Source organism: Notolepis coatsorum (assembly GCF_963971535.1).
Source record: "Notolepis coatsorum genome assembly, chromosome: 15".
In the NCBI taxonomy this organism is placed as follows: domain Eukaryota; kingdom Metazoa; phylum Chordata; class Actinopteri; order Aulopiformes; family Paralepididae; genus Notolepis; species Notolepis coatsorum.
The window spans coordinates 103,858,740-103,930,828 of NC_140179.1; the positions used below are offsets into that span (position 1 = coordinate 103,858,740).

General features: G+C 42.8%; 1 long non-coding RNA gene across 1 annotated transcript; it reads right to left on the reverse strand.

The window, feature by feature from the left end:
* Nucleotides 1-32,890: 32,890 nt before the first annotated feature.
* On the reverse strand, nt 32,891-47,168 carry LOC311241570. The gene is made up of 3 exons (XR_014620556.1): nt 47,008-47,168; nt 38,263-38,347; nt 32,891-33,469 (listed from the first exon to the last, which is right to left on the reverse strand). It is a non-coding gene; the product is annotated as an uncharacterized lncRNA (long non-coding RNA).
* Nucleotides 47,169-72,089: the final 24,921 nt, after the last annotated feature.

Consider the following 72,089-nt stretch of genomic DNA (forward strand, 5'->3'; position numbering starts at 1 on the left):
TTATTATACTTTTTTGAGGACATAGAAATTATAAGTATATGTCTGCATATATACATTATTGTATTGTCATTGTCCACATAGAACAGATAACAACATTAAACAGAAGAAAAGAAAAGAAAAAACAAGAAAAAATAAAACAGAGTTCCAAAAGTAAATAATAATACAAACAAACACTGACTTGGTCGCACGACAGTCGTCTCAAACGTATATACATAGTATATCAAATATATAGCACATGTTTAGGTACCCAAATATGCTTCTCCAATGTATATCCGGTATATAAAATAACTCACGTTGAATTAACGTTCACTCAGATGAATACCAACAAGCAGCATACAAATTGCTATTCTGGAATAGTATGGAACTGTACATCATCCACAAGTACAAGGAATGAACCCCACATTTTCTTGAACATAGATGAAGAACCTCTCAGAGTGCATCTTATCTTTTCAAGTTTGATAAAGTATAGTATGTCTCTAATCCAGTTAAGGTGAGTGGGGGAGCAGCGGACTTCCATTTAAACAGAATCAGCCGCCTGGCCAGTAGAGTGGTAAATGCCACAACGTGTGCTTTGTGCTTTGAAAGTGATAACATAGGTGGGGAGTATCCAAAAAGCGCTGTCAATACATTTGGTTCAAGATTTGTCTCAATACTTCCCGAGATGGTTTCAAAAATATTTGTCCAATACCTGTGCAAGGAGGGGCATGTCCAAAACATGTGAGTATATGTGGCTGGGGCCGAATGACATCTATCACATATAGGATCGATATCTTCATACATTTTGGCTAATCTGACTTTCGTCAGGTGTACTCGATGAACAATTTTGCATTGTATCAGCCCGTGTCTTGCACAAATAGAAGAAAAATGAACAAGACGTAGAATGTCAACCCAAATGTCATCCGAGATCTCCTCCTCTAAATCCTCCTCCCATTTACTTTTAATATTGTGTATTGTGGTGGGACATAAGGAGAGAATGAGATTGTACATAGTCGATATCATGCCCTTGATGGAAGACATCGGGGTTAAAAAGGAGTCGATGGGTGTTACCTCTGGAAGGTTGGGAAATATAGGGTTAATGCTACAGACATAGCTACGAATCTGTAGATACCGAAAGAAATGTCGGCTATGGATTGAATATTTCTCTGATAATTGCTGAAAGGAGGCAAAAACATTATCTATATACAGGTAACCTAGTGTGTTAACACCGAGTGAGGCCCATAAGGAGAATGCTCCATCCATCAGTGAGGGGTGAAATAAAGGGTTAGCTGCTATCGGGGCCAAGTGGGATAGAGTTTTAAACCCAAAGTGGCGTCTGAATTGATTCCAAATTCTGAATGTAGTTTTAACGATTATATTTTTGAAGTAGGGGGCCAATGGAGAACTAATGGGGGCATGTATAAGTCCGGTTAGTGAAGCAGGTTTGACAGATGAGGCTTCGATGTTAACCCACATAGGGCACACCAGAGGTTTGTCTGACTGTAGCCATTGCTGTATGATTCTGAGATTGGCTGCCCAATAGTAGGCTCTGAAGTTAGGTAGAGCCAAGCCACCCAGAGATCTACGCCTTTGTAATAGAGCTTTACTAATTCTGGGAACTTTGTTATTCCAAATAAATTTGGACACTAGGCTGTACATTTTTTGAAAGAATGAGTGGGGAAGAAAGATAGGCAGGCACTGGACAAGATAAGAAAACCTTGGGAGAGAGTTCATCTTAACGCAATTGATACGTGCAGCAAGAGAGAGAGGTAATAATGACCAACGTTCAAAATCTTCCTGAAATCGAGTCAGTAGAGAGCCAAAATTTAATTTGAATAGGTCCCCAAATGTATCCCTAATTTGGATACCGAGATATTTGAAGCCATGGGGAGAAATTTTCAATGGGAAGTTATACAGTGGATAACTTCGAGCTTCTGCATTCAATGGAAGAAGTTCACTTTTGTCTAAATTTAGTTTATACCCTGAAATACGGCCAAACCGGGTGAATATGTCAAGTGCAGCTGGAATAGATGTGGAGATGTCGGACACGTATAGAAGCAGGTCATCTGCATATAGGGAGGTCCTCTGTTCAACACCCCCTCTGATTATACCTTTTATACGAAGGTCTGATCGAAGTGTGATGGCCAACGGTTCAATGGCAACATCGAACAGGAGTGGGCTCAAATTGCAACCCTGTCTCGTGGAGCGGTGTAGATGGAACTGTGCTGAACGTGTGTTGTTAGTCCTTACTGAGGCAGTGGGAGAGGTGTAAAGTAATTTCACCCAAGCTACAAAGTTATCCCCCAGTCCAAACTTTTTCAATGTGTTGAAAAGATATCCCCACTCCACACGGTCAAAAGCTTTGGCCGCATCTAGTGAGATGACAGCCTCCGGGCTAGTTGTGGAGGAAGGGCTATATATAACATTAAAGAGACGTCTAATGTTGGAAAATGAATATCTGTTCTGGATAAAACCTGTTTGGTCTGGAGATATGATAGTGGGAAGGACAGGTTCTAAGCGCATAGCTAAGAGCTTTGATAGAAGCTTTAAATCTACCGTCAACTGACTGACAGGACGATAACTTCCACAGGATAGGGGGTCTTTATCTTTTTTTAGCAACAGAGAAATCGAGGCTTGAGTAAGGGATGGGGGTAACTTAAGTGACCTAAATGAATCTGCATACATGTCAATTAAAATGGGTGCCAGTTTATCAAAGAATTTCCTGTAGAACTCTATAGGGTAACCATCTAGCCCCGGACACTTCCCTGTTTGCATAGAGTAGGCGGCCTCTCTGAGCTCATCTATCGTGACGGGTCCCTCCAGCCCCGTGGCAGCCTCCGGGTTTATCTGTGGTATATCCAATGAATTAAAAAAATTATCATAGGCAGAAGGGTCAGAGGTTTATTCAGATGTATATAAGGAGGAATAAAAGTTTTAAAATTCTTCATTAATTAGCTTGGGATCCGTAGTTAAACCATTGGTTGTCTGGATTTGAGGGATCTGATGTGAGGCAGAGGCCTGTCGTAACTTATGGGCCAATAATTTATTAGACTTGTCTCCATGCTCATAGTAAGTCTGTCTGGATTTAATCATTAGATCCTCCACGTAAGCAGAGGAGAGGACATCAAATTTAGCTTGGAGGGAGAGACGTTCTTTATAGACATCCGGGGATGGTTGAGTAGCATGTATGCTATCTAATTGACTAATCTGCTTAGTCAAGTCACTCATCTGTCTTTTTCTAACCTTCCTTTCATAGGCGCTATATGAGATTATCTCACCCCTCAGATATGCCTTCAATGTCTCTCACAGTAAAGATGCTGAAATCTCAGGGGTCTTATTGGTTGATATAAAAAATCGATTTGGTTGTGTATGAAATTAACAAAATTCTCATTTGACAATAAACGGCAATTTAGGCGCCAGTGAGGTGGCGAGTTGTTATATTCCTTGAAGCACAACGCCAGAAGCACTGGAGCATGATCCGACAATACGATCGCTTCATAAGAGCAGGAGTGTAGTGATGGGATGAGTCGATATCAATCAGAAAAAAGTCAATACGAGAATAAGTTTGATGAACATGTGAAAAGAAAGAATATTGTCTTCCTTGTGGGTTTAAAAATCGCCAGGGGTCAGAGACCTTGAATTCATTCATAAAAGCATGAATGATTTTGGCAGATCTTGAAGGTACACTATTCCTGGGTGATGAGCGATCTAATCTAGGATTAATCCAGACATTGTGGTCTCCACCCTGAATCAGATAATGTGTTGACATATCAGGTATCCTGGCAAACAGTGTTTGAAAAAAGTTCTCATTGTCCCAATTGGGGCCGTATACATTAGCCAGAATTACTGGTACATCATACAGCCGTCCTATAACTATCACAAATCTCCCGCCAGGATCTGAGATAATATCGGAGTAAACAAAGTTGACAGATTTATGGATTAGAATGGCTACCCCTCTGGATTTCCCTTGAAATGACGAATGATAAACCTGACCCACCCATCTCCTCTTTAATTTGATATGATCCGTTCCCTTTAAGTGGGTCTCTTGAAGGAAAGCAATGTTAGCGCCAAGATGTTGAAGATGATGTATCACCTTACTACATTTGATCGGTTGATTTAGGCCTCTGCAATTCCAGCTGCAAAACCTAAGTACACCTCCCGACCGCTGTGCTGATCTAGGTTGGGTCATAATACCGGCAAGATAATGAATAGATGTGATGGGTACACCACAAATGAGAAACACTGAAAACAATAAAATAAAACTGCAATAGGGCGACCAAGCCAAGTACACAAAAATAAAAAATAACTGATACAGACAACATTACTCCCCCTTCCCTCCTCCCCCCTCCCCCTTCCCTCCTCCCCCCTCTCCCTTCCCTCCTCCCCCCTCCCCCCTCACGCCGATGCATCTCCCGCTGAGATACGCGTGTGGTGTGGTGCCCGGAGCTCCTGCCCTCATTTATTTTAACCTCCCCCATGTCCATCCTGAAAAATAGTTTGTGTAGAGTTGAAAGAAACAGTCATTGCGAGCAACAGTATTATAGTCTACTAGGGGTTGGGTAAACCCCTTTCACTTGGTATGGTCCGTGTGACGTCACTCGTTGTTGCAGGAAGTATGATCGCAAACTTGACTGAAGGATAGTGTATACAAAACAAATTCAAACCGATCAGAACTAAACAATCAACACATACCAGCTTTTCTTAAATGGATATTTCTACTACGGGATTTTCACAAGGAGGGGATTTAACAACGTCTTACCTCCACTCTTGGTGGCAGAATACAGAGTCAATGTGTAACTTACAACGCCAGTTCAAGTGTCTCGAGAAATTCTCTCACCGCCGTTGGATCGTTGAAGAGGATGATGTTGTTCTCTTGAAGGACTCGCAGTCGATTTGGATATGCAAACCCTCGGAAGATACTCTTCTGAATGAGCACTTTGATCACATCGTCGAACTCTCTGCGCTTAATCCGCACCTCCCTTGGCAGATCCTGACGAATGGTGAGTTTGATTCCCTCTTCTTGTATTGGTGTCCTCTTTGCTGTTTGTAGTATCATTTTCGCGTCTCTGACCCGTAGGAGACGAATCAATGTTGGTCTTGGTGGTTTTCCTGGCTCAGGTGGGGTTCGGCCGGAGCGCATGGCTAGTTCTAGGTCGATTTGTTTGTCGGGGATCTTCAGCCAATGTGGTAACTTCTGTTCAATATAGTTAATGAGTTCTTGTCCATGTTCGGATTTTTCTGGGAGACCCAGTAGAACCAAGCTCTTCATCCTTTCTTTATTTTCTAGTATGTCCAATTTTATTTCTAACGCTTGTATCTTCTTATTTGCACTGTCTGCTGACTTCTTGTTGGTTGTCAGAGTGTCTTCAGCTGTTGAGACCCGGGTTTCTACTTCATCCAGGCGTAGCTTCTGTGTCTCCAGTGCTTTGTTGTTTTTTTTTAGCGTGACTTTGATTGCCGATACTTCGGTGGTCATATCTCCCAAGCGTGTGTCGATGCCATCCAGTCGTTCTACTACCACAGTATGTTGGTATTTAAATTCTGACATAATTGCCTGTAATGTAAGTTCAGGTTCATCCTTTTCAGTTTCTTGTGTTTGGTCCTCGCCGAATTGTTTGCCCTTGCGTGTCGTTCGACCAGTGCCACCACGACCACCACGATCTAATGACATCTTGTTGTCTGTACTTTTTACTCCAAGTTGGAGTAAAAGAATAGTTAAATTATTCACTGAGTGAAGGTAAGAAATGATATTAAAGTCGAGGAAATGCAGAGCTCTCAGCTCAGGCAGCCATCTTGTTCAGCACACCTGATCTACAGAAAAACAGGAGGGAACCAGCCCTTGGGTTTTTTGACCTTTCCTGCACATTTGAACTGTTCTTCTTTTACTTATTTTATTCCAGAATGTATGTTTGTAAGTACAAATAACAATAAACATAAAGATAGTGTGGTAGTGAAAGGGTTAACCTTCTGTAGTGTGGTTGTGAAAGGGTTAACCCTTTGTCGTGTGGCAGTGAAAGGTTAACCTTCTGTAGTGTGGTAGTGAAATGATTAACCTTCCGTAGTGTGGTAGTGAAAGGGTTAACCTTCTGTAGTGTGGTAGTGAAAGGTTAACCTTCTGTAGTGTGGTAGTGAAAGGTTAAGCGTCTGTAGTGTGGTAGTGAAAGGTTAACCTTCTGTAGTGTGGTAGTGAAAGGGTTAACCTTCTGTAGTGTGGTAGTGAAAGGTTAACCTTCTGTCGTGTGGTAGTGTAAGGTTAAGCGTATGTAGTGTGGTAGTGAAAGGGTTAACCTAATGTAGTGTGGTAGTGAAAGGTTAACCTTCTGTAGTGTGGTAGTGAAAGGTTAAGCGTCTGTAGTGTGGTAGTGAAAGGTTTAACCTTCTGTAGTGTGGTAGTGAAAGGGTTAACCTCCTGTAGTGTGGTAGTGAAAGGTTTAACCTCCTGTAGTGTGGTAGTGAAAGGTTAACCTTCTGTAGTGTGGAAGTGAAAGGTTAACCTTCTGTAGTGTGGTAGTGAAAGGTTTAACCTTCTGTAGTGTGGTAGTGAAAGGGTTAACCTCCTGTAGTGTGGTAGTGAAAGGTTTAACCTCCTGTAGTGTGGTAGTGAAAGGTTAACCTTCTGTAGTGTGGTAGTGAAAGGGTTAACCTTCTGTAGTGAGGTAGTGAAAGGTTAACCTTCTGTAGTGTGGTAGTGAAAGGTTTAACCTTCTGTAGTGTGGTAGTGAAAGGTTAACCTTCTGTTGTGTGGTAGTGAAAGGGTTAACCTTCTGTAGTGTGGTAGTGAACGGTTAACCTTCTGTAGTGTGGTAGTGAAAGGTTTAACCTTCTGTAGTGTGGTAGTGAAAGGTTTAACCTTCTGTAGTGTGGTAGTGAAAGGTTAACCTTCTGTAGTGTGGTAGTGAAAGGTTAACCTTCTGTAGTGTGGTAGTGAACGGTTAACCTTCTGTAGTGTGGTAGTGAAAGGGTTAACCTTCTGTAGTGTGGTAGTGAAAGGTTTAACCTTCTGTAGTGTGGTAGTGAAAGGTTTAACCTTCTGTAGTGTGGTAGTGAAAGGTTAACCTTCTGTAGTGTGGTAGTGAAAGGTTAACCTTCTGTAGTGTGGTAGTGAAAGGTTAACCTTCTGTAGTGTGGTAGTGAAAGGTTAACCTTCTGTAGTGTGGTAGTGAAAGGTTTAACCTTCTGTAGTGTGGTAGTGAAATGGTTAATCCCCTCACCATTCTCTCTACATGTCTCTCTGTCAGCCCAGTGCTTATTCAGTCCCCCTGGTGTTGCTGTTCTGTGTTCGGTACAGTGTCCAGTTATATATCGTATGGCTATCGCATCCCGCTCTAGCCTAATGAGATACCCCTTATCTCCTAGTACCTACTGTACACCACCACGAACACAATTAAATACACCCACACCTGACCGGGTCCCGCCCCTATGGAGGCGTAGCCTATAAGACCATGGTCCTGGTCACCAAACACCCTTCCTCTATTTTCGTTCCATCATAGTGGATGCAATGCACCTTATGTAACTTCACAAGGAGGGGATTTAACAACGTCTTACCTCCACTCTTGGTGGCAGAATACAGAGTCAATGTGTAACTTACAACGCCAGTTCAAGTGTCTCGAGAAATTCTCTCACCGCCGTTGGATCGTTGAAGAGGATGATGTTGTTCTCTTGAAGGACTCGCAGTCGATTTGGATATGCAAACCCTCGGAAGATACTCTTCTGAATGAGCACTTTGATCACATCGTCGAACTCTCTGCGCTTAATCCGCACCTCCCTTGGCAGATCCTGACGAATGGTGAGTTTGATTCCCTCTTCTTGTATTGGTGTCCTCTTTGCTGTTTGTAGTATCATTTTCGCGTCTCTGACCCGTAGGAGACGAATCAATGTTGGTCTTGGTGGTTTTCCTGGCTCAGGTGGGGTTCGGCCGGAGCGCATGGCTAGTTCTAGGTCGATTTGTTTGTCGGGGATCTTCAGCCAATGTGGTAACTTCTGTTCAATATAGTTAATGAGTTCTTGTCCATGTTCGGATTTTTCTGGGAGACCCAGTAGAACCAAGCTCTTCATCCTTTCTTTATTTTCTAGTATGTCCAATTTTATTTCTAACGCTTGTATCTTCTTATTTGCACTGTCTGCTGACTTCTTGTTGGTTGTCAGAGTGTCTTCAGCTGTTGAGACCCGGGTTTCTACTTCATCCAGGCGTAGCTTCTGTGTATCCAGTGCTTTGTTGTTTTTTTTTAGCGTGACTTTGATTGCCGATACTTCGGTGGTCATATCTCCCAAGCGTGTGTCGATGCCATCCAGTCGTTCTACCACCACAGTATGTTGGTATTTAAATTCTGACATAATTGCCTGTAATGTAAGTTCAGGTTCATCCTTTTCAGTTTCTTGTGTTTGGTCCTCGCCGAATTGTTTGCCCTTGCGTGTCGTTCGACCAGTGCCACCACGACCACCACGATCTAATGACATCTTGTTGTCTGTACTTTTTACTCCAAGTTGGAGTAAAAGAATAGTTAAATTATTCACTGAGTGAACGTAAGAAATGATATTAAAGTCGAGGAAATGCAGAGCTCTCAGCTCAGGCAGCCATCTTGTTCAGCACACCTGATCTACAGAAAAACAGGAGGGAACCAGCCCTTGGGTTTTTTGACCTTTCCTGCACATTTGAACTGTTCTTCTTTTACTTATTTTATTCCAGAATGTATGTTTGTAAGTACAAATAACAATAAACATAAAGATAGTGTGGTAGTGAAAGGGTTAACCTTCTGTAGTGTGGTTGTGAAAGGGTTAACCCTTTGTCGTGTGGCAGTGAAAGGTTAACCTTCTGTAGTGTGGTAGTGAAACGGTTAACCTTCCGTAGTGTGGTAGTGAAAGGGTTAACCTTCTGTAGTGTGGTAGTGAAAGGTTAACCTTCTGTAGTGTGGTAGTGAAAGGTTAAGCGTCTGTAGTGTGGTAGTGAAAGGTTAACCTTCTGTAGTGTGGTAGTGAAAGGGTTAACCTTCTGTAGTGTGGTAGTGAAAGGTTAACCTTCTGTCGTGTGGTAGTGTAAGGTTAAGCGTCTGTAGTGTGGTAGTGAAAGGGTTAACCTAATGTAGTGTGGTAGTGAAAGGTTAACCTTCTGTAGTGTGGTAGTGAAAGGTTAAGCGTCTGTAGTGTGGTAGTGAAAGGTTTAACCTTCTGTAGTGTGGTAGTGAAAGGGTTAACCTCCTGTAGTGTGGTAGTGAAAGGTTTAACCTCCTGTAGTGTGGTAGTGAAAGGTTAACCTTCTGTAGTGTGGAAGTGAAAGGTTAACCTTCTGTAGTGTGGTAGTGAAAGGGTTAACCTTCTGTAGTGTGGTAGTGAAAGGTTTAACCTTCTGTAGTGTGGTAGTGAAAGGTTTAACCTTATGTAGTGTGGTAGTGAAAGGTTAACCTTCTGTAGTGTGGTAGTGAAAGGGTTAACCTTCTGTAGTGAGGTAGTGAAAGGTTAACCTTCTGTAGTGTGGTAGTGAAAGGTTTAACCTTCTGTAGTGTGGTAGTGAAAGGTTAACCTTCTGTTGTGTGGTAGTGAAAGGGTTAACCTTCTGTAGTGTGGTAGTGAACGGTTAACCTTCTGTAGTGTGGTAGTGAAAGGTTTAACCTTCTGTAGTGTGGTAGTGAAAGGTTTAACCTTCTGTAGTGTGGTAGTGAAAGGTTAACCTTCTGTAGTGTGGTAGTGAAAGGTTAACCTTCTGTAGTGTGGTAGTGAACGGTTAACCTTCTGTAGTGTGGTAGTGAAAGGGTTAACCTTCTGTAGTGTGGTAGTGAAAGGTTTAACCTTCTGTAGTGTGGTAGTGAAAGGTTTAACCTTCTGTAGTGTGGTAGTGAAAGGTTAACCTTCTGTAGTGTGGTAGTGAAAGGTTAACCTTCTGTAGTGTGGTAGTGAAAGGTTAACCTTCTGTAGTGTGGTAGTGAAAGGTTAACCTTCTGTAGTGTGGTAGTGAAAGGTTTAACCTTCTGTAGTGTGGTAGTGAAAGGGTTAATCCCCTCACCATTCTCTCTACATGTCTCTCTGTCAGCCCAGTGCTTATTCAGTCCCCCTGGTGTTGCTGTTCTGTGTTCGGTACAGTGTCCAGTTATATATCGTATGGCTATCGCGTCCCGCTCTAGCCTAATGAGATACCCCTTATCTCCTAGTACCTACTGTACACCACCACGAACACAATTAAATACACCCACACCTGACCGGGTCCTGCCCCTATGGAGGCGTAGCCTATAAGACATGGTAACGTAAGACCCTGACACTGGTAACGTCAAACCGTCCGACTACTTGCCAGCTGGACCAGCTACCCTCCCCACTCCTCCAGACCATAGCACCAGACATCCTCCCATTCCTAACTGCAACCATCAACTCCTCACTCAACTCGGGGGTGGTCCCCACCTCCCTAAAACAAGCCAGAGTCACGCCGCTCATAAAAAAACCAACCCTGAACCCTACCGTCATAGGCAACTACCGTCCTGTCTCTCTTCTCTCCTTCCTTTCTAAAACACTTGAACGTGCTGTATCCAACCAACTTACTACTTATCTCTTACAGAATGACCTCCTAGACCCTAATCAGTCAGGTTTCAGGACTGGTCACTCCACAGAGACAGCCCTCATTGCGGTCACAGAGGCACTTCACTTAGCAAAAGCGAAAGGCCTCTCCTCTGTCCTGATTCTCCTAGATCTATCTGCAGCCTTCGACACAGTCAACCACCAGATCCTCCTTGCGGCCCTCGCAGGAATGGGAGTGGCTGGCTCTGCGCTGACATGGCTGTCATCATACCTCAATGACCGCTCCTACCAAGTGTCATGGAGAGGGACCCTGTCGGCCACCCGCCCCCTGCGGACGGGTGTCCCCCAGGGCTCGGTTTTAGGACCCCTTCTCTTCTCCCTCTACACTAAATCACTGGGTAACATTATCACGTCTCATGGCTTCTCCTACCATTGTTATGCCGACGATACTCAACTCTTCCTCTCCTTCCCTCCCTCAGATATCCACGTCTCTGTGCGGATCTCGGCCTGTCTGTCCGACATCTCAGCCTGGATGACGTCCAACCACCTCAAACTGAACCTAAGCAAAACAGAATTGCTCCACCTGCCGGCCAAATCCTCCCCCCTAACCGACCTTTCAATCACAGTCGAGAATGCAGCTGTGACTGCGTCCCCGACCGCCAAGAACCTTGGTGTTGTCCTCGACGACCAGTTGAACTTCTCTGCTCACATCGCAGCGACGACCAGAACCTGCCGATTCCTCCTGAGCAACGTCAGAAGGATACGCCCCTTCCTGACAAAAGAAGCCACCCAACTCCTCGTCCAATCAACAGTCATCTCCCGCCTCGACTACTGCAATGCACTGCTCGCTGGCCTCCCGGCCACTGCCACTAAGCCTCTTCAACTCATTCAGAACGCAGCGGCCCGCCTGATCTCAAACCTACCGAAGTCGGCCCATGTCACCCCACTTCTTAGGGACCTGCACTGGCTCCCCATTGCTGCACGAATCCGCTTCAAGGCCCTCGACCTAGCATACCGTGCGGCAAAGGGAACCGCTCCCGCCTACCTCCGGTCAATGGTCTCTAACTACACACCCTCAAGACCCCTACGCTCTGCATCTTCTGGCCGCCTCAGACCTACTCCTATCCAAGCTCCGGGAGGGTCATCAAAGAGAAGTCGCCTATTCTCAGTCCTTGCCCCACAATGGTGGAATGAACTACCCACCCCAGTTAGGACAGCCGAATCACGTCCAATCTTTCGCCGTCGACTAAAGACGCACTTCTTCAACCATTATCTGAATTAAAAAAAAAAAAAAAAAAAAAAAAAAAAATCTAACCCTAACTAACCGTACTGTCATGCACTTGTCCTAATAAACTAACCTACACTGTAGCACTCAACACTTTGATGAACATTGTTGCTCAGCTGATAGAGTTGTGCCCTTCCTGATGGCTTGTCGTACAGAACTTGTAAGTCGCTTTGGATAAAAGCGTCAGCTAAATGACTAAATGTAAATGTAAATGTAAATGGTCCTGGTCACCAAACACCCTTCCTCTATTTTCGTTCCATCATAGTGGATGCAATGCACCTTATGTAACTAGCAGTATGAAAAAGATTGGAGGAATTGTGTAATGTTGAAAGCTTACCGGAGGTTGCTGGCCCCTGGCATCTTCGAAGCATGTTTTCAGCGACACGACGGGCCTATGTTGATGTTTCCTCGTCTGATGGCAGCAGACCAAGGCTCAGCTGTGCAAGATTGGCTGTCGGGCCAGCTTTTACCCAGGTAGGCCCTGTGTCTTCAGGCATGGGTATTAGTGTTAGTAATGCTGGTTTGTTACACAACCATGTTGTGTGTTGGCGCCGGGGGCAGGATGGTTTGGTGAACGTTTCACTGCAGTGAGCGGTTTCCAAACGGTCTTGGCCGTGCTGTTAAACAACTAATGCTATGCTACATGCTAACGCTAATGCTACATGCTAACACTACTGCTACATGCTAACTGCTACGCTGTTCTAATGTCTCCGCCGTGAGATGTTGTCACTTCTCCCTCCTCTTGCCCGGTTCATCAATGAAGGTCAGTCGGTAGCTGTTGTGGGGGTTTTGCTGAGTCCTATTTACCTTTTTTACGGGTAAATGGGTTGACAACAGGGTAGGCCGTGGCTAGGTAGCCTAGCCAGGTACGTTACCTTTGTGTTCCGGTGGGGTCTGTGGAATGGTGTCCCCATCTGGGGCCGATGCGTGAGCTCGGCGGTGTAGCAGTAGAGCTATACTACTGCAGGATGGGACTTAACGGCGGGTTATGGCTCAGCTGGCTAGTTCCTATCCACATTGGCGTCGGGTAGTGGGTAAGGCTGAGCCCGAACGTTCGAACGTTCGAACGTTCGTTCGTTAAGCTGACATTCGGACTTTAATTAATGGGTTCGAACGTTCGGTGAAAAAAAATAAAGCAGGCGCAACGACGGTGAGGCGATGTGAAGCGGCGCGTCCCCCGAGTGAGATCGCTCGGCTCAACCAGTATGGTCTCTGCCGGGCTGTTGCTGGATACTCAACCAGAGCTCTTGTCTCAACCAATGCAATAGAACAATTTTGATTGAATGACAGGCGATTCTGCCAATTACGTCACACCGCTTGCACCCGCCTCTGCTGTTACCACCAATCGGCAAGCGTTTATTATTTTTTTTACTTCCGGCAATGCCGCCATTGATCTGCTTGAGAGAAGCATTAACGTAGCGTTAGCTCCCCGCCGAGGAAGTAAAAGTCGTAACAACTTTCCATAGGTCAACCTGCGGAAGGATCATTAATGAATAGTATTGAATACCAGCCTTTTTCGGCCACGGAGCGCGAGCTTCATGGCGGGAGGTGGTTGCGTTGGAAACACTCTGGGCGTGTTGGGAGCCCGGCGGGACCCCCGCGCCGGTGTCTCTCTGTCTCTCTGCCGTCCCCCGTTCCGAGGTGACGGTGGAAGGAGCTGAGGCGCGCGCCTCTCTCCTTCCCGTCGACCAAGAGTGAATACCTGTTATTGAACGTGTAACACTAACTATATAGCGTGAATGCCACAAAACGAATGCATTTGTTTATCTAGCCCCTTACGTGACTGCGGTGTGCAAGGGCTATTGTTTATCATAAGTAGGAACTTTATGCAGTACTCAGTAGCTTGTTTATTTTCTTCTGAGTGCTTTGTTTAATTACATGTTTACATGAACAGCCACCACTGTAAACAACATGTTTTTTCACCAATAGATTATGCAATGCCGCCCTCCGTAGGATCTATAATAATAATAAAAAAAAAATATATATAACCCTGGCGAACGTTCGAACCCTAAAAACAGGGTTCGGGCTCAGCCTTAGTAGTGGGGCTATGGGTCCAGCCGACATGGTAAACATGTTGCGTGTCTGTGTGCAGGCGGTTGTTGATCTGGGTCCCACATCGCCTCACGCTAGGCTGTAGTAGTGTAGGGGGCTACTGTTTCGTTCTGTCACTCTGCTATGAGAAGGTCTGTCTTTGCTATAGCTTTCTCTCCTCTCAACCATTTATGCTGATGGTCAATCGGTGTCTACTGGGGGAGTAGTGCGGGGGGGGGCTTTGTTTACCTTTTTTGGTAAATGGGCTAAGCTAGGGCTGGTGTGCTGTTGTGAATATTTTGAATGAAGGCGGGACTAGTTCGCTCTGGTCCGCCTCCCCTTAACGTTGTGTATATGGGTTTGCTCATTCTACAGTATTTTGTGGTTTAGTTCTTTTATTCATTTAACCCTTTCATGGTGCACACCACAGTGGAGGTTGCTGTTTGCAACCACCACTGGTGCTCCGTGTTAACATCAGTCCTTTGTTTTTGACATATTGAAACAGTGCCCCGCCCGGCCGACGCCATGGGTGGGTCGGCCTGGCGAGTGGCTGGTGGGCTGCTAAAGCCTGTACCGCCACGGTATGGAATTGGCAGCGATTAGAACTGTGTTCGAATTGCTGTTTTTTTCTATTTAAAAAATTGTGTCTGGTGGCGGGGCCTTGAGGGCCAGCCGACGTCGACACATCGCGCGAGGTTGTTGACGTTATTAGCTTTGACCCAGCCACAAGCTATTTTGGTGTGGTAGTAATATTACTGCAGGGCTACGGTGTGTAGGAACCCATGGGGTCCTTACACCTTGCATGTCCGGCTGCAGAACAACTCCTCAGCATGTTCTGGAGGGGTGTTCAGTGGGGGGGCTTTTTTCACCTAGGAAGCCCCCCGTATCAAACCGGCCCTTTCTGTCGGGGTCCCCCCTTGGGTGCGATTGCCTCGTGGGTGGTGTCAGGGTCAGATGTCCCGACACGGAACGCTCTGCTCGCACGGTTCCAGGGTTGGCTACGCACAGCGGGGGGACCGGGCCAACTATCTACAGTTCCTGGCGGACCTGCGCCACATGGCGGCGGGTGCGTTGGGAGTGTCATCACATATGACTACGGCAGTACCATATGTCGAGGTGGATGGAGAGAACGCTGAGGCGGGGACTTGTGTTTACACAACCCCACCCGTTTTCAGGTTTGGTACAGACCCTATTGTCAGGGTCTCCAGCATTGACAGCTCTGGTCAATGAGATCCAATCTCTGTGGACGAAGCAAGCCATCGTCGTGGCGTTCTCCTCCCGGTGTTCTCTGCCTGAGAAATCGGGAGGGGGGTGTCAGAACCAGGCTGGACCTGTCCCATGGGAAGGTTCAGCATTTTTTGGATCGTCTCCTACCTGTTGAACACTGTCAGGTGGGGGTCTGGTTCTCCTCCATAGACCTGTAGGATGCGTATGCGCATCTCCGATCTTCCATCCTAGGGCTTACCTACGCTTCCTTTGCAGGGTTAGCGTATGAGTACCAGAGGCTGCCGTTCGGTTTTCTCTGGCTCCCCACATCTTCACCAAGTGCGTGGAGGCCGCACTGGGGCCTCTGCGTCGTCAGGGGTTACGGAGTGTTCTGCCCTGACGACGTTCTGGTCCTTCGCGGTCAAGGTGGATCGTCAGGTCTCGTACCAGGCAGGTCTCTACCAGCCTGGGGTTGCTGCAGACTGGAAGTAGAGTACTCCTCTTCCCAGTCAACGGTTGGAGGGCTATGGGCATCCCTCTCAGAGCGTGTTGTCAACACGCTCGGGAGGTTCCGTCCTAGGACGGTTGCGGCGCTGTCTCACGTCACGTTTTTCACCGACGCCTCCCTCACTGGTGACGCGTCGGGCCAACGCAGTAGGGGGCAGCTGGCAAACCATGCTGCCCGGTTTGCGCTACGTTCAATGTGTTGGTGTTAAAAGCGGTCCTTCTGGTCCACAAATGGTGTTGATCAGGACTGACGATACGATGTCAGTGTCGTGTATCGACAGACGGGGAGGAGTACGCTCCCCCCGTCTGCACCAGGCGGCGGGCGGCTGGCTATGGGTGTCCTCCATCTGCGCGGCCTGAGGGCTCCCCAAATCCCCGGCAGGGTGAATGTGGGTACAGGTGTACTGTCGCGGGCGGTCCTCATCCTGATGGGTGGGGATTACGTCCGGACATAGCCAGGCAGGTCTGGGACCGATGCCGTGCCGCCTGGGATTCTTCCCCATACATCTGTTAGGTCAGTTGTTGGGACGGGTACGTTGAGGGGCGCAGGTTCTTGATCCTGATGGTGTTACCATCCGGAATGCGCATGCTCCCTCCACTGTCGCGCTTACGCGGGCAGATGACGTATGTTCCAAGTGTGGTGTAAGGCGGGGGGCTGGGACTCAGTCTCCTGCCCCCTGGATGCTGTCCTTAGTTACCTCCAGTCTCTCCTTGATAGACTGTCGGCTTCGACGGTGAGGGTATATGCAGCAGCTATATCCTCCTATCATGAGGGGTTTGAGGGGATGTCTTGTTTAGCCACCCTCTTGTGAAGCGTTTCCTGCTTGGCGCTCGACGCGCTAAGCCGGTGCAACGCTCCTGGGCTCCGACTTGGGATCTTCAACTGGTCCTCGGTCGGTTGTCCTTGGCCCCGTTTGAGCCGCTCGAGCAGGCGCCGTTGGAACAGCTGTCGTTCAAGACCGCGTTCTCGCTGGCCGTCACCTCCGCTGACGCGTGGGTGTGCTTTGTGCTCTCTCGGTACGACCAGAGTGCCTGTCTTTCGTTCCGATTGCGGTGCCACTCTGCGGCCTAATCCTGCCTTCGTGCCTGTAAATATCCGGAGTTCTTCCGCTCCAGGGATATTGTGGTTCAGGCGTTTCATCCGCCTCCTCACGGTCATGTCCGGTCCGTGCTTTGGGAATTGCCTCAGCCATACTCAGGACCTCGGGGTCACCGTTCAGCTTTTTGTCTGTCACGGTGGTTCTCATGCCGGTAAGGCACTATCGAACAACGCCTGTCCCATTGGTTGTGCGAGGGCATTGCCCTCTGCTACACGTTGGCTGGGCAGGATCCCCCTGGGGGTGTCAGGGCGTACTCCACTCGTGGGGTGGCTGCCTCTGCCGCTCTCCTGGGTGGGGCTTCGGTGGAGGACATCTGTGCTGCAGCTTCATGGTCCTCCCCGGGCCCCTTTGTAAGGTTTTACCTCATGGACATGACCGGGGGTTCTGTCTCCCAGGCGGTTCTGGGGTCTGTGGCCTTTCCTGCTTCCCGTCCTTTGGTAGGGTAGCAGGAGTGTGTGGGTATGGGCCACAGTGTGTTAAGTCACACGTGGTTCCGCCTGTGTGGTGTGTTCAAGGGGTTCTAGTTCCCTCTTGTTCGCATTCAGGTGGAGTTGACTGCGCCCCCCCTTCGTTAGGGAGGATGGGGTGACAGGGCTCCCCGCACCCCTTGATGTGGGCTTACGGGTCCTCAGGGGGTACATCTGTCGGGTCTCGCGTCCGCTCTAACCCATATCTCATTAGACTAGAGCGGGACGCGATAGCCATACGATATATAACGATAGGTTATGTATATAACCTAGTTATATTAGTATTGGCTGAGCGTCCCGCTCTAAGCGGCCCTGAGTTCCCTTTTGAGGGATCTTTTACTGGAACGGGATTTTGGCGAGGAAGGGTGTTTGGTGACCAGGACCATGGTCTTATAGGCTATGCCTCCATAGGGGCGGGACCCGGTCAGGTGTGGGTGTATTTAATTATGTTCGTGGTGGTGTACAGTAGGTACTATGAGATAAGGGGTATCTCATTAGGCTAGAGCGGGACGCTCAGCCAATACTAATATAACTAGGTTATATACATAACCTATCGTTACTGTATCATCATTCCCTGTCTCTTATGTCTTACTGTACTGTCTGTTGTGTAGTCCTACTGCCATAACATATCATCTAGTCTCTTATGTCTTACTGTACTGTATGTTGTGTAGTCCTACTGCCATAACGTATCGTCTAGTCTCTTATGTCTTACTGTACTGTCTGTTGTGTAGTCCTACTGCCATAACATATCAGCTAGTATCTTATGTCTCACTGTATTGTTGGCTGTATAGTATGTGTCATAACATATTGTATACTATACTATGTCAGTGTCTTGTGGTCCTACTGTATTGACTGTCTTTTGTCATGTTGTATTGTCCTCTGTTACACTGTGTGACTGTGTCTATAGTTTTTAATTCTGTAGTTACTGTACAGCACTTTGGTCGGCTCTTTGAGCTTTTAAATGTGCTATATAAATAAATGACTTAACATTAACACATGTTAAAGAGTGTGGAAATATGATCACATCACACCCATACTCCATTCCCTACACTGGCTCCCTGTCTCCTCCAGGCTTGAATACAAGGTCTCCCTCCTCACCCATCAGTGCATCCACAGCAACGCCCCCTCCTCCTATCTAAAGGAGCTCATCGCTCCCCCGACCTCCACCTGCTCCCTCCTCTCTGGACACTCAAACACACTCCAACCCAAACACAGGACACACCTCTGCACCATGGGTGACCGGGCCTTCTGCTCAGCTGCTCCTCGGCTGTGGAATGCCCTCCCCGACCATCTGAGAGCACCACAGTCCGTTGAGGTTTTTAAAAGGGGCCTAAAAACATTTCTTTTTAACAAGGCATTTGCCTGAATTATTATTTTACTTTTATTTTTACTTCTATTCATTTTATTATTATTGTTATTTTATTTTTATGTTCTTCCATTTCATTGGTTGTTTTATTCATTTTAATTGTTTTTATTCATTTAACTTTTTACCTTTATCTCCTGTAGCACTTTGAGATTTTCACAAATATAAAGTGCGGTACAAATTTAATTTATTATTATTATTAGTATTAGTATTAGTATTATTATTATTATTATCATCTCACTGTGGAGAATACAGAGCGTTTGTTTCTCCAGTGGGTCGAAAGTCTTTCTCTGGTCTGCATCCCCTTAACAATTGTGTGTATTGAGCCGTACTGTATTGTACCCATTCTGCAATCTGTTAATAAAATGTTCAATCAATCAATCAATCAATCAATCAATCAATCAATCAATGTTGTTACTCCAGTGTGTAGTTACTTCAGTGTGTAGTTACTTCAGTGTGTTGTTACTCCAGTGTGTAGTCCCTCCAGTGTGTTGCTCCAACACAGTGATTACATTTGCAGATGACACCACAGTGATCGGCCGAATCACCTACAGGAGAGGAGGAGAGAAGCTGGTCATAGACTCAGGGCTGTACGCTAAGCTTTTTCACTAGGGGCACACTTGCCCCTAAATGAGAAATTTAGGGGCAAAGAATATTTTTTAGGGGCACATTTTTAAATAACTATTTTACCATTATAGTAGGGCTGGGCGATACGGCCTCTAAATGATATCGCGATATGTTTTGGCCATATCATGATACATATCGCAATATTTTGACATTTCCTCTAAAGCACTTAAAAATGCTTGATTTAACCATTTGATTACGTCACGCCAATATGATGATTATAATAAGTCCCTGCAACATATGTTTGCATTATTAAACCATGAAGATGCTTTAAAAAATTATTTAATGTAAATGTACCAAGAGTAGTCTACTGACACTAATAAAAAAAATTATTTACATCTAAGACCATTTATATAAAAATTCTTGGGTGCCTTTTTTTGCACAGTGTTTTCTATCCACTTTAGCCAAACACACACATATATATATATATACACAGGGCCGCCTCAGGGGGTGTGCGAGCAGTGCGGTCGCACAGGGCCTCGCGGGAAGGGGGGCCTCGCACAAAAATTAAAAAAAAATTAACATTATTTTTTTTATTATTATTATTATTTTTTTTTATTATTATTATTTTTTTTTTGCGAGACCCCCCTTCCCGCGAGGCCCTTTTTCATCCCAGACCTAAAATCTAGTTTTGCTTATATGCTTATATATTTCACATTAGACACGTTTGTAGAATGTGTCTGACTTGTTCCTGGGTCTGCAGACATACTCACTATTGGAGCTCAGCCTCTGGGGCTCTGCAGCAGACATACTATTGGTTTCAACGAAGGGAGTGGTTACATCATGTGTAGTACGCCGGCGTGCGTCAGCTGCGTTTGACTATTTCGCGCATGCAGCTTTTGACTATTATGCTTAGTTATGCCAGCCAAGACGAAGAGGTCGGTCATTATCAGTCGGTCGGTCACCAAGGAACGTTGACGAAAGGCCTCTCGCTGGCGGGACAAATGGCCGGAGCCTTGTCATGGTGCAGTCGGGATATAGCCATGATGATGTCGGCTAGTAGCTAGCTTAGCTAAAGGCTAACTAGCGTTAGCTAACCTAGAGACAGCGCATGCAGCCAAGATGAAGAGGATGGTCGTTTGGCAGATGAACTTCGTCAACTCCACGCGGTTGTCTCCATCCTCTTGGACGTTTGGTGCGTTTTTAACCTATTCTATTAACTCTATTCTATTCCCGCCGTGGATATCTCTCTCTCTCTCTCTCTCTCTCTGGAGCCAAACTGGCCGACTAGCTGTTGTAGTACTATTAGTAGCTAACGGTGTGTGGCCTGGTGTCAGCACCTGTATTGCTTTTCTCACATTGTACAGTTTTTCAGTGGTAGCCGCATAGCTTGCTTCTGCGTTAGCTAATGGTTAGCGATAGCCGGGTTGAGCTAACTGTTAGCCAGTTAGCTGTTTAGCTACGACGTTAGCTGCCGGCTGCGCTCGGCTGGGAACGTTCGTTTGATGCTATCAGTTAGCCTAGAGTTAGCTGTTAGCTTGTGCTACGACCATTGACATTAGCCGTGAGAATAGCAGGGGGTTCTGGCACTCTGACTACGACATCATCTTTGACAGAAGATGTAGTCGGGCCTGCACCATGACAAGGCTCTGGCCATAGCTTATTTTTGTCCCGCCAGCGAGAGGCCTTTCGTCAACGTGGAGACCTGTGTTGCGGCCTTTCACCCTGCGTTCCTTGGTGCAGGTAAGATTAATGAAAATGTCATGACATTACCCCACTCTTCCTTCCTTCCCCTCCCGAATATTTTGTTAATAACGATGTTTTTTTCCAGGCAAAACATGTTACTTCACAACATTTGGAGATACGACATGTGCTGTGTGTGAATTCATTGTCTTGGTCGTTTGTGTAGCTTGGGTAGCGTTGGGCCGTTGGCCAAAGCTGTGTGTGGCCTGGTGTCAGTAGCCTACCTGGCTAGCCTTTAGCTGATGTCGGCCATTGGCTCCTTGCTGCTTTGTTTTCTCTGGTATAGACCCTCTTCTCTTTGGATTTAAGTGTTGATCTTTGTCCTTTTGGATCTATGTATATTCATGTTGCCTTTGTGAAGTTATCTTTTCCTTCTGTTTTGTTCTTTCATTAAAAGCGTTTAAATCTCGCACAGGGCCTCGCATTTCTCCCAGGCGGCCCTGTATATACACACACACTACTGTGAGAAAATAATAATCACACACAACGGGATAATGGCTTATAGCAGACTTAATGATTTTAGAATATTTCAGATAATGAAATTAAATGTTTATATCATCAACTATCCAGTTAATATTTATACTGTCTGTAACGTTTGGCTACTTTAAATCATTGAATGTAGAGAGAGAGCGAGAGAGAGAGAGGGGGCGAGAACGAACGAGAGAGCCAGCCCCCCCCCCCTCGCGTTTTGATCGTCTAAGCTGCCGTAGGTGATGACGTCACACTCGAATGTAAACAGGAAGAGTCTAACACACGGAGATGGAAAGTGGATGATATACAGAAACGAATAACCAATAAATATGAAGTTATGTTTAAACTTCTGTTGCCAAGCGTTGTCAATATAACCCACCCCCTTTCCTCACAAATGGAACTAGTGTTGTGGAGTCCGCTTTGACCGCTTTTCCGCCGTCCCTGCTACACTCGGGACCACTACACTAAAGTTAGCCTAGCCCTCGGTGCATAACAGTCACAAAATGGGCTAACGTTAGCCTATAGCTCCGACGTCCTGCTAGAGTCGGGACCACTACACTAACGTTAGCCTATAGCTCCGACGTCCTGCTACAGTCGGGACCACTACACTAACGTTAGCCTATAGCTCCGACGTCCTGCTACAGTCGGGACCACTACACTAACGTTAGCCTATAGCTCCGACGTCCTGCTACAGTCGGGACCACTACACTAACGTTAGCCTATAGCTCCGACGTCCTGCTACAGTCGGGACCACTACACTAACGTTAGCCTATAGCTCCGACGTCCTGCTACAGTCGGGACCACTACACTAACGTTAGCCTATAGCTCCGCCGTCCCTGCTACAGTCAGGACCACTACACTAACGTTAGCCTATAGCTCCGCCGTCCTGCTACAGTCGGGACCACTACACTAACGTTAGCCTATAGCTCCGACGTCCTGCTACAGTCGGGACCACTACACTAACATTAGCCTATAGCTCCGCCGTCCTGCTACAGTCGGGACCACTACACTAACGTTAGCCTATAGCTCCGCCGTCCTGCTACAGTCAGGACCACTACACTAATGTTAGCCTATAGCTCCGCCGTCCTGCTACACTCGGGACCAGTACACTAACGTTAGCCTATAGCTCCGCCGTCCTGCTACAGTCGGGACCACTACACTAACGTTAGCCTATAGCTCCACCGTCCTGCTACAGTCAGGACCACTACACTAACGTTAGCCTATAGCTCCGCCGTCCTGCTACACTCGGGACCAGTACACTAACGTTAGTCTATAGCTCCGCCGTCCCTGCTACACTCGGGACCAGTACACTAATGTTAGCCTATAGCTCCGCCGTCCTGCTACAGTCGGGACCAGTACACTAACGTTAGCCTATAGCTCCGACGTCCTGCTACAGTCGGGACCACTACACTAACGTTAGCCTATAGCTCCGCCGTCCTGCTACTCGGGACCAGTACACTAACGTTAGCCTATAGCTCCGCCGTCCTGCTACTCGGGACCAGTACACTAACGTTAGCCTATAGTTCCGACGTCCTGCTACAGTCAGGACCACTACACTAACGTTAGCCTATAGCTCCGCCGTCCTGCTACAGTCGGGACCACTACACTAACGTTAGCCTATAGCTCCGCCGTCCTGCTACAGTCGGGACCAGTACACTAACGTTAGCCTATAGCTCCGCCGTCCCTGCTACAGTCGGGACCACTACACTAACGTTAGCCTATAGCTCCGCCGTCCTGCTACAGTCGGGACCACTACACTAACGTTAGCCTATAGCTCCGCCGTCCTGCTACAGTCGGGACCAGTACACTAACGTTAGCCTATAGCTCCGCCGTCCCTGCTACAGTCGGGACCACTACACTAACGTTAGCCTATAGCTCCGCCGTCCTGCTACAGTCGGGACCACTACACTAACGTTAGCCTATAGCTCAAATATGAAGCAATACTACTAACTTTACTTTTCTTCATAGCTAAATCAGACAGTCAGCCAGTCTATCAGAGTGAGTGCTCAGTCGATTTTCCCCGCTGATCATACCTGAGTGCTCAGCTTGCGTGAGTGGCGTCATCACACGCCTTGGATAATTTAGGAGTGAAATGCGAATGCAAGGGTTGCAATCACTACTCGCAAGCCCGCCCCCAAATATTATTTACCAATCGCAACGACCAAATTAAGGGGCAATTTGCGATCATCTCGTCGCAGTGTACAGCCCTGAGACTACAGGAGAGGGGGAGAGAAGCTGGTCATAGACTACAGGAGAGGGGGAGAGAAGCTGGTCATAGACTACAGGAGAGGGGGAGAGAAGCTGGTCATAGACTACAGGAGAGGGGGAGAGAAGCTGGTCATAGACTACAGGAGAGGGGGAGAGAAGCTGGTCATAGACTACAGGAGAGGGGGAGAGAAGCTGGTCATAGACTACAGGAGAGGAGGAGAGAAGCTGGTCATAGACTACAGGAGAGGGGGAGAGAAGCTGGTCATAGACTACAGGAGAGGAGGAGAGAAGCTGGTCATAGACTACAGGAGAGGGGGAGAGAAGCTGGTCATAGACTACAGGAGAGGGGGAGAGAAGCTGGTCATAGACTACAGGAGAGGGGGAGAGAAGCTGGTCATAGACTACAGGAGAGGGGGAGAGAAGCTGGTCATAGACTACAGGAGAAGGGGAGAGAAGCTGGTCATAGACTACAGGAGAGGGGGAGAGAAGCTGGACCCCATCACCATCGACGGGGCTGCAGTGGAGAGTCAGCAGCTTTAAGTTCCTCTGTGTCCACATCACCAACAAACTCACCTGGGACATCCACATAATAATGTGGTAAAGAAGGCCCAACAACGCCTCTACCATCTCAGGAGGCTGAAGAAGTTCGGCATGACACCCAAGATCTTGAAGGCGTTCTACAGAGGGACAACAGAGAGCGTCCTGACGGGGTGCATCACCGCCTGGAGGGGGAACTGCACCGACCTCAACCTCAGAGCGGAGCAGAGTCATGAGGACAGCAGAGTCATGAGGACAGCACAAAAGATCCGTGGATGTGAGCTTCCCCCCCATCCAGGAAATCTGAGAGCCAGTGCATTAAAAAAGCCCAGAAAATAATCAAGGACCTTAATCACCCCAACCATGGACTGTTCCAGCTGATGCGGTCTGCGATCCCATTTTATTTAGGATTCTTTTCGGCGACCCCACACTTAATGTATTACGTAATTTCAACGTGGAATATCAAAATAAAAGCACACGTTGTTGAACTTGATCATGCATATTTATTTGAAAATGAAATTACAGCACTGTTATCAATGAATATCAACAAAAGCAACAGAATTGTTTCTGTATACACATTTATAAAACAAGGCCTATTTAGCCAAAAAAGTTTAAAAAAAAAGAAGAAAAAAATACGTAATGGGAAGGGTGTGCTTGTACAGTTGAACGGTTCCAAGATACACTCCAACAGATTTTCAAAAAATTATCATTGTTGCACATAGATGAAGCCTTTCATACAAAGTAGGTTAAAAGGTAATATTAAATTTTCATACTTCTGAGTTAGTTACTCCTAAGAGATCAATTCACACCATCCCACTTATCTTGACGCTTACAATTCATCCATATTATTAAATGGTCAATGGTAAATGGTTGCATTTATATAGCGCTTTTATCCAAATCGCTTTACAATTTGTTCCTCACATTTTTACCCATTCACTCACATTCACACACCGATGGCAGAGGCAACCATGCAAGGTGCCAACCTGCTCATCGGGAGCAATTAGGGGTTAAGTGTCTTGCTCAAGGACATTTCGACACGCTGCCCGGGAGGAGCGGAATCGAACCTGGAACCTCCGGATTACCAGACGACTGCTCTACCTCCTCATGTCGCCACATATTATTAGCATAGCATACATTCTAATGAGAATGTTTCAGTTTGGATCAATTCACTTTTTAATTCAAGATGTAGATTTTATTTCAAATATTGTACAAGTTCCATCATGAAAAGGTTTAGCTATCCAACCTAATGACAAGTAAATGTGAATGGATGTTCTATCATCATAAACAACTTGTTTTGATTTTTAATTGATTGAATTTAAAGTGAATTGATTCCAACCCTATACCGTTTTGATAGAAAAACCACTAAAGATGATAAATTCATATAAGGAACATCCATTCCTTTAAAAGAATACCAAAAACGACAATACATGGAACATTACTCTAAAATAAACACTTCTTCTTGTGTAGTACTAGGAATGTTGACAATATGTGTGACATTAGATTAAAAAAAATCACTAGTATCCACATTAAAATATAAAAATCCATACGAGAAGCAGTTTCCCCTCCAGTGTGTACAAAGTGTTTGTTAACCATCTTGGCTTTTGGCTGGTCACCCCATACTGAGGTCAGAAAGTTCCTATGATCCCAGTACTTAAAACACCAGAACAATGTGGTGTTATATTTTATATTTATTAACTTGACCTTCTCTCCCCAGCAACCTCCTGCAAAGCCTCACCGTCCCTCCTCTTTCTACCTTTCTACCCTACCCTCCATCCTCCCCCAATCCCATTCAATCTTGTTTGCTGCAGCTCAAATGTATCCCCTTGCTCTACTTTGCCTTTTATGTCTCGGTCTGTGTTTGTGTATTGTATGTTTGTTTTTGTTTTGCTGCCATTTTGGCCAGGTCTTGCTAGAAAAAGAGATCATTGATCTCAAGTGACTACCTGGTAGAATAAAGGTTAAATAAATGTGTGTTCACTCTTATACCATGACATATTGTCCCAGGAACATCCACACTGTCTGTCTCACTCACAGCGACAGAAACACAACTGTTGTCGTCAATGAAAACCGTGTCTATGCTAGTACTGCTTCTCTCTCAGAGGCTTCTGTGCAGGTCAAAAGCTCTTGGTAGTAGTTTTTCATTTAAAAAGAACAGCCAAATATTACTACCACTATTATTGTTATGATTGTTGATGGACTGATAGCTGTAATGGCGTACTGAAGCGTTTTCCAGTGGTCACAATAGTAGACCTTCTTCCCTGTGTGTTGTGTATTCTCAGTTTGGATGGTTTTAAATTCCATTAGCAACATTAGTTAAAATTAGGGCTGTCAGTTTATCGCGTTAATTAGATTAATTAATTACACAGCAAATTATCGCGTTATGAAAATGAACTCAAAATTAATAAAATTAATAATTTTATTTTTTTAAATCTCATTCATTCCATAAGAACCTAGAATAAACATTTACAAACTTTTTTTTTTATGGTCCATTTGCACATTCTTGGTATCTGATTCTAGGGACATCTATGGATCTTAGGGAATGTATTCCCAGTGTAGTGGCTATTTGTCAACAACAACTAATAAAAACTAAAAAGCCACTGAAGCACCAGGGCAGCGAATCTCACGCAGATCAGGAAGTCCATTGTCCAGACAGCATTTGACAGTTTTGTGGCATTTATTGTCTGTTAATCAAAGAATACAGAAAAATTATGTTTGATTCTATATGATCTCCTGACGCTGGTAAAAACCATATACCTTCCCTGATGCCCACTGTGCTATTGCCTCTAATTACCTAAATACACCCAGCTGTGCTTCCCAATTGCCCAGATCCCCTTCAAAGTAAAAGCATTTAGCTGCGACTCATAATAACTTAAATAATATGGCCGTAAACAAATTGATACTACAAAATCACATAACAAATAAATGTAAAAATAGTTAATAGCTCCCACAACCCGGCCCCTAATTGTGAGCCACAATTACCCTTATATATATATAACATGTAAGGGAGCTATTCTTTCTATTCAAGCGTCTTCTGTGTCTCCTTCTCTGCTGCCACTGAAAGAAAACAGATGGTAAGAAGACAGGATAGAAAGAGAGAATAGATAGAACAGGTATTATTATTATTCTGTGGCCTCCACCAGCAGGCAGATCTTTGTCACAGGTCTCTCCAAAACGCTGGTTTTAGTTTGGATGCACACAGACCGGACCAATCCTTTGTAGTCGGACTTGGTACTCAAAACTCGACCCATCTTCCAGGATCCTCTTGGAGCTGTAGCATCGGCAATAATGACAATATCTCCTGGGGAGAAGTTTCTTTTTGGAGCTGCCCATCTCTGTCTTTCCTGCATCACAAGTAAGTATTCGGATGTCCATCTCTTCCAAAACAGCTCTGCGATATACTGTACTTGCTTCCATTTTCTTCTGATGTACAGGTCACTCTTTTCAAAGAGTCCTGGGGGAAACATGGGTTTTCCTTTCAGCAGGAGAATATGGTTTGGGGTGAGGGCCTCAAGGTCATTAGGGTCATCAGACACTTTTGTGAGGGGTCTATCGTTTAGTATCGCCTCTACTTCACAAAACAGTGTCTGCAGGCCTTCATCATCCAAAACCTGCTGTCCAAGAACAGAGGTCAGTATACTCCTTACTGATCGAATGAGACGCTCCCAAACGCCACCTTGGTGTGAGGCTGTTGGCGTATTAAAGCTCCACTTAATTCCATCCTGAATTAAGGCATCCTGGATCCTTGCATTATTCAAAGCAGCAAGACTTTGCTTCAATTCTTTGTTTGCTCCAACAAAATTTGTGCCGTTATCAGATCTTAAATTTGACACAGGGCCTCTTCTGCATATGAATCTCCGCAAGGCGTTAATGCAAGAGTCTGTGTCAAGTGAATGTGCCACCTCCAGGTGTATTGCACGGCTGGTCAGACAAGTGAAAATCACTCCATACCTTTTTAGAAGGCTTCTTCCTCTTTTCACTTCTATGGGCCCAAAATAATCAACTCCCACTTTAGTAAAAGGAGCCTTGTCTGGCACAACTCGCTCTTCAGGCAGGTCTGCCATCTTCTGTTCCCCAAGTTTTCCTCTGTGCCGTCTACACACCATGCACTCTGTAATAGTCTTCCTTGCAGCTGAATTGGCATTGATTATCCAATACCTCTGTCGAAGTCTGTACAACATGTGGTTCCTCCCAGCGTGTCCTAGTTGTTGATGGATATGACGTAAAATGAGCTGGGAGACATGCAGGTCTTTGGAAAGAATGACAGGGTGCTTGGTTTCTGATGGTAATGCAGACCTGTTCAAACGACCACCAACTCTGAGGATGTTGTCCTCCAGTATGGGGTCTAGTTTGTACAGTGGGCTGTCCTTGGAGACGATATTTAAGCCATGTTTGAGGGAGGCAATTTCACTCTTGAACCTGTGTTTCTGAACAAAACAAATTATTGCCTTTTCTGCTTCATCACAATCGTCTGGAGTCAAATGTTTTCCACAGAGTGTGGCTTTGAAGCTCTTGAGTTTCTGTTCAACTGTACTTTTCACTCCAGCATCTTTGTCATCTTCGGTAGCTTTAAGTTCCTTTCTTTTTTTACTCAGAAGCAACAGAAGTCCTTTAAGTTCAAGGAACCAGGCAACAGACGTTTTAAGCTTCTTCCAAGATGAGAAGTAGCTGATGAGATGGTCTGTTGGATTTTCTGAATCCTTAACAATGGCATTCACTGCCGCTTCTCTTTTGACCTCCGGGTCATCAATGGGAATCACTGAATCCATTTCCAGTGTAGGCCACTCATTTTCAGGCAAATACAGGAAATCTGGGCCTTTAATCCATTTTCCGTGTGTGAGAAATTCTTCAGCTCTCAATCCACGTGATGCTTCATCAGCAGGATTGACCTTGGAGCCCACATACTTCCACTGGTCAACATCTGTAGCTTCTCTGATTACAGTGACTCTGTTGGCAACAAACGTATGAAAACGTCTGGTTTCATTGGAGATGTATTTGATGACAGTCGTGCTATCGGTCCAAAACACTGACTTCTCCAGTGGCCACTGTAGTTCCCTTTGAAGCATGCCATCCATTCGGACAGCAAGGACTGCTGCTGTGAGTTCCAAACGAGGAATGGTGATGTGCTTCAGAGGTGCAACTCTGGCCTTTCCGGCAAGAAATGAAACATGCACCTTATCGTCTCTATCTTTATCCTTCAGTCTCAGGTACGATACTGTACCATAACCAGCTTCACTGGCATCAGCAAAATTATGAATTTGTGCTGTCACAGATGTTTCAAAGTTCAGGGTTTTGATACAGCGTTCCACCTTGAATACACTCATCCTTTGGAGGTCGCTCAGCCAATCCGACCACTGTTTGGAGAAGGAGGGGGAAATGTGTTCATCCCACTTCAGGTTTTGCCGGCAAAGCTCCTGCAACAGTAACTTGGCTGGCATTGTAAAAGGAGCCAAAAATCCTATAGGGTCATACAGAGAGCTGACCACCGACAAGATACCTCTCCTGGTTTGTGGGCGTGGCTGTAATGAAGTCCTAAAGCTGAACTGGTCGGACTCAACGCACCATTGCAGTCCAAGTGCTCTTTCCATAGGCAGGTGATCTTTGTCCAAATCCAGCTCTTTCATCTCTGCTGCTCTGATGTCACCTGGGATCGATGACAAAACATAACGGCTGGTTGTCACCCATTTCTGAAGGCTGAATCCTCCCTGACTACAGAGCAGAGTCAAATCCTTTACAAGCTTAATTGCATCTCCCTCCGAGGATGTAGACTTCAGGCAGTCGTCTACATAAAAGTTGTGATTGACTGTTTTGATCACTTCAGGAGGGAAGTGAGTTGCATTGTCCTCTGCAGTTCGCCTCAAGGCGTAATTGGCGCAACTGGGGGACGAAACAGCTCCAAACAAATGTACCCTCATTCGATATTCCCTTGGTTCCTGGTCAGTTTCCAGAGCAAACTGTTCCTTTTCCTTCCTTAGTTCCTCCTGCTTTGCCCTTAGTTCCTCCTGCTTTGCTTCCAACTCATGTTTCCTTTTTAAGGCTTTCATCCGCTCTAGTAGTGATGCTTTGTCAGCCTCCGCCTTTAGCCTGGTAGACGCGGTGGATGATGTCTTTGATACACTGGAGTGTGGCTTTTGTTGCTTTTCATTTGTACATGAAATGTTAGAGGCACTGTCCTCAGGATTGATATCATCAATAACAACACTTTGTTTAGATTGAGCCTCATCATCATCTTCATTTGTTTCAACAACATCATTAGTTTCATTGTCAATATTTGCATTTGATTCCACCTGAGGGTGCCCAGCAGCAGACAACCAAACCCTTACATCCTCTGTGAAATTACAAAATTTCATTATTGTTGCATTGAAACATGTATTTTGCCTTTTAACCTCTTCCTCAGGCAAATCCATATTTATGAAAGACTCATGCATGTCCTTAGCGTCCTCATAACAATTGATGAAGTTACTCAAATGAGCCTGTACATAGTTCACATTGTCAGTAGATTTCAGCAAGGTACGTATTGGTTCAATGTATTTCTTGGCCTGTTTGATTTTTGCAGACCTCTTTTCTTGGCATGTTTGCATGTAAAATGCCAACCCTTTTGCGGTAAACTTGATGCCCCGTTTTACAGAGGGCTTGGGCGGAGCAACATTCTCCACACTTGCAACGTTTGAACCAACCACAGGCGTTGTCTCATATGTCCCAACCAGCTGCTCCATACTGTCTGATTGGTTCATACAGCCAACTTCACGTCGGAGATTTATGAATGAATGTCTTTACAATGAAGTTCAACAACTCCCAATATTCATCAACATCATTTAGCGTCGCGAGACAATAATTCAGTCACTCCAATAAGTTTGCCTTTTTCCAATAAAGCTGACGGATTATTCTTCACATACCAATGATGTTGTTTTGTTCGAGTGCGACGTCCATTAGACCGTGTGGTCCTCCGTTCTCCGATCGTGTCTTTAACAGGTTGATCCAAGGCAATTCAAGCTTCACAAAAGTCACTGATCATAGTCTTCGATCTCCAGACCAAACGCTGGAGCGCCAGCATCCATGTCCTCTGATCTGAATGATCCTCCGTTTGAGCGTGGTGTTTCCATGTCCAAAACGTCCAACGGCAAAAATCCAAAACAACGATAAAAAGTGTCCGCTTCAATAAGGAACGGTTTTTACTTTATGTAGTGGCTATTTGTCAACAACAACTAATAAAAACTAAAAAGCCACTGAAGCACCAGGGCAGCGAATCTCACGCAGATCAGGAAGTCCATTGTCCAGACAGCATTTGACAGTTTTGTGGCATTTATTGTCTGTTAATCAAAGAATACAGAAAAATTATGTTTGATTCTATATGATCTCCTGACGCTGGTAAAAACCATATACCTTCCCTGATGCCCACTGTGCTATTGCCTCTAATTACCTAAATACACCCAGCTGTGCTTCCCAATTGCCCAGATCCCCTTCAAAGTAAAAGCATTTAGCTGCGACTCATAATAACTTAAATAATATGGCCGTAAACAAATTGATACTACAAAATCACATAACAAATAAATGTAAAAATAGTTAATAGCTCCCACACCCAGTGTCAGAAATACTGTGTCTGTTACTAGGCTTGAGTAAATTATAATGAACCAAATGAGAATATCAATTCAATTCTAAAAAAAAAAATTTGACTGTGAATAACACCATGCTAAAATTGACCAGACCTGAAAAATCTAAGCAAATGAATAAAGGGAAGATGATTAAACAGAAGGTTTTGTAGATACAGTACTGAATTCTGCCAATCCGGACACATGCAATTTGAAATATGATTATAGAATATAAAATATCAGACCTAAAATGTTATGCGATTAAAAAGCGATTAATTAGATTAATTAATTACAAATCCTGTAATTAATTAGATAAATTTTTTTAATCGCCTGACAGCACTAGTTAAAATGGTACCTATTTTTCATGTGAAGTTTTCCCCACAGTGGTATAGTTTCTCTCCTGTGTGAATGACGTTGATATCATTTCAGGAGCATCATTATGAGTGTAACTCTTCTAATATTGGTCACAGCAGTAGGAATAGCTCCTAGGAATGTGCAGGTGAATTGACAGGTTTGACATTTCCCTGGATCTTCTCTCCCAAGTGAATTTTCTCATGTTTACTCAAATATGCTAATGTTCTGAATCTCTTATCACACAAACCACAATGATGTGGCTTCTCTCCTGTGTGAATTATCTGGTGTCTTTTTAGATTACTCAATTGACTAAAGCTAGTCTCACACTGGTGACAGAAGTAGGGCTTCTCTTCTGTGTGAATCATCTGGTGTGTTTTCAGACGAGACAGTTGACTAAAGCTCTTCTCACACTGGTCACAGGAGTAGGGCTTCTCTCCTGTGTGAATTCTCTGGTGTGATTTCAGATGAGACAGATTATTAAAGCTCTTCTCACACTGGTCACAAAAGTAGGGCTTCCATCCTGTGTGAATTATCTGGTGTGATTTCAGACTAGACAGCTGACTAAAGCTCTTCTCACACTGGTCACAGAAGTAGGGCTTTTCTCCTGTGTGAATCATCTGGTGTGTTTTCAGATTCTGCAGGCGACTAAAGCTCTTCTCACACTGGTCACAGGAGTAGGGCTTCTCTCCTGTGTGAATTATCTGGTGTGATTTCAGATGATCCAGTCGACTAAAGCTCTTCTCACACTGGTCACAGGAGTAGGGCTTCTCTCCTGTGTGAATTCTCTGGTGTGTTTTCAGACTAGACAGTTGACTAAAGCTCTTTCCACACTGGTCACAGGAGCAGGGCTTCCATCCTGTGTGAATCATCTGGTGTGTTTTCAGACTAGACAGTTGACTAAAGCTCTTCTCACACTGGTCACAGGAGTAGGGCTTCTCTCCTGTGTGAATTATCTGGTGTGTTTTCAGACTAGACAGTTGACTAAAGCTCTTCTCACACTGGTCACAGGAGTAGGGCTTCTCTCCTGTGTGAATTCTCTGGTGTGTTTTCAGACTAGACAGTTGACTAAAGCTCTTTCCACACTGGTCACAGGAGCAGGGCTTCCATCCTGTGTGAATCATCTGGTGCGTTTTCAGATCACGTGGCTGACGAAAGCTCTTCTCACACTGGTCACAGGAGTAGGGCTTCTCTCCTGTGTGAATTCTCTGGTGTGTTTTCAGATTATGTTGAAGACTAAAGCTCTTCCCACACTGGTCACAGGAGTAGGGCTTTTTTCCTGTGTGAATCATCTGGTGTGTTTTCAGATTAGACAGTTGTCTAAAGCTCTTTCCACACTGGTCACAGGAGTAGGGCTTCTCTCCTGTGTGAATCATCTGGTGTGTTTTCAGACGAAACAGTCGACTAAAGCTGTTCCCACACTGGTCACAGGAATAGAGTTTCTTTCCTGTGTGAATGCGCTGGTGTTTATTGAGATTCATCTTTGAACTGAAGTTTTTTCCACACTGGTCACAGCAGACCTTTTCTTCCATCCAAGCCTCTTGGTTTCGTCCCAGGCCTGACAGGACGGCTATCTGGATGGAGATAGTGATGGAGAAGAGTGTCAGAGGAAGGAGATTTGGTGATTTTATTCAGCTTAATTTCCATGTAAGAGGTTTATAATGGTATGTAGCTGGGTTTTATAGTTTAAAAACAGTGTAGTCCAGAGTCGTCTACAGTTCTAGACTCAACGCCCACTTTGAAGTCCCCAACACCAACCAACAGAGAGGGGTTCTGACCACGGAGCGCACGCAGGACTCACCACTCACTTCTGAGCAGAACAAACCCACGGAAGGCAGCTGGCCCAGACAACATCCCTGGCCGTGCCCTCAGGGTCTGTTCCTCAGAGCTGGCCGACGTACTTGCTGACATATACAACTTGTCACTAGCACAAGCTATTGTGCCCACCTGCTTCAAGACCACCACCCTCGTGCCCCTGCCAAAGAAAAACACTGTAACCTGTCTCAATGACTATCGTCCTGTTGCACTCACCCCAATAGTGATGAAGTGTTTCGAGAGGATAGCCATGTTGCACATCAAGGAGACCATCCCAGACACACTGGACCCTCTGCAGTTTGTGTACCGTCAGAACCGGTCCACTGAGGATTAGGGCTGCGCGGTTTTGGGAAATAATCTAATTGCGATTTTTCGGACAGATATTGCAATTGCGATAAAATATTCGCAAAATTATTATATATTTCTTTTTTAAAGCAGCCCAAAATGTTTATTTTTACCTGGGAATTGATACCGGTACCCAACAGTACCTTTTTTTCTGTACTTTACTCTCTCTCTCTGAAGTCTAAACTTCACAACACGCAATCTAAAATGCCTCCCTACAACAACTTTTTTAACGTTTAAATATCAACATTATCTGTCAATCCTCAGTAAATACTATCAAACTCCTCTGATGTCATCTGGTCTTTCAGAAGACCAGGTGTGTGTGTGAGTGAGTGAGTGAGTGAGTGAGTGAGTGAGTGAGTGAGTGAGTGAGTGAGTGAGTGAGTGAGTGAGTGAGTGAGTGAGTGAGTGAGTGAGTGAGTGAGTGAGTGAGTGAGTGAGTGAGTGAGTGAGTGAGTGAGTGAGTGAGTGAGTGAGTGAGTGAGTGAGTGAGTGAGTGAGTGAGTGAGTGAGTGAGTGAGTGAGTGAGTGAGACACACAGAAAGAATCCCAGCATCGAAGGCTGAGAAAATGCCACCCAAGATTCTCAGCAACTTCTACAGAAGTATGGTTGAGAGTGTCCTTACCAGCTCAATCACGGTCTGGTATGGAAATGCAATGCTAAGGACAGGAAGGCACTCCAGCGAGTGATTAAAACTGCTCAGTACATCTCTGAAGCAGCCTTCCCCTCACTACAGGACATTTACTCTACCAGGGCCACCAGGAGAGCACATAACATAATTAAGGACAGTATACACCCCCAGCACAGACTCATCAACCTCCTGCCATCTGCTGAAATCCAGGACTAAACTGTGAACACTGTGAATTTGTAAACACTACTGGATCCTACACAGTGAATCGGAACGTGCAATAACGTCAATGTTACTCACTTGTGCCTTGTATATATCTTAAACCTTTTTCTTTTTTTGTATATACAAAATATATATGTTTACCTTATTTTTTGCAATCACTTGTATTTAAATAAAAATTATTTAAGTATTGTGTGATTTTGTGTGAAGGGCGCACTAGCAAAGTAGGATTTGCATTGTACAGCAAACTGTCTGTTCTTGACTCTTTAAGCTCGGGTACAAAATTTATTTCAGATTATTCTGATTATTAATCTGATATTCAATATACATTATTCGTTAATTTCCTATTCCCAGTTTCACCCTCACCATAGACAACTCCTTGGTTTCCCCTTCCCCCCAGGTCAAGAGTCTGGGTGTCGTCCTCGACAGCACCCTATCATTCCATTCCCACATCAATAACATCATCCGGTCTGCCTACTTCCACCTTTGCAACATCAACCGCCTCCGCCCTTCACTCACTCCCAACAGCGCCGCAATCCTGGTCCACTCCCTCGTCATTTCCCACTTAGATTACTGCAACTCCCTTCTCTTTGGTTGCGGGTCTCATTTCCGCCTAAGCGCAGCTCCAGCTATAATAACTATGGCTCCGGCAGCTAGCACCGCTCAGTTCATATCGATACTCTTATTTTGAAAATCCGTGGTGTCGTGACTCATATCCGCTCTACAGCACACAGCAGTACTCGTCTCGCAGTAGCAGCAGTAGCGTCTGGAACACGCACATTGCAACATAGGCTAGTGTGCTTATTTCGCGACCCAAAACAAATCCCTGCTGTTTTATTCCGCAACGGGTCAAATGCATATAACATGCTTTGCAATCCTCGCCATTCCTTTATGACCACGTCGTGTTTAAGACCGGAATTAACATTAACATTAGCATAAGCTAACAACAAGCTAAAGCCCTGTTCAGAGCGATAGAGAACAGCAGAGTGGGGACTGGGAAGGAAGGGGGGGGGGCATTCTCCCTTCTGTGTGTGTGTGTGTGCGTTTGAAAAGATATGATGAAGTCAGATGAGTATATTATATTGATAGTAAATGTACTGAGGGTAGACAGATGATGTTGATATTTAAACATAAAAAATACAATACATAATAAATGTATGCATGATCATCATGCAACATAAAACAATTGCAGGAACGGTTTGGCAGAGGAATGGGTTTTAGGTTGTGTGTTCCAAAAAAAATGTACTTAAAGTTTAAAGCTCAATATATCAAAACGTGGCAATTTAGGAGGTCTATTTGTATTAAAAACCATAAATAGTTTTTCATTTAAATGTCTGGAAGAGATAAAAAAATATTCAAATTATATTTGTTACCTTTTGAGTTGATCTAAATGGGTCTCATTCCCGAAAAATGTTCAAAGTTATATTCTGGAAGACTTATCTTGGAACCACTGAGACATAATCTATGACAAGTACACTCTGAGTCCTGAACGTGGCTGAAACGGTCGCAGCAATGATATGATCTGATATCTGCTTGGAGAATGGCATTCTGTCGTAAACTCCAACGCGCGTTCCCGTTCAGGTCATTTGCATACAAACCACGCCCCCGACAGTCCTTATAAAGCAACTGGTGACGCAGCTGTGTGAAATGGAATGGCGGAAGTGCTTTGAGAGCCGCGTGATTACGAAACCTAGCGTCAGTCAGTGCCAATCAGAGAGCGCCTCCGAGAAATGCGGCTAGGTTTCATAATCACGCTTGCGCCCATAAAAAAGATTAGATTAATGTATTGGCATCATATACAGCTTGCGGTACACACCTGCCGCAGCACGCGCGCACACACACACACACACGCGCGCGCAGTACTGTATATGAATGAATGACATATAATATATATAGCCTACGGGCCGGCGGGCGTAATGAATGAACGCAGTATGGCTTATTATTCCATAATTAAGCCTATAGGCTACTGTTCATTCGTAGGCGCACACAAGACTTGTTATGGAATATTAATGCAGTCTATTTCCACCGATTAGCTTTAGTTCTTATTTATTTATCCACTGTCATTTCAGTGTTGGTGTATAGGCTATATAGTGTATTTCAATATGTTTAATTGATTAATGATATATTCGAAGGAATGCAGGTTTATAGCTATATCAACCCCCTCCAATGTACAGTAAATGACCAAGTATGGTTGTCAATATTCCAATGTACAGTTTTGCTTGTACAGTAAGTCTACCACCCCTCCTACCCAACCTCCTCCAACAGTTTCTACGTCAAATGTACTCTCTTTTCTGGACTCTTTTTGTATCACAAACAGTACTGTATTTGCAAATCTGGTATGTCATAAATGTATAGATGTAGCAGTACTGTCTATCTGTGTCGTGTGTGTCATATATGTTATGATGAATTGAAAATGGGGGACCCTGATGTAAACAAGACGAAATTCTTTCTCTGGTCTGCATCCCCTTATGTAATTGAGCTGTACTGTACTGTACCCATTCTGCAAGTCCCATCTGTTAAGTTTTCAATCAATCAAACAAAGGTCTGTCCCATTGTATACCAATCAATGGGATACATTGCATGTTGACCTGCATTCTTTCAAATGTATATAATTAATCATTAAAACAGATGTGTAACAAATAAGAAATGCAAATTCCACAGAAGGCATTCAATTATTATTATTTTCAATCATTTCACAATAATTGCATAATTGTGTTTGAATATCTGAGTAATTAAAGTAATTATACTTTTGTCCAAAATAGCTGGTTCAGATATGGTTAAGCAGCTGCCCTGTGATCAGATGAATCCATATTATTTATTTTTCCGACATCAAATGCGTAATTTCTTATCGTACAAATATTGTCATATTTATTTTAATTATGATCAAGTAATTAATTCCAAGGAGGCCTGTAGCGTTAACATGAAGGAATCACTATGAGAACACAGTCTGTCAAGTTATAATAACATTTTAAATTAGTCAATCAATCATGAGATTTGATCGTGGGCTGAGAGCATATTTAAGTGTGCTCCTCAGCACTCTTAGATCTGCTCTCAAATAAGATCTCAGGAAAATTCTCCCACTCCCAGCCCTAATATGTCTTAAATAGGCCGAAATCTGGCTAAGACGAAATATTTTGTCGTAACTTCGTTCGAGAATGAGACCCAATGTTACTGATTGTGTTAAATGGGCTTATGATATCATCTCATATCGATTGCAGGCACCTGCATAGTATCGTATCGTGGCAGATATCGGCAAATATTGTATCGTTGTCCAAAGAATCGATATCGTATCGTGATGAAACTGGTGATTCCCACCCCTAGTTGAGTCCATACACCCAACACCAAATCCCATAATTCCTTACACGTAATGTGTCTGGCTGTGTGACGTCAACTTGTCAGCATGAAAATGACAGCCAAACATCTTTCTCCTCTGTCCCTGCCATCATTCTGTTAGAAAAACAGACACAATATTATTTGTTTATTGGCATCATCATCACATCAAAGCTTCACACACCAAAGCCATGGTATTATTATAATCACGCTAATCACATTTATTGTCCACTTAATGGCACAGTAGAGCAAATGAAACACCATCGAGCTTCAACCAGTATGAATATTACTAGTATGACATGTACCAAAATGTACACATCAAAATAAAACAAATAAAGAACTGGGAACTCATCCTACGGATTATTTAATTATTACCACTTCACTGCACCAGATCCCCAGTGGTGCTTAGCAGTGTTAATCTTGTCAACGAAAATTATGACGAAAGATGTTCGTCAACGAAGGTTTTTTTTCATGACAACAACGAGACGTGATGTCACGTTATTAAAGAGCATGTGACGCTAACGTGACTAAATCACTATGTATCTGCACTTGCATATTTCTTATTTGATTTGTACCTATTGTAGGGCTGGGCGATATATCGAGTATACTCGATGTATCGCGGCTTGTTCTACATGAGATGTAGTAGGGGTGGACGGTATAAACGGTATTAATTTGCTCTACGGTATGGATTTTGACTATACCGTGTAACCGGTAGAGTAGCTCTAAAATAGCAATGACGTCATGTAACCACAGCGCGACTATTTCAATCGCATTTGCCCCTAAAAATAGATAGAATTAGTCATAGATAATAGATATGTGCAAACTGGAAAAAGTTATTTAGGAGGCTTCGCGCAGTGGGCGTGTCAACACGCAATTGTCATTTCATAATAAACACACAGCAAGTTTCAATTTCAGTTCCTGGCATTTTTAACCAGTGGAGAAAGGTAAGAGATGTCCCTATCGTTTTTTGATATGAATTATTCTACGTTAATAAAACATACCTGGTGATCAACTACAGTTTGCTGTAAACATTATGATATGCGTGTAGTGTTATGATAACGACGGCTGCAGCGGGAGCCGGGAGGACGGCGGCAGCAGTGGATTTGCGAATAGCATGCAGCTGCAGACAGGGACCGAAACTAAAGCCCGCCGCCCGCCAGGGGCGGGCTGTTTTTACCTTTGGCGCATGACACTTAGAGGGCTGCCCGCCGTGTGGCGTGTAGACGTGTAGTTCATAACTTCATAACGATACTCTTGTGCGAGTACAGATTATAGCCGCTCGTCTTTTTTTTCTCTGCCGCGAGATCGTTAAAAAACTACAAGTCCCACATCGCACTAGGTCCAATCACAGTAGAGTGACGTGACTGGTTTCATGAGAAAAAAAGCAAATGACCAATCGGAAGCTATCATTCATTTGGCTTGTTTACTTCCATCTGCTCTAGTCTATATCGGACCTCCAAGAGTCTAACGTTACTGTTTAAACAATGACCCAGTCAACTATTCACTTTTAGTTTAATACATGACGAGGCATTGTCTACCGGTATCTAGCTGGCTAGCTACTGATAGCTGCTGATATCAACAAATGCTCCAGCAATAGTCTACTCGAGTGCATAATACCTCCGGTCCCTCGTTAGCTAGCTTAGCTAGCTCACGTTGATCCATATGTCCCAGTCAACTAAATTGTCTTAACGTTATCTACCGGGCTAGCAGTAGCTACAGATAGCTCCTGATATCAATGTCTTATAACATTGATTGAATGCGTATTCTAGCTGAGGGCATGTTGAATGTGATTTGACAAAAGAACGGTAACGTTATAAATAGGTCCAGCTGCATCGCCGGAGAATCCTTGCATGCTGAATGTAGGGTCTAGCTGAATATAGGGTCTAGCTGCAGGGCCGGAGAATCCTTGCTCGAGCTGGAGGCTACTCAAGTATACACACAGACAGTGGAGCTGTTTGCAGATAGCAAGCATTTTGACTTATTGCGTGGTGGCGATGTCTCGCAGATAATACAACTACAAGTATGATTATATAATATATATTTTATTAAAAAAAAAAATTTATATAAAATATATATATATATTTTTTTAATCAAAAAAATGTTGGCAGGTAAGAAATATGCTTGGCGGGTAGACTCTTCCCATCTACCCGCCACTGGCCGGTGAGTCAAAAAGTTAATTTCGCTCCCTGGCTGCAGAGCCGCAGAGCCAGCGGCGCTTTCAGGTCAGGTCCGCTCAACAGCGCCCCCCCCCCCCCCCCCCCACCCAACGGCTGAAAGCTGTGACCAGACCTGAAAGCGCCGCTGGCTCTGCGGCTCTGCAGCTACATATGCTTATAGCAAAATCCAGCATCCAGCCCGGCTGTTTGCAATGGGAGCAGCACGGACTCAGGACTTATTTTATTTGGAATATAATGACTTTATACGCAAAAGTAGCCTAGTTTTAAGTTAAAATATTATAAATCTACATGCCTTGAGGATGTCATTCTTTATATAGCCTGCCTATCAGGCAAAAAAAATTATTCGAACGGAAACACTGATACCGTGATATATACCGTTACCGTCTATGCTTCAAATTATACCGTGATATAAATTTTAGACCATACCGTCCACCCCTAAGATGTAGTATATTATTATATCGTGAACATCGAGTATATGTTGTCGAGTATATGTTGTCGCGGCTGAGATCAGGCTTTAGCGCAGAGCGGTCCTCTCATTTCATTATAGACACATGACCAGCGCGGATCTTAAATGACATGCAATTGTAATTTCATTAGACAGACCAGCGCGGACCTTCAATGACATGCAATTTAATTAACGCAAGCATTGGGCTAACGTTAGCTGCTAACCAAGTTATCCCATGACTAGGCTAAGCTAACTAGCTAGTGTTAGCTGCTAACCCTGGAAAACGCTCAAAGCGGACTCCACAACACTAGTTCCATTCGTGAGGAAAGGGGGTGGGTTATATTGACAACGCTTGACAACAGAGGTTTAAAACATAACTTCATATTTATTGGTTATTCGTTTCCTTATATCAGCATCCAGTTTCCATCTCCATGTCTTAAACTCTTCCTGTTTACATTAGAGTGTGACGTCATCGCCTACGGCAGCTTAGACGCTCAAAACGCAAACCTAAAACAAAACCCGAGGGGGGGGGGGGGGGGCTGGCTCTCTTGCGCGTTCTCGCCCTCTCTCTCTCTCTCGCTCTCTCTCTACATTCAATGATTTAAAGTAGCCAAACGTTACAGTATAAATACTAACTGGATAGTTGATGATAAACATTTAATTTCATTATCTGAAATATTCTAAAATCATTAAGTCTGCTATAAGCCATTATCCCTATCCCAAATGGGGGACCCTTATGTAAACAAGACAAACTTCTTTCTCTGGTCTGCATCCCCTTAACAATTGTGTGTATTGAGCCGTACTGTATTGTACCCGTTCTGCAATCTGTTAAATAAAGTTTTCATTCATTCATGCATTCATTCCCTTTGTGTGTGATTATTATTTTCTCACAGTAGTGTGTATATACATATATATGTGTGTGTGTGTGTGTGTTTGGCTAAAGTGGATAGAAAACGCAGTACTGTGCAAAAGTCTTAGGCACCCAATAGTTTTTATATAAATTGTCTTAGATGTAAATACATTTTTTGTTAGTGTGTCAGTAGACTACTCGTAGTACATTTTCATTTTTTTCTTTTTAGCATCTTTATGGTTTAATAATGCAAACATATGTTGCAGGGACTTATTATTAGGGATGGGAATTGATAGGATTTTATCGATACGATTCCATTATCGATTCTGCTTATCGATTCGATTCCCTTATCGATACCTGATCAATTTATAATTTAAATAAATAAATTGGAAATGCAACAGAACTAAGCTGGTTAGAATAACAACATGCAACTTGACATTTCTGATTGTCATTTATTGTTGAGCCCCCATGTCAGAAAAATACAAAAACTGTAAAAAATAAAACATTAACTATAGCCTACACTTAAATAAAATAATGTATTTGAGATTCTCTTAAAATGTATTTATTTTTTTATTCTTAAACTAATTTAATCTATTGAACCGTAGTTGAATTCAACAGGTCGTTATTCCTCTGACTTCTGTCTCACACACACACAGCAACTAATTTTACCTTACCCTGAACTAAATCAATGACTAGATTCTAAAGCATTCAAGTAGTTTTCACTGCACATAGAAGTAGCCAAACAGCGGGATCATTTCGGGAGCATATGACCAAAACCTAGGCAATTTCGAGCCCTTAAGGAATCAAATAAGTCTGCCATGGCTTAAGGCTGAGCCCGAACGTTCGAACGTTCGTTCGTTACGCTGACATTCGGACTTTAATTAATAGGTTCGAACGTTCGTTGAATGCGCACGGGGTTGAGGTGATGTGAATGCGAGGCGCTCGGCTCAACCAGTATGGTCTGCCGGGCTGCAGCGGGATACTATTTCTCAACCAGAGCTCTATTTTGATTGACAGGCGATTCTGCCAATTACGTCACACCGCTTGCACCCGCCTCTGCTGTTACCACCAATCGGCAAGCCTCAACAGACTTACCGTAGCTACCGGGGAGCCGTAGTTAGCTCCCCGCCGAGGAAGTAATCGGTAACAAGGTTTCCGTAGGTGAACCTGCAGAAGGATCATTAATGAATACCATCCTTTTTCGGCCACAGAGCGCGAGCTTCATGGCGGGAGGTGGTTGCGTTGGAAACAACAGCAGGCGCACGGTGGACAGACCCGTCCACCGTCTACCTCGGAACGGTGGTAGGGCGGACGGGCGGCAGGCGTGTTGGGAGCCCGGCCGTTCCGAGGTAGACGGTGGACGGGTCTGTTGAGCCGAGGCATGCGCCTCTCCTCCCGGCTCCCCTCCCCGTCGACCAAGAGTGAATACCTGTTATTGAACGTGTAACACTAACTATATAACGTTCGGTTAATGCCACAAAACTAATGCATTTGTTTATCTAGCCCCTTACGTGACTGCAAGGGCTATTGTTTATCATACTTTGATTCAGTAGCTTGTTTATTTTCTTCTGAGTGCTTTGTTTAATTACATGTTTACATGAACAGCCACCACTGTAAACAACATGTTTTTCACCAATAGACTATGCAATGCCGCCCTCCGTAGGATATATAATAATACAATAAAAAAAAATTATTATTAAAAAAAATGAAAAAAAAAATTATTAAAACATTTTTTTATTAAAAAATTTAAAAAAACGAACGTTCAAACGTTCGTTCGATAAACCCTGGCGAACGTTCGAACCCTGAAAACAGGGTTCGGGCTCAGCCTTACCATGGCTACATGCTAACGCTAACGTTATTGTTTTGAAAAACTGGCAGCGATAAGGGAATCGAAAGTCACGGGAGGCACGCGATTCCAGGCATCGGACAATTAGGAACCGATTCCCATCCCTACTTATTATAATCATCATATTGGTGTGACTGTATGCAGCAAAGGGTTAAATCAAGCATTTTTAAGTGCTTTAGAGGAAATGTCAATATCGCGATATATATCGTGTATCGTGATATGGCCAAAAAATATCGCGATATCATTTAGAGGCCATGTAACTGCCCCCCGGCTTGGTGGTGAAATAAAGATGCGGTTATGTTTCGTACAGGTGCTTTTATTTATTTTCTCTTTTTTCTTTTGCATTTTAGCATAGCAGCACTGTAGCCTTTCTTTGGTAGTTGTCGTTGCACCGTAGTTGTACAGGTAGTGACGGTTGCATCGTTTGCTACGTTTGCACCGTGAAAACTGTGACGGTCAAAAACACAAACATATACAATTAGTTATATTGTTCACAGTTCAATATTGTTCACAACAAAGCACCTAACGTGTTCAAACAAACATTTGAATTTAATGATATTATTGAGGGTGAACTCGTCTTCCATAATAAAGGCATTTAAGGAAAATAATGATAAATAGTAATGTTACTTGTTCGGCAGCAGGTGCCTTTGATTAGAACCTAATCAGTGAGTGCACCACTTTACATGTTTACCACACATAAATATAGACCTCTTCAACAACAGTAATAATAATAATAACAATAATACATTTTAGTGTTCGACGTACCTTATTCCGCTTTACCAAGGGGTGTTATTTACTGAAGTAAGGTCCTTATATTCTACATAATTTGCTGTCTGCTCCGTCGTTGTCTCTGAGTTACTTCCTGCCTTGGTCACAAACAGGATGCTGTGACCTTTATACTATAGGAAAGACGAGCTCTGCCCCCATGTGGACACGAAATGAAAATGCACAAGCGGCTCTGAAATATTCTTTTCTTAAATAGAAAGCTCAGTATTCTGAGCTAATAAAGAGAAGTCGATCATCTAGACCAATGTAAATTAAAGTTTACTGACAATAAAGATGATAGGCATCTTTACCCTTGGCGGTCAGTTACAGGCCATATCGCCCAGCCCTAACCTATTGTACTTTAATTATTTAAATCCTCTCTCTTAAAACATACAAGGTTATCACTTAACCCAATTCGTTTTTTTAAATATTGAAAATAGAATGAAGTTGCCATATTTCAGGTTCCAAATCCTCAGTGGGACTTTTAATTATGCGTCTTTATGAATGTATTGATTTTATTTATCCCATGGTATTTGTTAAACATTGAGTCTCAGAATAAAAATGAAATCAAAGAGACTAGTGCTCAAGTTTAACGTGGGAAACAAGAATCAACATCGACCATCAGTTAGCTGGTGACTGAAACTGGGACTCTAGGTGTGAAAGAAAGGACTCTACTCTGGTGTTTCTCCAGACCTCTCTTGGCAGAGCCTGAGGTGTGGCCAGACAATAACAACTAGGGATGCACCGATATGAAAATTGGCCGCCGATACCGATACCGATTGTTCAACTAAAACTATCGGCCGATACCGATACCGATATTTGTATATAAGTATTTGTAAAAAAAAAAAAAAAAAAAAAAAAAAACTACTGTATATTTGTATGTGTATGTTTGTATTTGTAGGCCTCTTTACTTACTTAAAAAAAGGAAACATCAAGAAATATGTTTATGGTATCACTATCTCTCTCCCAGTATCGTCTTGCGGCCTGCAGAGGGATACTATTTTCTCAACCAGAGCTTTCAACCAATGAAATGGAACCATTCTTGCGGCCTGCAGCGGGATACTATTCTCTCAACCAGAGCTTTCAACCAATGCAATGGAACCATTTTGATTGACAGTCGATTCGGCCAATTACGCCACACCGCTAGCACCCACCTCCCGCTTGCCGACCAATCGGCAAGCGTTTATAAATTTTTCTACTTCCGGGCATGCCGCCATTGTTCTGTTTGCGAGAGCAGAACACACTTAACGTAGCTGCCCGGCCCGCCGACCGGCGCTCCACGCATGACCAAATGAGACATAATGATTTTACTGCAACAAATGTTATAATAAAACAAAGCCTTTCTATACATTTGTCTGGTTGAAAACTTTATTAACAGATTGCAGAATGTGTAGTTGGGTACGGAATGAGCAACGGAATGGAACCGAGCTATGAACGGACTAACGGAGTAATGCCTTGTTTACTGCTATGTTCGGGTAAATAATATGCTTGTTATTGAACGTGTAACACTTCATTTTAACAGCAGATACTTTCTTAAATGCCATCTTCCCGAGAGAGGGTGTTGACGGGGAGTTGTGTTATTAATAGCATTGAACAGCTAACCGAAAGCTAGCGTTAACTATTGTTAAAGGTTTAGCCATAACGTTACCTTGGCTAAAGTTGGGGGTATTCATAATGCAGCAATAATGACTGCAGACCTGCAAGCAAAGTACAGCAAGTTGACAAAGGAGTATTCCAACGCAAATCACATTTTCACCAGTAACGTTAGTCTTGCATCTAATAGCTAATAACGTAGCTACGTTAGCTGCCCGGCCCGCCGACCGGCGCTCCACGCATGACCAAATGAGACATAATGATTTTACTGCAACAAATGTTATAATAAAACAAAGCCTTTCTATACATTTGTCTGGTTGAAAACTTTATTAACAGATTGCAGAATGTGTAGTTGGGTACGGAATGAGCAACGGAATGGAACCGAGCTAATGAACGGACTCGGAGTAATGCCTTGCTGCTATGGGTAATAATAATATGCTGATGTTATTGTCCGTGTAACACTAACTATATAACGCTAATGCCACAAAACGAATGCCTTGTTAATCATAAGTAGTTACTTTGATGCAGTAGATTGTGTGTGTGTGTGTGGGGGACGGCGGGCGTTGTGCAGGTAGGTCTCGAGTGAACTTTTTTTTTTTGCCTTTTGACGCTACACAAATTGATGGGTATTTATCGGCGACTGCTATCGGCACATTTGAGCTTATCGGCCGATAGGCCGATAGCAGTCAACAAGGCACTTATCGGCCGATACCGATACCCGACCGATATATCGGTGCACCCCTAATAACAACCCCTTCAACTCCCATTCAATTCTAACCCACACACCTGAGAAAAGTGCATTACCAAGCAGGGCTCTTTTGCCTAGAGGTAGCTGTTTACAACATTACAGATACTTCTAAAAGTGAATCTGCTACAAGATTGTTATTAAAATCTGGTCAACGTTAGGTAAAATACTGGGCAGTTGCCTGCAATGTCATTGTGGTGGTATCTGACTGTCGTTGTACAAATACACTTACATTTAATGAAGACAAATAAACAACAGACATTCAGGCATGTTTAAATTGGTTTTCTTGGAAACACAGAAAATAAGAGAGGCTCTGCAATGCCACAAAAAACAATCTAATAAATAATTGTACTTACAGATGGTGTCCACAGTCTGATCTGTCTTCAGAAGCAGGTTTTGATCCAGATGGTTTCCAGTAGAAAGTCTTGGTCCAGTAGACAATGTGTTCTGCCACAGAGAGGCGTTCAAGTCAACCAGCAGACTATCCCGTCTTTATGGTTGAATGAGTACTTCAGTCTGGAAAACAGCCCTGTTCTTATACCAGAGAGACAATAGTTGAGCATTTAGCTGCTTGGAACTGATTGGCCAATCAGAACAACAATAGACACCTCCTCCATCAAACTGATATTTCCCCTCTGATCATCTTGGAAGACATCACTTTGTACAATCACTATGTATCTGTGCAGTATCTGCACTTGCATATTTTTTATTTGATTGTACTTTAATTATTTAAATCCCCTCTCTCTTAAAACATACTGGGTTATCACTTAACCAAATTCGTTTTTTTAAATATTGAAAATAGAATGAAGTTGCCATATTTCAGGTTCCAAATCAGACATAATCCTCAGTGGGACTTTTAATTATGTGTCTTTATGAATGTATTGATTTTATTTATGTCTAAACCATTTAGACATGAAACTATACAGTGACAATGGAAATACCAGAGCCAATGGCCCAGTCATAGTAATAAGCATTCAGGGTTTCCGCTAGAATTTTTTTTTTGTCGGTCTGAGTGTCCGGTAGATTTCAATCTACCGGACAAATGGGATCAATTCCGGTCAGAGTTTATTGAGCTTAAAAACAATTGATAGGCCTATATAAAGAATGACATCCTCAAGGCATTTATAATATTTTAACTTAAAACTAGGCTACTTTTGCGTATATACAGTCATTAATATATTCCAAATAAAATAAGTCCCTCGAGACTTCGTGCTGCTGCCGACTTGAGGTCTCGGTGGGCAGTCTGCCCGACATTAATAAACAGCAGTCTGTTATAATCACATTTTTATGAGCTAACGAATTCAGTTATATTGGACATTTGTATTAATTATATCAAGCGAAGAACCGAGAAATTTGGCAGAGAGAGACGGCAACATTATCGTGGGTTTGCGTGATGTATATCTCCACCTCCCAAAGACTTGGTGCTGGTCATAATGTCCGGTGAAAATAATTCCCTCTAAGCATAATTTGATTATTTAAATTGTATTAAAATAGGCTAAAATTAAATAGCCTATGCGATGAACAAATCAATCATGACATTTGTTTCATCGTTGCTTCACCAAGCAGGTCTGTCTAATAATGACAACAACGTGTCAGCGTGAGCTTGCTGCTAGATTTATGAGAAGCATGGAGCTGCAGACCCACAGAGCAGCAGTGTTTTCAGGTCCGGTCGGGGGACCGCTCAGCAGCGCCCCCCACCCAACAGCTGAATTGCCAATGGCTGAATTGGAGTACTGCACTGTGCCGGCAAAGCTGGTGGGTTCTGTGGGTCTGCAGCTCCATGCTTCTCGTAAATCTAGCAGCAAGCTCGCGCTGACAGGTCGTTGTCATTATTAGACAGACCTGCTTGGTGAAGCAACGATGAAACAAATGTAATGATTGTTTCGTTCATCGCATCATAGGCTATTTAATTTTAGCCTATTTTAATACAATTCAAATAATCAAATTGTGAGGGATTTTTTTTCACCGGACTTTATGAATGTAATGATTTTATTTATTCCATGGTATTTGATAAACATTGAGTCTCAGAATAAAAATGAAATCAAAGAGACTAGTGCTCAAGTTTAACAGGGGAAACAAGAATCAACATTGTATTATTGACCATCAGCTGGTGACTGAAACTGTGATTCTTGGATTATGCCACCAGATTACAAAAACAATTGTCAGGTCAGGATATTGTTTTACAGATGTGATTTCAAGATTTGCAAAACATAAAATGTTGACATGGCGTATTTTATATTGGTTAATGTAATTCACAATACATTTCAAAATATATTTCTAATGACTCTGCACCCCAGTGCCCCTCCCTTCCTACCCCAAACCATTTAGACATGAAACTATACAGTGACAATGGAAATACCAGAGCCAATGGCCCAGTCATAGTAATAAGCATTTGTATAGCAAGTGAGATACAGTGGCCACATCCACCTCATGATAGATTTGCAATTGAAAAGTAATTATGATGAGCCTGAAGTACCCTATAAACATGTACATAGCAGGGAACAATTAGGGTACCAAGGCTGAATGGGGGTAGTTAGTGTGACCAATACAGTAGCATTATAGCATTATTCATGCTGAATACCTCCGATAGGCCTCCCATCTTCAATGTCTGGTATTCTGCTATATATCCATAGAACCCATGCCTTATTTCTTACTTATCAATGATGATGTTGAATCAGTATAGTGAGTTATTTCTTTCTTGTTTCTCATGTCAATGGGGTCAAGCTACTTTCGATACAAGCTGACTGAAGACCACTGAAACATATTCCACAGTGTACCGAAAGTAGATTTCTGTGAGCTTAAGTCAGCCTGTACAGACAGGAACTTGACCCCATTGAATTTACATTGTTTTTTGGCTAACTAGCCAGAGCTACAATGAGAAACTGTAGGATTTGTGCTAAGAAAGGACTCTACTCTGGTGTTTCTCCAGACCTCTCTTGACAGAGCGTGAGGTGTGGCCAGATAATAACAGGGCCTAACAAAAATAATGGTTGGTTTCAGGTTGCCGACCGACCCTGCAGATTTATGTGCGAATTTATTTTATGGGAGTTTCTATTGGCGGAAAAAAATACGCATTTTGTAGAGCGCCCTTTGTTCCAGTAGAGAGCGCCAGACTCCAGCAAATGGTGCCGTGTTAAACTTATTTCAATTCAAGTACTTGGCACTGAAGTGCAAGGCTCCAGCGCCAGAACCTGTACCCTCCACAAGCCAGTCTGCCTTCGACTTGCTGTTTCGTGCACAGCAACGTATACATTTGCCTCCGCTGAGAACTGAACAAAATAAAAAAGACGAGTTGATGAATTCCATCATCAAGAGCCTCCAAACCAGGGGAGTGGGGTTTTCTGTCCAGGCGAGCACAAACCATGGCTCAGAATTGGTGACGGTGAGTTAACTATTTTACTCAAATGGAACGAGTCTGTCTGTATGTACTGTATCGTTCTGCCATACTAATTGTTATGAAGAATGAGGAGGGGTTTATGCTTCTTTGGGGTTGTTTAATTCCATTGATATCGGTTACATACAGGTGAATACCTCGCTCGTCATCACACACAGCTACATGCTTTACATAGATATAGATAGCCACTAGATAGCCCGCGCTGCCGGCCAATGGAGAGCGATGTCGTCGTAGGGCGGCCATCTTGCTCCAGGCAGCTCAGCTACCGATAACCCTCACTCAAGGCTGACTGGAGCAAAATGGCGGCGGTTCAGCGACGCTGGTGACTCCGCCTTAAGCTATCTAGTGTTCTATATATCTATGCATGCTTACACGTGTATTCCACGACAACAAACTAACTTCCGGTGCCACCCCCTATCTCTCCCGGTCGGAAACACACACCCAGCTAACAGTGACACACACAACGGCAGAACATTATAGTACGTTTCATTTTCATGCAAGCACTGTTTCTGTAATAGTATGAATTTGAGATAATATTTTTTACAATCAAGTTTAATTAAATAGTAAAAAAGTGTTTCACACCTAGAGTCCCAGTTTCAGTCACCAGCTAACTGATGGTCGATGTTGATTCTTGTTTCCCACGTTAAACTTGAGCACTAGTCTCTTTGATTTCATTTTTATTCTGAGACTCAATGTTTAACAAATACCATGGGATAAATAAAATCAATACATTCATAAAGACGCATAATTAAAAGTCCCACTGAGGATTTGGAACCTGAAATATGGCAACTTCATTCTATTTTCAATATTTAAAAAAACGAATTGGGTTAAGTGATGACCAAATGAGACATAATGATTTTACTGCAACAAATGTTATAATAAAACAAAGCCTTTCTATACATTTGTCTGGTTGAAAACTTTATTAACAGATTGCAGAATGTGTAGTTGGGTACGGAATGAGCAACGGAATGGAACCGAGCTATGAACGGACTAACGGAGTAATGCCTTGTTTACTGCTATGTTCGGGTAAATAATATGCTTGTTATTGAACGTGTAACACTTCATTTTAACAGCAGATACTTTCTTAAATACCATCTTCCCGAGAGAGGGTGTTGACGGGGAGTTGTGTTATTAATAGCATTGAACAGCTAACCGAAAGCTAGCGTTAACTATTGTTAAAGGTTTAGCCATAACGTTACCTTGGCTAAAGTTGGGGGTATTCATAATGCAGCAATAATGACTGCAGACCTGCAAGCAAAGTACAGCAAGTTGACAAAGGAGTATTCCAACGCAAATCACATTTTCACCAGTAACGTTAGTCTTGCATCTAATAGCTAATAACGTAGCTACGTTAGCTGCCCGGCCCGCCGACCGGCGCTCCACGCATGACCAAATGAGACATAATGATTTTACTGCAACAAATGTTATAATAAAACAAAGCCTTTCTATACATTTGTCTGGTTGAAAACTTTATTAACAGATTGCAGAATGTGTAGTTGGGTACGGAATGAGCAACGGAATGGAACCGAGCTAATGAACGGACTCGGAGTAATGCCTTGCTGCTATGGGTAATAATAATATGCTGATGTTATTGTCCGTGTAACCAGGGCCGCCTCAGGGGGTGTGCGAGCAGTGCGGTCGCACAGGGCCTCGCGGGAAGGGGGGCCTCGCAAAAAAAAAAAAAAAAAAAAAAAAAAAAAAAAAAAATTTATTATTTTTTATTATTTTTTTTTATTTTTTTTTTATTTTTTTTTTATTTTTTTGCGAGGCCCCCCTTCCCGCGAGGCCCTTTTTCATCACAGACCTAAAATCTAGTTTTGCTTATATGCTTATATATTTCACATTAGACACGTTTGTAGAATGTGTCTGACTTCCTGGCTCTGCAGACTGCAGTTTTCCGGTTTCTGCGGATTTGCTGCTCTACAGATTTTAGGATAGTGTTTCCGGCCCGTCCGCCGACCGCCGTAATACCAAATAGAAGAAGAAGACACACGAGGTAGATAATTCAGCGCTATTCAGAGGAGCGAGGCGAGTGGATGTCTTTTCAAAAGAAGGAGAAGAGAACTTGTGAGCAGATAAATCTGTTAGGCAGCAATATGCCGAAAGGTGTCCAGTCTGCCGGAAAGTACTCGAAGAAGAAGAAGAAGAAGAAGAATTACACCGTGGGCCAAGTCTCCTTCCAACTTCACCATTGGCGCCGGCCGCGCCGCATTCATTGATACTGCGTTATGTGAGTCAACCTATGATTAAATACCCGCCGTGGACCTGTCCTGACCTATCTATCTTTCTCTCTTTCTGGAGCCAAACTGGTCGACTAGTAGCTAATATATAGTACTACTAGTAGCTAACTGTGTGTGCCTGCTGAGAGCACCTGGCTGTATGTAGACAGTAGCCGCATAGCTTGTTAGCTGTTAGCTAACGCAGAAGCAAGCTATGCGGCTACTACATGCAGCCAGGTGCCTGATTGAGCTAACTGTTAGCCAGTTAGCTGTTTAGCGTCAGCTGGGAACGTTCGTTTGATGCTGGCACTCTGACTACGACATCATATTTGACAGAAGATGTAGTCGGGCCTGCACCATGACAAGGCTCTGGCCATAGCTTTGTCCCGACAGCGAGAGGCCTTTCGTCAACGTGGAGACCTGTGTTCCTCGTGCAGGTAAAATGTCATGACATTACCCCACTCTTCCTTCCTTCCCCTCCCGAATGTTTTGTTAATAACGATGTTTTTTTCCAGGCAAAACATATGCTACTTCACAACATTTGGAGATACGACATGTGCTGTGTGTGAATGGTCGTTTGTGTAGCTTGGGTAGCGTTGGGCCGTTGGCCAAAGCTGTGTGTCACGTGGCCTGGTGTCACAGTACCTGGCTAGCCTATTTAGCTGATGTCGGCCATTGGCTCCTTGCTGCTTTGGTTTCTCTGGTATAGACGCTCTTCTTGTTGGATTGTTGATCTTTGTCCTTTTGAATCTCTCATACATGCTATAGTCTCTCTCTAACACACACACACATGACAAACACACATGTTCTCTCTCTCTCTCTCTCTTTCTAACACACACAGTCTGCCTATGGCGGCCTTTCTCGATGGCTAGGCTGTGCTCAAGGATCTTCAGTCACAGTGCTCAGGTATTCTGCCACTGTGTACTCTCTGTTTAGGGCCAAATAGCATTTCAATTTCTTTCCAATGTGTCTCTCTCTCTCTCTCTCTGTACACTGTATATTGACTGTAGAACGGGAGCTCTCTCTCGCTCTCTCTTTTGCTATATGTTGACTGTATCATGCCCGGCCTCGGGCAGCGCTATTATTTAAGAATATGTTGACTGTAAAAAAAAATATATATATATATATATATATATATACATATATAATTTTTTTTTTTTTTTTTTTTTACCTTTTGGGGGGGGGGGGGGGGGGGGGGGCTCGCGTTAAATCTCGCACAGGGCCTCGCATTTCTCCCAGGCGGCCCTGCGTGTAACACTAACTATATAACGCTAATGCCACAAAACGAATGCCTTGTTAATCATAAGTAGTTACTTTGATGCAGTAGATTGTGTGTGTGTGTGTGGGGGACGGCGGGCGTTGTGCAGGTAGGTCTCGAGTGAACTTTTTTTTTTTGCCTTTTGACGCTACACAAATTGATGGGTATTTATCGGCGACTGCTATCGGCACATTTGAGCTTATCGGCCGATAGGCCGATAGCAGTCAACAAGGCACTTATCGGCCGATACCGATACCCGACCGATATATCGGTGCACCCCTAATAACAACCCCTTCAACTCCCATTCAATTCTAACCCACACATCTGAGAAAAGTGCATTACCAAGCAGGGCTCTTTTGCCTAGAGGTAGCTGTTTACAACATTACAGATACTTCTAAAAGTGAATCTGCTACAAGATTGTTATTAAAATCTGGTCAACGTTAGGTAAAATACTGGGCAGTTGCCTGCAATGTCATTGTGGTGGTATCTGACTGCCGTTGTACAAATACACTTACATTTAATGAAGACAAATAAACAACAGACATTCAGGCATGTTTAAATTGGTTTTCTTGGAAACACAGAAAATAAGAGAGGCTCTGCAATGCCACGAAAACAATCTAATAAATAATTGTACTTACAGATGGTGTCCACAGTCTGATCTGTCTTCAGAAGCAGGTTTTGATCCAGATGGTTTCCAGTAGAAAGTCTTGGTCCAGTAGACAATGTGTTCTGCCACAGAAAGGCGTTCAAGTCAACCAGCAGACTATCCCGTCTTTATGGTTGAATGAGTACTTCAGTCTGGAAAACAGCCCTGTTCTTATACCAGAGAGACAAGAGTTGAGCATTTAGCTGCTTGGAACTGATTGGCTAATCAGAACAACAATAGACACCTCCTCCATCAAACTGATATTTCCCCTCTGATCATCTTTGAAGACATCACTTTGTACAATCACTATGTATCTGTGCAGTATCTGCACTTGCATATTTTTTTTATTTGATTGTACTTTAATTATTTAAATCCCCTCTCTCTTAAAACATACTGGGTTATCACTTAACCCAATTCGTTTTTTTAAATATTGAAAATAGAATGAAGTTGCCATATTTCAGGTTCCAAATCAGACATAATCCTCAGTGGGACTTTTAATTATGTGTCTTTATGAATGTATTGATTCCATGGTATTTGTTAAACATTGAGTCTCAGAATAAAATGAAATCAAAGAGACTAGTGCTCAAGTTTAACAGGGGAAACAAGAATCAACATTGTATTATTGACCATCAGCTGGTGACTGAAACTGTGATTCTTGGATTATGCCACCAGATTACAAAAACAATTGTCAGGTCAGGATATTGTTTTACAGATGTGATTTCAAGATTTGCAAAACATAAAATGTTGACATGGCGTATTTTATATTGGTTAATGTAATTCACAATACATTTCAAAATATATTTCTAATGACTCTGCACCCCAGTGCCCCTCCCTTCCTACCCCAAACCATTTAGACATGAAACTATACAGTGACAATGGAAATACCAGAGCCAATGGCCCAGTCATAGTAATAAGCATTCAGGGTTTCCGCTAGAATTTTTTTTTGTCGGTCTGAGTGTCCGGTAGATTTCAATCTACCGGACAAATGGGATCAATTCCAGTCAGAGTTTATTGAGCTTAAAAACAATTGATAGGCCTATATAAAGAATGACATCCTCAAGGCATTTATAATATTTTAACTTAAAACTAGGCTACTTTTGCGTATATACAGTCATTAATATATTCCAAATAAAATAAGTCCCTCGAGACTTCGTGCTGCTGCCGACTTGAGGTCTCGGTGGGCAGTCTGCCCGACATTAATAAACAGCAGTCTGTTATAATCACATTTTTATGAGCTAACGAATTCCGTTATATTGGACATTTGTATTAATTATATCAAGCGAAGAACCGAGAAATTTGGCAGAGAGACGGCAATATTATCGTGGGTTTGCGTGATGTATATCTCCACCTCCGAACGACTTGGTGCTGGTCATAATGTCCGGTGAAAATAATTCCCTCTAAGCATAATTTGATTATTTGAATTGTATTAAAATAGGCTAAAATTAAATAGCCTATGTGATGAACAAAACAATCACATTTGTTTCATCGTTGCTTCACCAAGCAGGTCTGTCTAATAATGACAACAACGTGTCAGCGCGAGCTTGCTGCTAGATTTACGAGAAGCATGGAGCTGCAGACCCACAGAGCAGCAGTGTTTTCAGGTCTGGTCGGGGGACCGCTCAGCAGCGCCACCCACCCAACAGCTGAATTGCCAATGGCTGAATTGGAGTACTGCACTGTGCCGGCAAAGCTGGTGGGTTTTGTGGGTCTGCAGCTCCATGCTTCTCGTAAATCTAGCAGCAAGCTCGCGCTGACAGGTCGTTGTCATTATTAGACAGACCTGCTTGGTGAAGCAACGATGAAACAAATGTAATGATTGTTTCGTTCATCGCATAGGCTATTTAATTTTAGCCTATTTTAATACAATTCAAATAATCAAATTGTGCTTAGAGGGATTTATTTTCAACTGACTTTATGAATGTATTGATTTTATTTATTCCATGGTATTTGATAAACATTGAGTCTCAGAATAAAAATGAAATCAAAGAGACTAGTGCTCAAGTTTAACAGGGGAAACAATAATCAACATTGTATTATTGACCATCAGCTGGTGACTGAAACTGTGATTCTTGGATTATGCCACCAGATTACAAAACAATTGTCAGGTCAGGATATTGTTTTACAGATGTGATTTCAAGATTTGCAAAACATGAAATGTTGACATGGCGTATTTTATATTGGTTAATGTAATTCACAATACATTTCAAAATATATTTCTAATGACTCTGCACCCCAGTGCCCCTCCCTTCCTACCCCAAACCATTTAGACATGAAACTATACAGTGACAATGGAAATACCAGAGCCAATGGCCCAGTCATAGTAATAAGCATTTGTATAGCAAGTGAGATACAGTGGCCACATCCACCTCATGATAGATTTGCAATTGAAAAGTAAATATGATGAGCCTGAAGTACCCTATAAACATGTACATAGCAGGGAACAATTAGGGTACCAAGGCTGAATGGGGTAGTTAGTGTGACCAATACAGTAGCATTATAGCATTATTCATGCTGAATACCTCCGATAGGCCTCACATCTTCAATGTCTGGTATTCTGCTATATATCCATTAGGGATGCACCGAATATTCGGCCGCCGATAACGTTAGCGTTAAGCTAGCCAACGCTTCCTTTCCTCTTTGACCAGTCTCTCGTAAGCTACGTCATCCCCCGCTAAGAGTCATGGGAGATGTAGTAAATACAACAGTCCTGTGTGTGTGTCTTTATGCAGATCGTTATGCAGTTTTAAAGCACCTTGGCTTTGTTCTGAATGCACTTTGTTGTAGTTATCCTACAGAGAAAATAAAATGCACTTGACTTTAATGCACATTTTGTTGTATGCAAAGAGAAAATGTTTAAATTGTACAATCTTTCAGCAGTCAGTCTGGAATTAATGTATGCATTCAAAAGTGCTGAATAAATGTTTTATGGGCCCATAATAGTGATTATTAATATTATTTAAGTAAAGTTTTGCCATAATCATGTATTTTGCCATAATCAGGTAGCAAAAAAATTAAATTAAAAAAAATATATTTTATATATATTTATATTAATCATTTTCGGCATTCGGCCAACTGTTTTCTATTTTCGGTATCGGTTTTGGCCAAGAATTTCCAATTCGGTGCATCCCTAATATCCATAGAACCCACGCCTTATTTCTTACTTATCAATGATGATGTTGAATCAGTATAGTGAGTTATTTCTTTCTTGTTTCTCATGTCAATGGGGTCAAGCTACTTTCGATACAAGCTGACTGAAGACCACTGAAACATATTCCAGTGTACCCAAAGTAGATTTCTGTGAGCTTAAGTCAGCCTGTACAGACAGGAACTTGACCCCATTGAATTTACATTGTTTTTTGGCTAACTAGCCAGAGCTACAATGAGAAACTGTAGGATTTGTGCTAAGAAAGGACTCTACTCTGGTGTTTCTCCAGACCTCTCTTGACAGAGCGTGAGGTGTGGCCAGATAATAACAACCCCTTCAACTCCCATTCAATTCTAACCCACACATCTGAGAAAAGTGCATTACCAAGCAGGGCTCTTTTGCCTAGAGGTAGCTGTTTACAACATTACAGATACTTCTAAAAGTGAATCTGCTACAAGATTGCTATTCAAATCTGGTCAACGTTAGGTAAAATACTGGGCAGTTGCCTGCAATGTCATTGTGGTGGTATCTGACTGTCGTTGTACAAATACACTTACATTTAATGAAGACAAATAAACAACAGACATTCAGGCATGTTTAAATTGGTTTTCTTGGAAACACAGAAAATAAGAGAGGCTCTGGAATGCCACAAAAAACAATCTAATAAATAATTGTACTTACAGATGGTGTCCACAGTCTGATCTGTCTTCAGAAGCAGGTTTTGATCCAGATGGTTTCCAGTAGAAAGTCTTGGTCCAGTAGACAATGTGTTCTGCCACAGAGAGGCGTTCAAGTCAACCAGCAGACTATCCCGTCTTTATGGTTGAATGAGTACTTCAGTCTGGAAAACAGCCCTGTTTTTATACCAGAGAGACAAGAGTTGAGCATTTAGCTGCTTGGAACTGATTGGCCAATCAGAACAACAATAAACACCTCAAACTGATATTTCCCCTCTGATCATCTTGGAAGACATCACTTTGTACAATCACTATGTATCTGTGCAGTATCTGCACTTGCATATTTGTATTTGATTGTACTTTAATTATTTAAATCCCCTCTCTCTTAAAACATACTGGGTTATCACTTAACCCAATTCGTTTTTTAAATATTGAAAATAGAATGAAGTTGCCATATTTCAGGTTCCAAATCAGACATAATCCTCAGTGGGACTTTTAATTATGTGTCTTTATGAATGTATTGATTTTATTTATTCCATGGTATTTGTTAAACATTGAGTCTCAGAATAAAATGAAATCAAAGAGACTAGTGCTCAAGTTTAACAGGGGAAACAAGAATCAACATTGTATTATTGACCATCAGCTGGTGACTGAAACTGTGATTATTGGATTATGCCACCAGATTACAAAAACAATTGTCAGGTCAGGATATTGTTTTACAGATGTGATTTCAAGATTTGCAAAACATAAAATGTTGACATGGCATATTTTATATTGGTTAATGTAATTCACAATACATTTCAAAATATATTTCTAATGACTCTGCACCCCAGTGCTCCCTTCCTACCCCAAACCATTTAGACATGAAACTATACAGTGACAATGGAAATACCAGAGCCAATGGCCCAGTCATAGTAATAAGCATTTGTATAGCAAGTGAGATACAGTGGCCACATCCACCTCATGATAGATTTGCAATTGAAAAGTCAATGGGCCTCATTCAACAATACTATTTTTCTTATATTCTTGCTTACCTGTCTGTTAACACTTTCAGTGCCACGGATGACATTACTCGTTTTATCAACCCAATGCCTGAGTGCCGACGACGACAAATATCGCTTTATTTGTTTATTAGCGATCTGATTTCATATTTCATTAACAGAGTCTCCCGTTGGTACATCAGCTCCTCCAGGAGCTCAGACTGGGAAAAAAGTGCCCCCTATCGTCTATCCCTGTGTAACTGCAGGTCAGTCGCTTAGACTGACCTGGGATCTGTAGATATGTAGAGGCGGAGCCAGCTGGTTCCTTGTGCTGGCAAGAAGTCTGATCAACATGGAAGTCATCGCGGGACGGGAATCAGCCTGGAATATATATTCACAGCAGCCAATACTCAATCAATAAGCGTGATCGATATTTGGAATGGCGATCAGGAATTGGAATGATCTTTTTGGAGAACATCTGATCTGAGGTAAGGAATCTATTTTACCAGTCTTGGGATAATCAGAGTTGTATTCGCTGAGATCTCTGATGCACGGCACATAAGTTTCACCACGGACATATGGACCTGTGATGTTAACCAGGGGAGGAAATTAGGCCACTTTACTCGCCAATTGCGAGTATTTTTTACGTTTGGCGAGTAATTCATGAAGAGCACTCGCCAGTCTGGCGAGTACTAGTAATTACAAAACAAAACAAAAAAATCATTCTGCAATCTGCTGATTCGCTCACTGACACAAACCGAACTCTGACTCCCCCCTTGATTCCTCCCATTTGCGCCACATAATAATCAGACCATAACCAATGAACATCATCGTTGTACAGATGCGCTCTAAGCTCCTCCAATGAACACTCGTTTTCTAGAAGATGCCGCCCATCTAGGGGAAGTGGACAGACCACTACGCGCAGACATACAAACTCCTGCCACCGGCAGCCGGCTTGACAACGTAGACAAACTTACAAAAACACATGAGTGGATGAAAATAATTGCATGTAGAGTCGTCGCTTTCGGATATCGGTGCGGTCTGACATGGGGGCGAACAACAGCACGCGACGCGTCTCCTTCGAGTCGGATGAGAATGACAAGTCAACAACATTAGCCGGCTAGCTACCTAGCATGTAACAAGCTACCATAACGCGCATTCAACATAGTGGACTATACTGAGCGGCTTTGCTTAAATGCAGCCGAGTGACATTTTATTATTACCGGGTTTCCCAGCATATCACCACTCGCCCATATGCCCTTCACAACGGTGATGTTGTCATATTTGGCATTCAGAATACACCCGCTGAACCCCTAGCGTTGTCGATTCGGTTCCAATGTATTGTCATCTTACAGCACAAGTACAGTACAACCAGAATACATTTGGCATACAACCAGAGTGCAAATGTAACAAGTCAAGTTCAAGTTGTTTTATTTAGCTATTACATTACAGTGAAATGCTTGGTTCTTTCACTGCCCAACCCAGTATTGATTGATTGATTGAAAACTTTATTAACAGATTGCAGAATGGGTACAATACAGTACAGCTCAATACACACAATTGTTAAGGGGATGCAGACCAGAGAAGGACTTTAGTCTTGTTTACATCAGGGTCCCCCATTTCAGTCCTGTTTGCTTAATGCCTTGTCCACGTCCTCCACACTCCAATATGTTATGATGAATTGAAAATGGGGGACCCTGATGTAAACAAGACGAAAGTCTTTCTCTGGTCTGCATCCCCTTAACAATTGTATGTATTGAACTGTACTGTTGTTAACCCTGTCAGCATGCTAGGTCTGACGGCGCAGTGGCTGGACAAAGATTTCAAACTGTACAGAGTGGTGTTGCATTCTCACAAACTACCAGGTTCACACACTGCCGATATGATCCGTTTGGCTTTTGTAGCTAATGGAACATAACGAAATAGATGGTCCATGTTAGGGGTGTACGGTATAAATGGTATGAATTTGCGCCCTGCGTTGAGACAATAGTATCTAGCTGCAGCCCAGCAGGTAGACCATGCTGGGAGAACTAGTATCTAGCTGCAGCCCTGCAGAACATACTGGGAGAGAGATAGTGCTATTTCTTGATGTTTCCTTTTTTTAAGTAAGTAAAGAGGCCTATGTTCATATCGGTGAGCACAATTTGTAAGACAAATATACAGTATTTTCATAATAAAAAAATATATATATATATTACCAAAAAAAAATATTAAAAAAAAAATGTTGCCACAAATATCGGTATCGGTATCGGCCGATTGTGTTAGTTGAACAATCGGTATCGGTATCTGTGGCAAATTTTCATATCGGTGCATCCCTAGTTGTGAAGCACTTTGAACTGCAACCTCTGTATGAAAAGTGCTATACAAATAAAGTTATTATTTATTATTATTATTATACACAGTCGCACACATATCTTTCAATAAATGTTATGTTTATTTTATTTTTTATTTTTCTCCCATCCCAATGTTAGTCGTTATGCCAATTCCCAATCCCCTTCCTGGTTGCTGCGCACTCTACCCCCTACAGTCGGTCTGGGAGAGTGGAGGCTATCACATGCTTCCTCCGACACATGTGTAGCCAATCAACCGCTTCTTTTCACCTGGCAGCGCGGACTCTCACTGAGAGGGTGTAACGTGTGGAAGGATCACACTACCCCCCTTAGATCCTTTCCTCGCTGAGCAGGCGCCCCGACCGAACTGTAGGAGTCGCCGTTTACAACGACCAGGACCCACCCACCGGCTTTCCCACCCTCTAACACTCCCAATTGTGTTAGTACGACGGCTGGCCAAGCCGGAAGCAACGCCGAGAGCTGGGCTCGATAACAGTATCTCCTGCGTTGGTGGCGAGTGCCTTACCCACTGCGCCACCCAGCCGCCCCAATGTTATGTTTATTAAAGAAATATGTTTATTTAACAAATTAACTAAAAAAGGTACACATCTATATATTAGTGCTGTCAATAGATTAAAAATAATTAACTAATTAATATCACAATTTTCTGTAATTAATCTAGATTAAAAATAGCATTTTTCTACTTAAGACGGAAGCTTGTAAGAGATATTTACTTGAGTAAAATCATGAAATTAATGTAAAATCAACACAAAGAAAGTATCAAAGACTATTTTAATAGCTTTCTTTGAATACAGTTTCTCTCGCAAAAAAAAGAACAAGCAAATATACTGCTGAAAGTTCAGAACATTGAAGATGTTTCACTCCATAGATTAATCTAGATTATATTATTTTAATGCTTTAAATTATTTTAATTAATCTCAAGTTAAAGCATTAATTTTGACAGCCCTAATATATTTAAATACAAAATAAATAAAGGTATTGTATTTTACAAAATAACAAGTATAAAACAAGGGTAAACAAACCACTCTAGCAGCAATTAACTATGCTGCTGATCAAAAAATAGGAAGGACTACTTAAAAAAGTGGAGAAGGACCTAGATAGATGGATGCAGCTACCTCTCTCGCTAATCGGAAGTGTGAACTGCATTAAGATGAACGTCCTTCCTAAATGTCTCTACCTTTTTCAAACCTTATGCATCTATACATAAGAACTTTTTCAAGAAATTACAAAGGATAATATCTGCATTCATATGGAGGAGGAAGGTCCCTAGAAGTCAAATTAAAACCCTATATAATTCCCCCCAGTGTGGTGGACTGAAACTCCCGGACTTCCAACGTTATTACTGGGCTGCACAGACAAGGGCTCTGTGGATTTGGCAGAATGAGTCGACTAATTCCCCTGCCTGGAGACAAACAGAACAATGCCATACGATGGACGTACCGCTGGCCGGAATTCCTTTTATCAGGAAGTACCACACCCTGAAGAATAAAATAAAACTCATTTATTAAACACACGGCACGAACATGGTTTGAGATTCAGACACATCTTGGTAGCTTTATTGCATTTCACAGGAATACTCCCTTCCACAACAGTCCAGCTTTACCAGAATCACTTAGAGATGGCATCACCAAGAAGTGGTACACTCAGGGAATTAAAACTTTTGGGGACCTATATGATAAATAATAACTTCATTTTATATAGCGCCTTTCAAGGGACCCAAGGTCACTTTACATAGGGGGGGGGGGAATAACAAAGTAACAGACAGTGGACAGACACAACATATATATATATACATATATATGATAACATACTTATGTCCTTTGAACAGTTACACGGCACCTTCCACCTTCTAATTTCTTCAAATATCTACAGGTCAGACGCCAAGAACAAATGGGAGCGGGACCTGGACTGTACCTTTGAAGAAGATGAATGGGAATCACTATGTGAGTCCGCACTATCTTTTTCATATAACACTCGACATAAACGTATGCAATTTAACATTCTCCATAGAACCTATTTTACGCCGGAAAGACTTCACAGGATGAATGACACTATCTCTGACCTTTGCCCTAGGTGCTCAACTGAAACAGGTAGCCCGCTCCACATGTTCTGGGAATGTAACAAACTGAGACGTTACTGGGGCTCAATTTGGGAGATTCTCAAAGAGATCACAGGGTTTGAGATCCCATGTACACCTAAATTAGAATTATTAGGAGACATGTCTGACATCTCTCCTGATAAGAGAAGCAAGGTGCGGATCATTAAATTGGCCATGATTGCTGGGAACAAGTGTATTGCCATGCTGTGGAAAAGTGCTGAATCCCCCCCCATGTCTATGTGGTTTAGTGAAATCTCTTCGTACATGGCATCAGAGAAAATAATGTTCAATCTTAAGAAAAAACCACATCTCTTTGATAAATGCTGGGCTGGGTTTAGGCAATACTTAGAACAGATTACATAGTAGGTTGACGATGTAGGCTATTAATGATGCTCGCTTTTGTCTTCCTGATGGGTATATATTGCAATGAATGATACTGTAAATGTTATTATTTGCTCTTTGAAGAGAAAAGATGTACCGTTAGATATTTATTTGTTTGGTATAGAAGTATGGGCACCTGTTCAGACAGGTGTAACTGGGTTTACTAAATTCTCAAGTTGTGTATAAAAAAAAATTGAATTTGTTGAGGTCCTAGTCTGGGGGAGGGTCTGGCCTTGAGGTTTTATTTTTGTTTATATTAATTTAAATGTGTATCTATTTTTCTGTAACTCGGGGTGAAGGGGGGGAGGGGGGCAGTTGGCAGCATTTATTTTTGTATTGATGTTGAATTGTTGAACTGATGCTGTAAAACTGATAAAAAAAGAAATACCAATAAACAGTGTTAAAAAATTAATTAAAAAAACACGACGACAGGCAGGAAAATAAGACGGGAATTAAATGTAAACCCAGTAGGTAAAATTCACCTGCAGGTGACTTGCTTAATCCTCCCTGTGTCCGTCTCTCTCCACTGGTGAGCGTTGTGGGGCTGTGTGTGATGGAGCAGGTGAGCTGGTGGAGTGATGACTGATGTGGTGGTTTCCAGGGGTTAAGAGCTGGCTTCCCCTGGCTCCTGTGGGATTTATTCAATAACAGGTAGGGGTTATTAAGTCAAACGGATTAATACAATGGTGAGTGAGAAATGTATCTCCACTACAGTGATAAAACACAGTGTGCTCTGATTCAAAGGGGTCTTACGGTGAAGGGAGAGGAATGCATGTACTGACGGTCTCCATAATCAAATACAGACATCATTGTTGATTGCACATTGGTCTTCCAAAAGTGAAAATAAACTATTTGATGTATGGTGTGTACAGCCTGTTCTACTGCTATGGTGCAATGCTTTAGGCCACTAGATGGGAGTAGAGACTGCTGTAAATTATATTTAACTTCAAGACTGTAAATTGCAGTTGAAAAACAGTAATAAATCGCAAAACACTGCAATATGTGGCTGAAAGGGGCACGTCACCAGAAAATACGTCACCGATTTATTTTGGACGTAATCATACACATCCAAAATATCTAAATAGTTTTGCATTTCTTTAGTTTGACAGTTATTGAGAGTAAATAAGTTTGAATATGGTCACCAGTGATGTCATCGGGGACATTGAATACTTGTGTTAATTACAGCTCAATGAAACTATAAGGTACCAGTCCCTATAAGACAAGGTATTGCTATTTTTCCATCTACATATCTAGGCCTGTCACGATAACAAATTTTGCTGGGCGATTCATTGTCCCAGAAATTATTGCGATAAGTGATATTACTGCTGTTTTGAGAGAATTTAACATTGGAAGACATTTTAAATATCCTAAATTACTACCTAACCAATCAGATCTGCGATATGAGGTAGCGTCACAAGCAGAGTAACCTCGTTCCCAGTTTTATCTCTGTGAGAGCAATGTTAAAACGAGCAGAGCAATGTGTGTGGACAAGAGGCGGGTTGCTAGACCCATGTTTTTTGTTGCTTCGAAAAGAGGGACATCCTCTCAATATGCAGGACATTAGGTCAAATGGCTGTGCAGTACAACCAAAAGCGGGACACCTGGTCACCCTAACTGTGGCTCGCGTTTGTTTACTGTGGCTCGCGGATTATGTGATGGGCAAGCTACTTGGAAAATGTAGTAAGCTACACTACCAGTTACTCTCGATTTAAATATAGCTCAACTACAACAATAGATATCCCAAGAGAAATGTAGCAAGCTACACTACAAGCAACATGGTAAAAATAGCTAGCTACATCGGCACTACTTTTTTTTTTTTTTTTTTTTTTTTTTTTTTTTTTTAAATCGACTTCATGATCAAGTTTCCACCAAACAAATAGGCAGGCAAAAATTCTCAGTTTGATTATTTATTATAAAATAAACTGAAACAGGAAACAAGCCCTCTGTCTGGCGTTTTGTGTCATCCTTTTAACATGTACTTGTATTAAAGTACCTTGTGGTACCATGTACAAAATGTTAGTAAAGTATGAGGAAAAAACTGTGGAAACGTAATAAATAAAAGGCAGTGGAACAATAATCAAATAAACACCTATATAATATCTAACTAATTTTTATTTTTTTTATATATAGACTATATACATATTTAAATCAATATCTTCCTTTTGAATCAAATAGGCTCAGGAATCAGGATTGTTAAAGCTAATTAGCCTAATCCATGTGAAAAACAGTAGAATGAAGTTCGTTTTTATAGTGTACATTTTTGCTACTTCATTGATCATCATCATTGAACGTACAGAGAGAAAGAGAGATGGAGACCTCCCCTTTCCTCACTATTAGAACTCCATGAAACTGATTTAACCTCGACTGGCATATAGTAATGGCGAGGATATAAAGCATGTTAAAGACGCAATTATTGGACCCGTTGCTCGCGGAGTAAGTTTACATAGAAACAGCGCAGCTCCCAAGAGGAGTTATGACAGGCTGTAGAACGCAGGGCTTAAGAGCTGCCAAGCTGCTTCTAAACTGTAAAGTGTGGGTATCCGGCTCAGCCCCTCGCTTCCAGCTGGAGCGAAACACGGAAGCTATGTGACTGTCGAGTCCTGGCTCTAGGCAGAATCACGAATAGTGGTCTAAGAGAAGTTAATTCTATTTGAACGTGATTCACTGTGCATTAGTTAGATTACACGTTTCGCATGTTATGACTTTGAACGTCTGCCATTTCCAACGCAAAAGGCACATACAATTAACAATACGCCGCGTCGATCATGAATATGCGAATCGACTACATTTACTCATCGACCAGGTTGATGAATCGTGACAGCCCTACTGCGAACTGCAGACACAGCGAGGCCATGTGCCATATACAGAAATTCTCAGATGATACGGCTCTGATCTGTCTCATCAACAAAGGCGATGACCAAGCCTATAAAAAGGAGATTGACTTGATTGATTTGTCCACTGGTGTGATGCCAATTTTTTAGAACTTAATATCAAAAAGACCAAAGAGTTAGTCATCAACTTCAGTAGGAAGACAGTGAATGTCTCTCCTGTCTTCATTAGGGGGCAGAAATGGAGATTCTATAGGTATCTTGGTGTCCACCTGGACAGCAAGCTGGACTGGAAGAAGAACACAGATTCTGTGTTCAAGAAAGCCCAGTCTCTGCTTTTTCATTTGAGGAAGCTTAGATCCTTTGATATCAGCAGGTCACTTCTTCATGTGTTCTACCAAGGTATCCTTGCTAGTGTCCTTTTTTATGCTGTTGTCTCTGCTGGGGGGGGGGGGGGCAGCATCACGGACAAAAAAAAAATGGTGGCTCAGTGATTGGCCTCCCTCCTGATTCCTTGGAGATCATTATTGCCAAGCAAACTAGGACTAAATTGAACACCAATTTTTTGAAGGTCACCCTCTGTACAATATATTTGATGCTCTGCGAAGATCATTTAGCGATAGGTTTCTGATGCCTCTATGCTCTATTGAGCGATTGAGAAGGTCCTTTGTTCCTGCTGCGGTTACATTCTTTACCGAACACCGCTAAATCTGTGTTGAGAGGCTCTCTTCTTATCTTCTATTTACTGTGTTGTGTAATTTGTACTGTATGTAATTGTTTCTTGTTTGTGTATTTGTACTCGCTCTGGTGGCAAACCATGTTTCCCCTCTGGGATTAAGAATAAAACCAGACCATGAATCAGGCAGGAGGCAGTACTGGGTATCAGGCTCATTTACTGGAGGTCTCTCTGTGACACACATCAGATGCACCAGCATTAGGTTTGGTGTGCAGTTGCTTGGTTTCACCTCATAGGCATCCGAAAATACTGTGTTACAAATTACACTATTATACTGTATATATTCTGTTTGGCAAAAAACTAAATTAAATTCCATAAACACAACAACAACCAAATACAACAACAAAATAACAAACTCAGCAAGACCGACGGCTTCTCATTTACAGTGGGTGACAATATTGTCACAAGGAAAGACGAAATTACCTACCTGGGTTCCATCCTAGAGGCAAATCTTTCCTGTGACAAAATGGCATCCAATGTAATAAAAAAAAAGTCAACCAACAAACTAGATTCTTGTACCGGATCTCCTCTCTGGTAAACAAGAATACCCTGAAGACTCTGGCAGGAGCACTCATTCAAGGGTACTACGACTATGCTTGCACCTCATGGTACCAAAGCACCTCAAACAAGATTACAAACATCACAAAACAAACTGGTCAGACTACTACTTGACCTTACCCCCAGAACCCACCTCACCCCTGCCCACTTTGACAACCTAGGATGGCTTAGAGTAGACGACAGAGTACAGCAACTTGCAATGGGCCTGGTCTACAAGATACACTATACGACTAAGGTACCCATGTACATGTCAAAATACTTCCCAAAGGTCAGTAAATACCACAACCACTACACCAGAGGAAGCTCAACAAATCATGTTAAACCCAGATTCGGCTCAAACAAGGGACTACACACGTTTCGCAATTATGCCACATCAATGTGGAACACCCTACCCAAAGCTGTAAATTAATGTGAATCCCTACCCACATTCAAAACCGCTCTTAAAGAGCACCTACGGGAGGCTGCAATTCGAAACTGGCCACCGTAAATGCCCAAACCCCCCACCACCTCCTAATAGACAGTCTCCTCCCCACCGCATATATATTCTCTCCGCGCCGTATGTATATTTCTCTCCCACCCACCCCCTCCAAATGTACAGTCTCCACTCTCCACCCCACCGTATGTATATTTCTCTCCCACCCACCCCCTCCTAATGTACAGTCCCCTCCCCATCATATGTATATACTCTGTCAGGATCTATGGGTACCAGTACTGTATATTTGAATACCGTTTATGTCACAAATGTATCAGTACTAAATACCTGTATGTCCCTATGCCATAAATGTCATGTATGTTGTGTATGTCATAAATGTCAATATGAATTGAAAATGGGGGACCCTGATGTAAACAAGACAAACGTCTTTCTCTGGTCTGCATCCCCTATTGAGCCGTACTGTATTGTACCCATTCTGCAATCTGTTAAATAAAGTTCTCATTCATTCATTCAACAATCTTAACAAAAATATTAAATTACCCATATTGACTTCTATAACAAATATGAAAATAAAACACATTATAATCACACAGTATCATTCTTAACATTCAAATAGGGCTTTAGTGACCTTAGAACAACATGTAACTGTGTTGTGTTATTATAATAACAATCACACCAGCCAGACTCACCTTATATAGCTGAACTGGTGTGGATTAGCTAGAAGGCTACTAGGCCTACAGCCTTTCATTCCACATAGAACAACGTGTTGAAAAGAAACGGACACAAACATCTCCATACCTGTGTTCCACACATCAGATGCACATCACTGGGTTTGGTGTGAAGCAGCTTGGTTCCAGCTGATCAACAGAACAGAACTTGACTGCAGTCAGCTGGAGCTCTGGAGCTGAGAGGAGAGAGAGCTAACAGGAGCTAGTAGCTAGCTGTACAGGAGCTAGCATTAGCCTACTTTCTCCCAGACTAAACTAATACAAAGTGGCTTAGTGGTCTTGGATCCGAACACAATGTACACAGGATGAGTGGAATGTTTTACGGAACATGTAGCAACAAGTAGATAACGTTTAAAACACGAATTACAACTTTTATACGCGTTTATCAGGCGGAGTTCAGCTCACGTCTTTCAGACACGAGTAGGGTATATCTGCAGAGCCGCACAACGGCTTCGGGGCTTGTACTCTGTTTGACTGTGCGTGGGCGGGGCGTCGGGGTTTGTACCTACTGCGCATGCGGATGACGGGGGGGGGGTCTCTCTCTCTCTCTCTCTCTCTCTCTCTCTCCTTGTTTACGACATACACAACATCGTCTTGTGTTACATTTGTGATTGATTGATTGAAAACTTTATTAACCAATTGCAGAATGTGTACAATACAGTACAGCTCAATACATACAATTGTTAAGGGGATGTAGACATGACATACATCTAGACAGTACTGCTACATCTAGACATTTATGACATACCAGATCTACAAATATACAGCACTCTTTGTGAGTCATACAAAAATAGTCTAAACAGAGAGCATTTGAGTGGGAAGAAACTGTACATTGGAAGAGGTTGGGTAGGTGGGGAAAACTGTACATTGGAGGTGGTTGGGTTTGGACTAGGGCTGCAACGATTAGTCGACATAATCGACGATGTCGATTATGAAAAATCGTCGACGAGATATTGTTGCGTCGATTAGTCATTAAAAACAATAACAATAACAATTAATAATAAGTAACTGCAATGCGCAAATGTTCATTTGTAACTGCAATGCACTACAGGAACTGCTGGGGGCAGTATAGTTTCCATTGTCTGAGTGCAGTGCATTCTGGTACTTAACGGCGCAGCTTGCAGGTAAGAACTTCACTTCAGAAGAAAGAATGAACGATGGCGGAAGGGAGAGAGAAAGACAGAGGAGATGAGATGGCGGAAGGGAGAGAGAAAGACGGAGGAGATGAATTAAAAAAAGCGAGACCGAGGGCATCAAAGGTGTGGGAATTCTTTACAGATGACAAACCGAAGAAAACTGTTAAATGCCGATTATGCAAGGTGGAATTGGCATTTCACAGCAGCACCACGGCGATGCACGAACATCTAAAACGAAAGCACCCCGGAGCCACGGTGACGTCGTCGGAACATGGGTAAGTTCTAGAGTAGTTAGCCATAGTATTGTATTTTTTACGTTGGAAAACAGAACGTCTCATGGATATGGATATAATGCTTGCTATGCGAACTCTATTGCTGATGCTTATAGAGGCTGCGCTGCTGCTGTATGTTGTAAGTAACGTTAAACAGCGCCATGCTTAGTAGTTAGTACAGGTGAGGTTACAGCGTTGCTGGCGCTGCTTCACTTTTAGTTTCGTTTGTTATGCCGACCAACCGGATACGGAAATACCTCACGTATATATCTGTAGTCACTCTGTCTGTAGTCCACAAAATAATATCCCTTAAGCGATAACTCCCTCTAGTGGGAAAACATAGATATTGCATCTCAATATTATTAATTCTAGCCTAGGTATATATAAGGCTGACTATAATTATAAAAATAAACTGATAGTCTGATACTATAGCCTACAAATTCTGATGATAATTAATACAGCTTTCTGTTTTTTTGTTCGCTTTCTATTGTAGGGCAAAGCAAACACGTGTGGATGAGTAACAGAGTTTGTCCTGAAGAGAGGCTCATGCACCCCTCAAATGGCTGGAGTCTTCACAGAGAGCATCCTCAGTGCTCCTCACCATGCTTGTTAAAGACATGAGACCATTATCGATGGTTGAAGATGAGGGCTTTAAGCAGATGGTCACCACATTCCATTCAGGTTACACTAGGCCTGCCGCGATAAGCAATAAATCGATTAATTGCCGCGATAATTAAAATGAATGCAATGATTTTGACGGGCGCGATTAATTGCTATTTGCGCGTTTGTTTTAATGAGGCGGACCCAGTGCCCCTTGTCAGTCACTGTCCGTGTTGGGAGGCGGGCCGCTGGCTTTACTACAGAGCACAGCACAGGAGCTCCGTGGGGCTAACGTTACCCCTCATTGTGTCTATTCTACTAGCATTAACGTTACTCATACAAACAGAGTAAACACAGTTTTCAATCAATCAATAACAACATTAACGAGACCCTCGTTGTGTCTATTCTGCTAACGCTAACGTTACCTCTCATTGTGTCTATTCTACAAGCGTTAACGTTAGCTAGGCTGTCTATGCTAACGTTAACGAGCATTAGGCTAACAAGCTGTAACGTTACCAGTCGCGTCTATTTGCTAACGTTAGCATTAGGTAATAACCGGTTTAAAATGGATGGTGATTACCTCACGTTGTGTCTATTCTACTAGCATTAACGTTACTCATACAAACAATCAATAGCGAGTTATATTGATCACGCTATGTACGATAGCCATGCTAAAACGCTAGCACAACATTAGCACCTAACCTAACAACAAGCCTTAACAAGTCAGCGATCTTTTTGCGAGACTAAACTCTCCGCTCGGTGGCAAATTGTGTTGATGTCGGTTTTGTTTAATCAATAAATGAGGCAGAATACACAGTGACTGTATCCTTTGTTTATTGCACTTGTGCCTGCTGCAAACATAATGATTATGAAATCCTAGAGACGCGTCTCTATTCAGTGGTCTGCAGTGTTTCACGTGACTTTTCTGGTACCCAAAAAGTACCTGATAATCACAACAATACTTCCGGTCCGGTCGGTGGGCTTCAAAATAAAAGTCT